The sequence below is a fragment of the Sceloporus undulatus genome, chromosome 3, assembly GCF_019175285.1.
Source record: "Sceloporus undulatus isolate JIND9_A2432 ecotype Alabama chromosome 3, SceUnd_v1.1, whole genome shotgun sequence".
NCBI classification, from domain to species: Eukaryota; Metazoa; Chordata; class Lepidosauria; order Squamata; family Phrynosomatidae; genus Sceloporus; species Sceloporus undulatus.
In genome coordinates, this window is record NC_056524.1 from 256,196,380 (window position 1) to 256,260,305 (window position 63,926).

General features: G+C 41.8%; 2 protein-coding genes across 2 annotated transcripts in view; one reads left to right on the forward strand and one right to left on the reverse strand.

Moving 5' to 3' along the window:
• The window catches only part of FNDC3B (fibronectin type III domain containing 3B), a 435,900-nt gene extending 412,843 nt beyond the window's left edge, over positions 1-23,057 (forward strand). The window contains 1 exon segment of the mRNA XM_042458543.1: positions 19,141-23,057. Coding sequence (XP_042314477.1) covers positions 19,141-19,449 — 309 coding nt within the window. The 3' untranslated portion in view covers positions 19,450-23,057.
• Positions 23,058-42,304: 19,247 nt separating this feature from the next.
• On the reverse strand, positions 42,305-58,465 carry LOC121924766 (growth hormone secretagogue receptor type 1-like). Its single transcript, XM_042456158.1, has 3 exons — positions 58,402-58,465; positions 54,515-55,411; positions 42,305-43,649 (listed from the first exon to the last, which is right to left on the reverse strand). The coding sequence occupies exons 2-3, from the start codon at positions 55,275-55,277 to the stop codon at positions 43,342-43,344; spliced, it is 1,071 nt and encodes a 356-aa protein (XP_042312092.1). The 5' UTR covers positions 55,278-55,411; positions 58,402-58,465; the 3' UTR covers positions 42,305-43,341.
• Positions 58,466-63,926: the final 5,461 nt, after the last annotated feature.

Below are 63,926 nucleotides of genomic sequence, written 5' to 3' on the forward strand. Positions count from 1 at the left end.
GGCTTCTTTTTACAAATTGCCTTTACTTTTATCAAGTTTTAAACACAATACTTCTAGGGAAAATACATGCTTTTTCAGTACATGCTTTTTCCCTGCCTCTACAATTGAGACACACACTGTTTGTATTTTCTTTCTTTAAATGGAGTATCCTTTCCCCTCTTTTTGTTAAACCACAGGGAGTGATTGATCAGTCCTCCAAATGTTGCAGAACTGCAACTCCTAGCAGCTGTTGTAAATAGTAAGGAATGCTAGGAGTCCAAGAATATCTGGAGGGCAATGCAATTCTCAGTCCTGCTTTAACCCCAAAAGACAACACTCTCATCACCACACACACACACACACACAGAGCAGAGAGAGTCTCTTCAAAAAGCTGCAAACTCTACCAAACCTCTGAGAAAAAACTAGTGATAACTTTTTCCATGAGGCATAAAGCTATATGTTAGAGCACACTGGAGTTATGCTTTAGCACCATAACTCCAGGGAATCCTAGAGTGTATCTCTCTGAGTAATGGTGTAATTTCCAAGAACTATACAGTGGAATGCCCTATAGTAGTAGTACAGAAGCATACTGATGCTGTAACTCTCTCAATACTCTGAATAGAGTTCAGTGTACTTCCAGATGCTTGTCAGAGCATTGTAGTCTTTTGAAGTATCTGGGCATGGGCTGCACAGATTGCCATTTTAATTCAAAGAAAGAGAGAGTGGGGGGGGGGTCTTTTTTAAGGAAGAAGGAAGGAAACTTGGGGGGGGGGGAGAGAAGACAGTTCTTGGGACAAAGATGAGACTGCAGCTTCCACTGACTTAGAGAAGACACTTCAAGAAGAGGGTCCAATTTGGGAAAACCCAGAGCAGGAAATGTACTTTAAAATGTTACTAATTCATGATGGAGAAGTTACTCCCACAGGACAATGCCAGAAAAGTAATAACCTGCCCCTGAGCAAATCACTAGAAATGGAGTGAATCCTTTCTTCCAGCAGCATTACAAATTTTCATAATGCAGTGAGAGAATATCTAAACTGAATATCTTTCCTTTTGTGTGTTACACTCTGCTTAATTTTCCCACCAGTATTTTGGCCAAGCTTTGGCTTTGTCTTTAAAAAATAGACATTTGGCAAGTTTGTTGAGGGGCTTTTAAAAATCCAGCCCATTTTCTAAAAAAGAATATTGCCACAAAGGAAGGAAGGAACTGAGTTTGTGCTTACCACAAGGCCAGCTCATCAGCACTCTGCAGAGCTGGCTTTCACTTAGAATCAAAGAATCATAGAGTTGGAAGAGACCACACGGGCCATCCAGTCCAACCCCCGCCATGCAGGAAATCCAATCAAAGCATCCCAACAGATGGCCATGTAGCCTCTGCTTAAAGACCTCCAAGGAAGGAGACTCCATACACTCCGAGGGAGTGTGTTCCACTGTTGAAAGCTTACTGTCAGGAAGTTCTTGCTAATGTTGAGGTGGAATCTCTTTTCCTGTAGCTTGCATCCATTGTTTCCGGGTATGGTCTCTGGAGCAGCAGAAAACAAGCTTGCTCCCTCCTCAACATGACATCCCTTCAAATATTTAAACAGGGCTCATATCACCTCTTAACCTTCTCGTCTCCAGGCTAAACATCCCAGCTCCCTGAGTCGCTCCTCATAGGACATGGTTTCCAGACCCTTCACCATTTTAGTCGCCCTCCTTAGACATGCTCCAGTTTCTCAGCATCCTTTTTAAATTGGTGGTGCCCAGAACTGGACACAATTCCAGGTGGGGCCTGACCAGAGCAAATACAATGGCACAATTACTTCTCTTGATCTAGACACTATATTTTATTGATGCAACCTAAAATTGCATTGACTTTTAGCTTGCCGCATCGCACTGTTGACTCTGTTCAACTTATCGTCTATTGGACTCCTAGATGCCCTTTCACATGTACTTTCATTCAGCCATGTGTCTCCATCCTATATCTGTGCATTTCATTTTTCTGCTAAGTGCAGTACTTACATTTTCTCCGTGTTGAATTTCATTTTGTTAGCTTTGGCCCAGCTTCTAGTCTATTCAGTCATTTGAATGTTGATCCTGTCCTCTGGAGTATTAGCTACTCCTCCTAATTTGGTGTCATCTGCAAATTTGATAGTATGCTCCCAATTCTGTCATCCAGGTCATTGATAAAGATGTTGAATAACACTGGGCCCAGGACAGAGTCCTGTGGGACCCCACTGGTCACTTCTCTCCAGGATGAAAAGTGCCATTGTTGAGCACCTTTGGGTTCGGCCGTCAACCAATTACAGTCCATTTAACAGTTCCTTTGTCTAGCCCACATTTACAAGTGTTTCCAAGAATGTCATGGGAACCTTGTCAAAGGCCTTACTGAAATCAAGATATCCTATATCCGCATTCCCTTCATCTACCAAGCTGGTAATGTTATCAAGAAAGAGATTAGATGGTTGGCATGACTTCTTTCTCTCTGTTGACTTTTTGTGTTATGGCATTGCCTTCTAGATGTTTACAGACTCTCTGTTTATGATCTGCTCCAGAATCTTTCCTGGTATTGATGTCAGACTAACTGGACGTAATGTTGGGATCCCTTTTTTCCCCTTTAAGATGGGGACAACGTTGGCCCTCCTCAGTCTGCTGGGATTTTTCCTGTTTTCCAGGAGTTTTCAAATATGATTGCCATGGCTCCGATATTACATTTGCCAGTTCTTTTTAGTACCCTTGGATGGAGTTCATCTGGTCCTGGAGACTTAATTCATTAGATTAATAAGGTTCTTCTACTATCTCTTTAGTTAATCTGTTCTGAAATTCCCTATTATGTCCTCTGCTCCATTTCCTCAGGTTGAGCACCCTTTGCCTTTTCTGAGAAGACTGAGGCAAAGAAAGTGTTGAGTAATTCTGCCTTTTTGTCTGTTTCTGCTTGTTAGCATTTTGCCATCTCTCACGCAGTGGCCCTATCGTTTCCTTTCTTCTTCCTTTTTGCTGCGGACATCCAAAAAGCCCTTTTTGTTGTTCTTAACCTCTCTAGCAAGCCTGAGTTCGTTCTGCGCTTTAGCTTTTCTGACTTTACCCCTACCACATGCCTGCTATTTCTTTGAATTCCTTTTTTGTGATTTCCCCCTTTTTCCATTTCTTATACATGTTACGTTTCAAACTCAGCTCAGTTGAAAGTTCCTTAGTCATCCATCCTGGTTTCTTGAGACACCTCCCATTTTTCTTTCTCACTGGAACTGTTTGAAATTGTGCCTTCAGTATCTCCTTTTGAGAAACTCCCAGCTGGCCTGAACTCCCTTCCCTTTTAGTATTTCTGACCACGGGATCACCCCTAATACTTCTCTAAGTTTACTGAAATCCGCTCTCCTAAAGTCTAGGATGCGTGTCTGACTATGCCTGGCTTCTCCTTCCACTGTATACAAACTCCAGGAGAACATGGTCACTTCCACCTAAGGATCCCACCACTTGAACCCCATTAACCAAGCCATCCTTGTTGGTTAGGATCAGATCCAAAATAGCTGACCCCCTTGTTGCCTCTTCCACCTTTTGGACCATGAAATAGTCTTCCAGGCAAGTGAGGAATTTGCTAGACCTTGTGGATTTGGCTGAGTTTGACTTCCAGCAAATATCAGAGTAGTTGAAGTCGCCCATCACTACTACATCTCTCTTTTCTGACTGTGTGGTCATCTGTTCTAGAAAGATATCATCCAATTCCTCAGTCTGACTTGGGGTTCTGTAGTAGACTCCCACCATAACATCCTTGTTGTTTCCCTCCCCTTTGATTCTTATCCAGATCAAACTTGATATAAGAAAAGCTGTTTACTTCTGTACTTGACTCACTGAGGAAAACTGTACATTTTGCAAGGAGTTGTTCCTCAGTTGGCTCAATGCACTCTACCTTCTGCTCTAGAAGGTATGCAAAGATTCAAGATAGATGTACAGTTTTGGAGACATCTTGGCATTCTGTAAGCATTCCATAAGTGTGTGTGTTAATTGGAATAGGTTACTCACATGTGCAGGACTAGTGTATTTTCATTTAACTCTTACTGTGTCTTTTTTTCAGTAAGATTGATATTCATTTTTCTACAAAGCACACTTCTATACCTTGTCTGTGGTCATTTGACCACCTTTTAACATAAGACACCTTTTAACATAAGACCTTGCAAATTGTTTTGGGAGCCAAAGAATTGTGGAAGAGCAAACTGTTTAACTTCCCACTTGGACACATTCTTCAAAAAGTTGAAGATTTTTGAATACCTCACTTAATACTTTTCCTAATATACTTTTTTCAAAATGGAAAATTTGGAGACAAGTACCTCCCTCCAGAGTTGTGGGCAAACGGTAAAAGAAGAACGAAAAATTGAAACAGGATATAAGTCTGGAAAACATACAGGAAAGGATGTGAAAAATCTTATTCCAGTTCATAAACAGAGGGATATTCTTTGTGGTCCCAGACACTGAAGAGATTATGATGGTGAGATACATTGTTATATGGGCGGTATCCAGACCGGTGCAAAGCGCTGGCCTGGATACATACTACGGTTGCCTCAGGGCATCCTTTCCAGACGCCCCACAACCCTAGTACATTGTAATGGCGACGCCCTTTCTACATGGACGCCGCCATTACGACATCACGGTCGCGCTGCAGCCAAACAACACGGCGCAGATGTGACGTCCTGGAGCTGCTGGAGGGCGCTTGTGGTGCCCTTTCAGTGGCACCAGAAGGAGCTCCGTTTCGCTGGCGTGGCCTTTAAACAGCTGCGCCAGCAATACAAAGAGAAAGGGGCCGAGCGGCCCCTTTCTCCCTTTCCCCGCTGCTGTCAGGGTGTCCTTGGGGCATGAAGCCCCAAGGACACCCCTTTCCAGGCTGCAGGGAAATGACATTCTGCCACTTCCCCGAAGCCAGGAAAAGTGGCGGATCGGGGCTTCTGGGGCTGCTGCTGTGGCAGCTGAGGCCCCAATCCATCGGGGAAAGGTGCGGGTACAGGCCGCCCCAAAGGGGCGGTCTGTATCCCGCCATAAATACCTTTCTCAGCTAATTTTTCACTGTTCAAGTTGAACTATTAAAACGCCATACTTTCTTCTCTGACATTGCTCCAGTACTTTTGTTTTCATAGCAGTATGCGTGCTATGAAACATACTTTGCTGTTCTTAAAATTTTGTACCAACTTTGACCTTTATGTTACTGGTTTCATATCGGAGATGGCACAGATAAGAAAACAAATGGGATGCTATTGGGAGAAAATTAGTGTTATTGATTCTTTCTAAGCATAATTTTGAGATCTCCTCAGTTTGCCTTTACTCTGTCTGTTCTATTCTCATTGTGCAAATTATACAAATAGCTTCTCAGAAGGAGTGCAACATGATCTCCAGCTGTGGGCCTGGCATTCAACAAGTTCACACCAACATTATGCAAATGATGAGTGCTGGAAATAAAATTATGGAGATTAGCTAGATCTTTTTTATCACAATTGCATACATTCTATACAGTTCTCAGTGTTGATTAAATTGTCTATCCTTATCTTGTATATAAACCAAATTTATAAAAATTCTATTGTCTCCTCCTCCCCCCCCCCCCACCTTCTCCTCCTCTTATCAACAATGCACCATTACAATAGTAACTCACTGGATAACTGCCCAAGTACATTTTAGTCTTGCTGCAGAAGGTATTGCTATTTTGTTCTGTGTTCATTGGAAAAGTAAAATGGAAGGTCTTTCTCTAGCAAATAAATTTTATACATATACTGTATCTTTATGTTGATGCAACTACTAAAGAGCACACTCCTGTTGGAATGGTAACACAAAGGAACTTTCCCTGTTGTTGTTGTTGTTGTTGTTGTTGTTGTGTACCTTCAAGTCATTTCTGACTTATGGTGACTCTAAGGTGAACCTATAATGGGGTTTTCTGGGCAGGTTTCTTCAGAGAAAGTTTGCCATTGCCATCCTCTTGAGGCTAAGAGTGTGTGACTTGCCCAAGGTCACCCAGTGGATTTCAATGGCCAAACTAGGATTCACACCCTGGTCCCCAGAGTGATAGTCCTACACAAAAACCACTATGCCAGGCTGGCTCCTGACTTTCCTGTCAAATACCAAATATGATCTTATTGAAGAAGTTACTCCACTTATTTCTGCCTTCTCCCAGTTCCAGCCTGGCCAAGTAGACATAATGAACAGACTGTTGTAGGGTAGTAATTGAAACATAATCATGCTGTTATTGTTTTTGTTGTTATTTTGTTGGTGTTATTGATTATGATGTTTCCAGAATTTTTAGATGCAGCTTCTTAGCTTAAAAAAAAATCTCACATAGTTGCAATATTAGAAAACACCATCATATTAGAAAATTTAAAGAGTATGCTAACATTAGTGTAACAAGGACAAAGAGAGGACATTCATTGTGATATTTGGAGAGGCAGAGAAAACAAAGAAACAATGGCTTAATAAAGAGACAAATTTAAAAATGGCTTAATAAAGGCAAAGAGGGAGAAATGGTAGTGGTAAACTGTGCCCCTTTATGGAAAGTCAGATCTGGCCACGCTGGAACATGCCTTGGTTATATCCCGTTTGAATTCCTATAATGTGCTCTTCATGGGGCTGGCTTTGAAAAGTGCTCAGAAACTTCAGCTGGTCCAAAGAGCTGCAGCCAGGCTGTTAATGGATGCTGGCTACAACTCCCTTGGTGCAACAGTTGCATTGGCTGCCAGACTCTGTTCTCGACTGGTTTAGATCTTATTTGTCAGACAGATCTTTTGCAGTGGTTGCAGGTGGTCAGACTTCGTCCCCTGTTCCCTTACCTGTTGGAGTTCCCCAGGGCTCTGTTCTGGGTCCCCTTCTGTTTTCTCTCTACACACTGTCCTTAGGTAAACTCATTAGCTATTTTGGTTTTTCCTACCATCTGTATGCCGATGACACCCAGCTGTATCTTTCTGCCCCTGACCTTTCTCCAAGGCTTGAACAGCAAGTCTCGTCTTGTCTCACAGCTGTCTCGCAGTGGATGCACCATCAGCTTTTGAAGCTCAACATGCCCAAGACGGAGCTTCTTGTCTTTCCTCTTAAGCCCACCCTTCAATACTCCTTTTCTGTCTCTGTGGACAACATTTCTATTCAACCAGTTCAGCAAGCCCGCAGTCTTGGTTTTATCTTTGATTCTTCTCTGTCGTGTATCCCGCAGATCCAGACCACAGCCAAGGCTTGTAGATTCTTTTTATACAATATTGCTAAAATCCGACCATATCTCTCCGCCTCTGCTGCCAAGATCCTGGTCCATGCCCTAGTGGTCTCACGACTTGATTACTGTAACATCCTCCTGGCTGGGCTTCCTCTTTCTCACCTCTGTCCTTTAATTTCTGTCCAGCATTCAGCTGCACGCATTATCACATCCGCCCACCGCTCTGACCATATCTCTCCTGTGTTGGCACCCCTTCACTGGCTCCCCCTCCCTTTCCGCATTCAGTATAAGCTCCTGCTGTCCACGTTTAAAGCCCTCCATGGGCTGGCCCCTCTTTACTTATCAGACCTTATTTCTCCTCACCTTCCCACTCGGGCCCTCTGTTCTGGTAGTCAATGTCTGCTGTCCCAGCCCAGGATTTCCTCTGCCCCATCTCGGATTCGCCCCTTTTCACTCCTTCCCCCGTGAGCAAGAGCCATCACTTCTTTAACCAGCTTCAAAACGGAATTGAAGACCATCCTGTTCAGGGCAGCGTTCCCAGGCATTGCATAATTGTCACTTGCTATTTGATGTTCTTTTGTTGTCTGTTTTATTGAATCATTTCCTGTATTGCTATGTATTTTCTATGTATTATCCTACTAGAGAGGCCCCTTCCCCACCACCACTCCCTTTGTGTTGTGTCTTTTTAGATTGTAAGCCTGAGGGCAGGGAACCGTCCAATTAAAAAGATTGTATGTACAGCACTGTGTAAATTTATAGCGCTTTATAAATAAAGGTTAATAATAATAACAGTCCATTTCTGGGCACAATTCAGAGACCTATAAAGCCCTATAAGGCTTAGGTCCAGGCTATTTGAAGGACCATATCTCCCTGTGCAAGCCCTCCAGAGTATTGAGATCATTGGGAGAGGCTCTTCTTTCTGTTCCACCACCCTCTCAGGTACATTTAGTGGGATCAAGAGAGGGCCTTCTCTGTGACTGCTTCCAAACTCTGAAACTCCCTCCCAAGAGAGGCCAGGATGGCTCCATCTTTACTTTATTTTTGATGACAGATAAAAATGTTTTTATGCCATCAAACCTTCACATATTGATATGAATGCTGGGTTTTTTGTTTAATAATGCAGTGTTTTAATTGTTTAATTGTATTTTTTATGTTTTATACTGTTTTAACATAGACTGTTTTAAATTTGTTAGCAGGCTTGAGTCCCTGTACTGGGAGGAAGCCGGGATATAAATAAACAGAAAAATAGATAGATTAGATTAGATTAGATAGATAGATAGATATAGTATAAGAAATGGAGAGTGGTTTTTCAGATTTTTTTCCTATTGCTTTCTTGGCTGGTAACCTGAGGTGCAACCAGTGCACACAGATGAGAAACTAAGCCTGACAACTGGACTTAGAAGCCTTACAGTGCAATCTTGCACTTAGCTAGGCAGAGAAATTAGTGTCACTGTAGCTAAGTATCTTTTGAAAGTTGCAAGCCCCTAAACGTCTCTCGGTCAACCACAACCTGAGCAGGACAATTACATTTCCTTCTTGGGAACTGTTATATAATACACTTCCTTTCTACTGTAGATTGTTAGGAGTGTAATTTGTGCTTTTTTATTGAGTGTATGCTGCATGTGTATTCTTTTGGCTGGGCTGAAGGCCAGTATTGATCTGGCCATCTCTGGTTTGCTGCCCTGTGCATTTGTTAAACATCTCTTCACTGTCATAGAGATTTTGAGGAAATGTCCCTTTAATATAGTGCTGTTGCTGTGAAAATTATAAAGTTCTTGAGTTCATAGTTGTGTAATACATCTCTGTAGCAGTCATTAAGATGGAGCAGTACTATTTTTCTTTTTTCGAATAATTTATTTATATTCACAAGGGATCTTCGTTACACACAATAACATTCTAGTGTAACAAAAGGAGGAAAATAAAAACAGAAAAGGAGAAAGAATAATCACATTAGTCATAAGTTTCTATAAAAGCAGGCCAAATATTCAAATATAAATACACTTGTAAATTTCATATATACATCATTCTTTCAAAAGTTGCAGGTGTAGTTGGCTCTTCTGTCACAGGTGGAGCAAATTTAGCTTTGGAAAGTTCCTTGAGATTCACAGGTGGAGCAAATTCAGCTTTGTAAAGTTCCTTGAGATTTAGGGACATATATGTTCTTTGGAATTATTTACCTGTTTCTTGGAAATTAACAGCTGGCCCATGGAAATGGCTTTTTTTTTTTTTTTTTTTTTTTTTTTTTTTTTGCGAGTACATAATTTAGTTGTTATTAAGAGACAGCTCTCCAGCCATCTGTTCAGAAATGATAATCCCTATTTTCTGGCATCTCTCTCTATTTTATCCTAATTATTTCTCTTTGGCCTCCTGATATGTTAAAATTGTCCCATGTTGTGATTTTCAGAGTTCAGCTTCAAAGTCCATGACTGCAGGTATTAAATTACCGAGGTGTGTATGTATGGATTATGTCTCTAGTATGCACATAATGAATGCACAGAAACAGTAAGGCACCAGACATCGGCTCTACTGGCTAGAAGATTCTGGAACTTTGAAGTTGTAATCCAGCAAAGTAACAGTTCTAAAAATTAAGTTTCTCTCCTAGATTTTCTAAGCCTAGTGATTTTTCTGTTTGACCATGATACCCTAAGTCGTGACAATTGGATATGTACTTGTTGCTCCAAATTATTTGGGTTGGGAAGTCTTCCCTTTCCATCCCCTCTTTGGACCATTTTTCATTGTCAGACCTGACACCAGTGTGATTGCTGCATTTTGTGCTAGCTGCAGCTTCCAAACACTTTACAATAGTCTAATCAAAAGGTAACTAGGGCATGAACCACTGTGGCCATGTCTGACTTCCTCAAGAAAGGGTGCAGCTGGTGCATGAGCTGAAGCTGAGTAAATGTGTTCCTGGCCACCACAGGAACTTGGTTTTCCAGAAGCAGTGCTGGGTCCAAGAGTACTCTCAAGATACAAGCCTGATCTTTCAGAGGGAGAGCAACCTTATCTAGAAAAGGCTGTGATCCCAGGTTGGTATTCTTACTGAGCAGTAGCATTTCCATCTTGCCTGGATTAAACTTCAGTCTTCTGGATTAAGCTTCAATCTCCTGGATTAAGTTTCATTCTCTTGGATTAAGCCTTGGCTTCAGTTGTATAGGAGAGATAGAGCTGGGTGCAGCATACTAGAGATATACAGTGGAGCTGGATACAGAGCAGAAAAACCTGTGTTTTAAAACATCATTCATACATGAAACCCACTGCATGCCATTGAGGAAATCACTCTCTTTAAGCCTCAGTTCCCCACCTGCACAATGGGAACAGTAATACCAAGCCCTTCAGTTCTGTAACTCCTGTAATGGCACATTACCAAAAACTGCACAATACTGAAAGACTAATTCCATTTTCCAGCGTACATTTTCCATTTTTGTATTTTGATTGCCTATTCAGATTTAGTCCAAGATGTGTTTCATTTAAATAAACTAATACATCAAAATGGGTGGTTAATTAATTGGTTAAAATTCATATCAGTGCAGTTAATTATCTATGGCTTGTTTTATATGTCAACATAATTGCACAGCAGCCCTCGCTATCACTGTTACTTTCCTTCCTGACAACATTGTGTAATGAGACAGAAAAGTTGATGGCAGGAATAACAAGGCCAAAATATCTGGAGAGTGTGAAAGTCTCTTGTCCTGACTTCGGCCTGTGAGGGAATGAACAGGCAGGCCCAGCTCCACCAGGGCTAGCCTGAAAATAGAGAGCCCTCCCTCCATGATAACTGTCATCCTGCGGCCTGTGAGGGAGTGTACAAGCAGGCCCAGCTCCACTAATGTTAGCCTGAAGAAGAAAAGCCCTCCCTCCAGCCCATCTGCCTTGGTCCAGGCCTCAGAGGAAGAGAAGAACCACTGGACCTGATCCCCTTCCCCACCACCATTCCCTTCTCCTTTTGTGTCGTGTCTTTTAGATTGTAAGCCTGAGGGCAGTGAATTGTCTGATTAAAAATAACAATTGTAAGCCACTCTGATAGCCTTTAGGGCTGAAGTATAAATACTGTAATAAATAAATAAATATGCAGTCTCTGTGGCCCCTCAAGCCCACTCTCCAAATGTTTTCCCAGCAAAGCTCAGTGGCACTCTTCTCTCCCTACCAAAACCTCTGGGGACATAGGCGGGGTACAGACTGCCAAAAAGAGGCGCCGGGGAAGTGCCTCTCTTTACTCTGCAGCAGTGCCGCAGCAACCAAGCTCTGCGACGCTGCTGCGCAGCAACAAAGCATTAAAAAGCAGCTTCTTTTTGCAGTGCAATTGCACTGCTGCAAACCTACAAAGACGTTTCGATGGCATCACAGCTGCACAGCGCGGTTTGGATGCTGTGCAGCTGCAACGTCATAGCTGTGCACACCATGTGGGTGGTGCTGTGCAGCTGCAACACCCTCATCACGTTCTAGGGTTGGGGCGTGTTCACGCGCTGTCCCGAGGCAACCCTAGCACGTCATGGGCGTGCCACAAAGGGCCTGTCTGTACAGGGCCATAGTTAGCAATTTGGGCCCATTTTCAGGGGCCCTGGGCCAGTTTGGGCCTTTTTTCCAGAGCGGACCTGGCCATCCAATTCATGTCTGATTTTGGAATAAGGCTCCCATAGGCCTAAAACAGTCTGAGAAAGGGCAAAATGGCAGAGGGCACTATTAACAACTTTCAAGCAAAAATAACAAGAAAAAGAGTGTGAGGGAGGCAGAGGGATGAAGATAGAGGGCATGGCATACCTTCCAGTGTCTTACAAATGAAGATTGGGACACAGGTAGCCAAGGACTATCAGAGTACAATCAAGAGCGCAAGAGTTATTAATGAAGGTGAACAAAAAGAAAAGCTAGGAGAGACTGCAACAGTTTGCTTTTCCCTCAGCCTAGTGGGAAGAGAAGGATTCTGCTGAGTTAATTGAGTACAAGCTACTTTTGCACATGGAACTCATTTTGCAGTAACTGATGTATGCTGAGGATAAAAGGTAAAAGTAAGAGGAGTAGAGAGAAACAGTGACATTTTTTAAAAGCAGCTGAAAAAGTGGGACAACGCAGGCTTAATCGGGACTCTCCCTGCCAAATCAGGACAGTTTGAGGGTATGACATGGTCTTCCAGGCTGCCACAGGGGGCAGATGCAGTACTGAAGTCCTAAATTTCAGCATAGCTTTATTGATTGTTCACACTCAGGTGTGGTTTTTTTTAAATGTAAATGTTTTCATTACAGAAATAGAAGAATGTGGTAAGCTTGTAAATTAAGAGTGCAGTCTTGTGCATGTTTAGAAGTAAATGCAACTGGCTTCATTTGAGCATAGTGCTATAAGCATTGTTTATTGTGATGAGAAGAAAGCCTTGTTTTTATGTGTATACAGTTCTCAAAAAGGTCAAAGGTTTCATTTGGCTTCAGATTATTGGTCCTCTGAATCTAGAGGAAAAAATGCTTGAACTTAACTATCACTTAAAATAAGCCAACTTCAAACTATAGTTTACAAAGTTGGTTGTTTTAATTATTCACAGTAAAACTCAACCACAATTTAGGGTCCTGATGACATAGTAAACTATGCAAAGGGATCTTACAGTAACTTTGAGACTAAATGAGAGGTGCATCTGATGAAGCAGACCCAGTCTAGAAACACTTATGCTACCAACGTGTTTGTATAAGTTTTCATATTTACAACATATGTGTTACATTTTTCCAACAATATGTTATGGTTTTTTACATGTTATTCATAGATTTACTTGTTTCTAACCATCCCCCTATGTACATAAAGTATTTCCTATCAGAACCCATATACATTCCTGTTATGCCATAAACAGTTATTTTCTCCAATAAATTCATAGAGTATTACTCTAACTACTTAAACGGTTAATACAAAAATTCTTCTTTATGTCACATGTTTTAATCCAATACTTTTTAACCAGGTCCCATTCCATTTCTCTTTTTGCTTTTTCATTATTACAGTAATTAATGTCATCAGTATATTCATGTCTTTAAATTCTATAACCTTCTGTAACCATTCATCTACTTTAGGTATTTTGTCCAACGTTTTTCATTTATTATCAAAAGTGCTACAGGATCCCATTTCATATTGATATAGATTAACATAACATAGTAAATTATGGTTAATTTAAAACAGAAGCAGCTCATCTGCTCACAAAGGGAAGGGAGTGCAAGAGCCCAAGGATAACCTCATGCTACTGAAAAAATCTGAGCAAGACAGAGAACATACAGACTGAAGGTCTGTACTACTTAATAAGTGTGTTTAGGAATCCAGCTTAATCATAATTTCTTGAGTCTCATCCCTGTATTTAAATTACAAACACAACTTCAATTTTGGAGAAAACTTTCAAGTTCAGTCATGATAAAGACAAAGGTAAAACTTTCCCCTTTGACAAGGTTGTCAAGTCATGCTCACCTGTGTGTGTGGGGGGGAGGGGTGCTCATCTCCATTACTAAGCCATAGAGCCATTGTTGTCCAAAGATGACTCAATGGTCATGACTGTACAGAACACTGTTGCCTTCCCACCAAAGTTGTACCTATTTACTACCTACACTTTTACATGTTTTCGAATTGCTAGGTTGGCAGAAGCTATGAGTAGTGACAGGAGCTCACTCCATCATACAGCACTTGGGTCTCGAACTGGTGACCTGCTGATCTTGCAGTCATCAGACTCAGCATCTTAACCACTGAGCCACTACATCCCATTAATAATGATAGGCAGTCTTTATTAGAGCTTTCCATGCTAGAGGTATTGTATCTTACCTTAAACAGCCCTGTATTATAACTCCTCTACTTCAGGTTGAGGAAACTGAAAGTCAGAGAAAGTGGCTTGCACAGGGCCACCTAATGAGTTCATGACGGAGGAGAGAGGCACCTTGGAGCTTCCTCATAAATTGCCATTCTTTTAGCTGAATAAACTATAAACTACAGATTTTGATAACTCTACAAAACGTATGTGGGGTTATCAAACGTTTTATATATTTTTATTATATGTATTTATATCCCACTTTCCCAAAACTTCAACTCTTAAGGCAAAGTTTTGCGAAGGTTTGTACTACAAACCCTGAGTTCTGTGCCATGTCACTAGCTTGGTTCCTCGTCAATACAATGAAATTCCAATGTTGTCCATTTCATTTAAAATCTCTGAAAATTTTGTAACAAAAATTTTCTAGTCCAAATGCCAATTTTTATAGCTCCAATCACAGCATATAATTGGTGTACTCTGAGTGGGAGCCTACCAAGCCCCACCACCACAAAAAAGTAAGACTGCTCTTTTTACTTCAAACCTATGCCAACATGTTGTAGTAATTTTCTTAGAGTTTTGTAGCACCATCCATAATTATGTAAATCAATCAAATTGAGGTTCTTCATTTACAATGCAAAATTCACCTTAATCCTTTTGGATTAGTCACATAGTTGTGATGCTACAAAACAGGGTTTGCCATACAAAATTCTACAGAACCCTAAAATGCTAGGAGCCCTGGTGATACAGGGGTTAAATGCTGGTACTGCAGCCACAGGGCTCCAAGGTTGACTCAGCCTTCCATCCTTTTGTAGGTCGGTAAAATGAGTTCCCAGTTTGTTGGGGGCAGTTGGCTTATGGCTTGTAAACCGCTTAGAGAGTGCTGAGTTCACTATGAAGCAGTACAAAAATGTAAATGCTATTGCTATTTGTGGGTTTGTAGTTAATTTAGCTAAGATACTGAGCAGCCTTGTCTTTTTAATATTCTGTCCACTTGACATATTTCACATGATGGTAGTGGGATGAACTGGTATATCTCCATTGATACTACAGTTGTTGTTGTTGCATGCCTTCAAGTCATTTCCAACTTGTAGTGACCCTAAGGTGAACCTATCATGGGGTTTTCTTGATTTTCTTGGATTTGTTCAAAGGAGATTTGTCTTTTGCCTTCTCCTGAGGTCAAGAGAGTGTGACATTCCCAAGATCAGTGAGTTTTCATGGATAAGCTAGTAATCAAAGTGTGGTTTTCAGAGCTACTTCAAGAAGAGGTAGCTGAATAGAGAGACAAAAACATAACATATGTTTTTCATACATAGTAATGGGTAGTTGTACTAGAGTGCTTCAGTACAGAAGAAAATAGCATGTAAGAGGTGTGTGTGTGTGTGTGTGTGTGTAATCAACTTTGGAGGAGATTATCAGTTCTCGCTATTTCACTTTGAGAGCCACAGCATTTAAGACAAATTTACTGTCATGTATGTACTTCATTGTGTTGCCGCAGAGGGAGAATTATCTTGTCTATAGCAGTTCTGTCAGTTTGCTTGAAAGGCTTTTCATAATGGGATCTGAGTTAAGTAAATACAGGATAGATTAAGAGAAAAACAGAGATAAGTGCCTTCCACAAAATACTGATAACAAATTTTAAGCAAAATGTTACAGTTCTAATAAGAGTTGTTTGTGAAACGTTCTCAGTATGGTCTGCTAGTGTTCAGCAGATGGAGAATTCCAATCATTGAGCCAGTCTTTTGAAATATTAACCCATTTCATCTGACCCTAGTCCTGCAATCTAGCAGCTGGCAGAGTTTGGAAAACTTAACCTCTAGAAACCTGCAAGTGATTTGCCACCAAACTAGTTGCCACTGGCTATTCTCTCTGGATATTCTGGTAGGAATTGTCCAAAAAAATAACTTTGTCAAGTTTTGAGTCTGCCATTTTTAAATAAGTCCTGCTACCCAAATCAGAAAGTAGGGGGAAGCTAGGGTTCACCACTGCTTTTTCCTCCTCTGTGTACCAGGTTGGTCACAGGAACAGCAAGGAGTGACCATATAACACCAATACTGAAGTCACTCCACTGGCTGCCAATTAGTTTCCGGGCACAGTACAAGGTGTTGGTTATCACCTTTAAAGCCCTACATGGCTTAGGCCCAACCTGTCTGAGGGATCGCCTGCTTCCATATAATCCACCTCGTACACTCAGGTCCTCTGGGAGGAATTTATTACAGCCCTTAAAAACCAGGTTGACGGCGACCTCCCAGAGGACATTCTCTGCAGCCGCTCCTAATTTATGGAATGGCCTGCCAGACGAGATCCGTCAAATTACCAATCTAGAGAGCTTTAAAAAAGCCATTAAGACAGATCTCTTCCGGCAAGCCTTCCCGGAATAAAATGCTCAGCCACAAATAAGACTTCCCATCCAGCGAACTCTGCCTATGGTGATTTTTATTTAGCTCTTAGTTTTTAATCTTACATTGTTTAATCTTGTTTTAAGGGGGGGTATTATGTATATATGGATGTATTTTAACCTGTTGTACACCGCTTTGATTGCCTGGCAAAAAGCGGGATAGAAATAAAAATTTTATTTTATTTATTTATTTATTACCACTGGAAAGGAGTTAAATGTTGTGGGGAAAGATTTGGGATGTGATGCCCTCATGAAACTGAGGACACTCAGCTTTCTGGTCATCCTGGTCATTCAGACTTTATATCACCCTTGGGGTATTTTTGGAGTATATGGATTCATGGAGGGTCCATTTTATTCATCTTCTGCTCCACCCATTTCAAATTTCCTATGAGTTATATACCATTGGGACAGAGAATAAAACAGCTATTCCTGTTTACATCTCCAAATAATTCCAAGTGCTTACCAAAACTATTGATTGATTGATGAGTTCAAAGACTTAAAAGCACTCATCTTTCAGTCCAATTAAAATGCTACTTTTCAAACTAACTTTAAAACAGTTTAAAAACATGGAGTATATATTACATATTAACAACATATTACATATCAAAAATTGTATGTCCCTCCAACATGACCAGTTAAGGCTGCAAAGGGGGCAAATTTTTGAACCTTGGAGGGTGTTCCATAGGAGATGCGCAGCCACCAAAAAGTCCTTGCCCTTTCCAAATGAGCCTGGGTGGGTGTGGGACTTGAAGGAAATCATTGGTTGCCCCCCACCCCAGTGAGAGAGGAGATGGGGGAAATTTGTGTAGAAAAGTATGGATTGTGCTTCCATGTGTACAGATACTGTTAACACAAAATTGTCTGATGATCATGTTTTCACTTACAGTGAGGGCATGTCTTGTACCAATATATAGATGAGCTCTCGGTCAAAAAGATCACTAAGTATTGGCAGATGCAGGAAACAAAGTCAGCAGGCAATGGACTTGAATGGAATAACATGGAGACGAATGTCCTGGTTGGCAACATTTTGTTGCAAGTCCCCTTGAGTAGTATTGTATTGAAAGAGGAAGCTATCAAATGGTTGAAGAAATATCCATTCAATACCTCACTATAAAGAATGCCCAGAGATTCAAGGACATGACGTGACACACTATAATCTTTCACAGTTGAAATAATAACTTCTAGATTGCCTATGTTATCAAAAGTTGATGGTTTACAAAAGTTGTTGCTAACTCCCTTTTGGCATTTTCTACCATCAAATTGAACACCTCATGCCAGGCATTATGCAGATTTATATTTTCTTCTATTTGGTGATTCATGTTCATTGACTCATAACTTTCCTGTGTTTTATTAATCTAAATTGGTGAAATCTCAGATACAGTAAACAACAATGATGGCAGTAGTGGTAGTGATACAATGGGTAAATGTGCCCAAGAGAAACTTTTTGCATTGTTTTTCTAGTTGTCATGTGTTTTCAAGGAATGGCCACTACTCACTTGCTATTCTTTGAGTAGAAGAAATAATTTCTCTGTTATAATTTTAAATCAAAAATGAATAATGTCTGACTTTCAACTTTGGTGCATGTAATGTGTGTGTTTCGTGCACATTTATTTCCTGTTTTTAATTATAGCAATTAAGTGTGGATTGTGCATCCAAATTACCAATTATTTCATTGCAAAGAAGGGGTTGTTGTTTTTTTCTAGCTATAAACTCTACTGTGAATTGGGGTTAAGGGAAAATACAACTCACCTTTCATCCTTCAGAGTCCCCATTTGTCACAGTGTGCAATCTAACTTATGGCTGGCTCTCATTGCAGAACTACACATGAATAGGCAAAGAGATTTTGTTCCCAGTTCTGCCAGTGTTTGATCAGCATTACTAAAGGACAATCATCCTTCCATCTGGCAGAAATTGACTAAGTCAGCTTTTGAACTGTTCATTGACTGCAAAGATGAAACTATTAAATAATTATAATAAATGTCTTGTCGTCTTTGATATAAAGGATTACACATTACCACTGTCCTTTCGAAGGTCCAAATTAATGAGACAGTTCTGATTATTGGCAGTTGGGGCAAAGTAAATGGCTGAGGAGCAAATTGCCTTGATAGTAAAGGTTGCCACAGTGGTCAGTAGAAGCCTTCTGGGACATAGTTTTCCACCCACCCCACCCTCAGGATTTGTAGCTCATTACTCAAAAGTTTCCCCCATATCTTGCATTTGTCTGACAGCAAATGACCTTGCCACTTCTTTGAGATCAACCCAGGACAGCAGCTGTTGCAGGCACCTTTTAGAGGGCAACATGAGCTTACACTGAGGGTTGGGACTAGATTTAATGACAATAATAAAGTTGCTTGCAAAAAACACTAGTGCTGTATTAAGTTTCTTCTCTTTGCACTGTGCATTTAAAGCTATGCAGGATGTGGCAATACACTGGGCATTCTGTCTATGCAATATGATGTTTCATCAAAACCGTGTCTTAAATACTTACTAACACACACAGGTAGCTTCTAATGTGGAGCAGTAGTTGGGGAAACATAAAAATTAATATCTCATACTTTTCTGTAAATACACATAGGGAATGTCAGTGTAAGGTTACAATTTTATGGTGGCAGCCCAGCAATTCCCATTAGACATTGAGCACATTATAAACTGCTACTGAGACATATCAATTCTCAACACATTCAAAACACGTTCAACATTTCACAGAGTTTTGGCCCTCCTACCTTCCACTTACAAAGGCTTCTGTTCTGCCTTTTGGGGGGGAAATGGTATTGAAAGACATAGATATCAGTTCTACTGTTTGTTCAGGCTTAAGTTTGACCAAAAACCTTTTCCTTTCTTTCTTGTTGCTGAAAGGTGTACAAGGGAGAGGAGACGACGTTCCAAATCTCAGGCCTTCAAACCAACACAGACTACAGATTCCGTGTGTGTGTTTGCCGCCGGTGCTTGGATACCTCACAAGAACTTAACGGACCTTTCAGTCCATCTGTTGCCTTTATGCCCCAGCGAAGCGAGCTGATGCTGACAGAAGTGGGAAGGATAGATGACCCTAAGACGAAAAGTATGATGCCTTCTGATGAACAGTTTGCAGCCCTCCTTGTTCTTGGCTTTGCAACTGTCTCTATATTATTTGCCTTTATACTACAGTATTTGTTTATGAAGTAAAGAGTCCCAGCGCAAGCGTTTGAGGTATCATTTTTAACTAATGCTACGCATTATAATCCATGAATTTTATTCAGATATTCTTCTTTATTTCCTTTTTTCCAGTGGCATTTTCCAGTACATTTTATACAGTTTTCCTGATTATTATGGGGTTGGGGTTGGGAAGGGATAGTCTTGTCTAGGAAAATAAATACCAGTGTTCCGGTGCACCATTTAAAAACTCATGACTAGAAAGTGGCCAGAGCTATTCAAGCCCGATATCAAAAGCAAGTATCTTAGTATTTTTTTCCTTTTATGTTGCTTTTTACTTTTTTTAAAAAATAAATCTATTTAGTATTGGTTGATTCTTTCCCCCTCTAATTCAGTTTGTCTTCTTTTTATATTAGTTTTTTTATTGCTAAATCATTGCCATCTTTAAGTTGCAAATTTATTACCATAAAATAAGCTTTTGGCTCTTCTGCATCTGCAAGTGTTAACCACCAGTATGTAGTTGTGTTGCACCTAGAATGTGATGTTTGCAATACATGGCGCTGAATTATCAATTATCAACAGTAATTATCAGCTGTTGGGTGGTATTCACTATAGCCAGAATCCTGCATCAGCTAATTAGTTACGTAGTTACTGAGTAACTTTTCTGGGTCAAACTCCTCCCAGTCATTCACCCTCACTCCAGTTACATGCAGAATGGATCTCCTTCTACCAATGGAGCTGATGCCCACTAAGGAGAAGGGGAGTTGTAGCATAGTATCACAATCATAACTAAGCAGTGATTTTGAATACAAAATAGTTACAGATGAGTACATCTAAGTAATTATTTTATATTCACAATTGCTACTTAATCATGATTATGACACTATTGTTATGATCCTTCCTTGCGCCCCCCCCCCCCCAAAAAAAAACCACAACTTTACTAGGCACCAGTTGTATGGGGGAAAGGAGATCCATTCTGCTGGTGACTGAAACATGGTTGAATGATGTTTCCGTCATATTTGGAGGAGTCAGGCCAGGATACTTACATAGCTACTTAACTAAGTAGCTAATACAAGATTCCAACATGTATTTTTCTTGCTTCCCCAACCCTTTGCCGTTGGTTATTCTCCATGCCAAATAATTTAAAATCTGCTACATATTCAACTATATATTTAGCACATTACAATCCAAATAATTTTATCCTGCAAGCTGAAGTCTTTTTAAAATATATATATTAATCTCTCTAGCCCAACTGTTTGCACAGTATGAATTGCCTGTATAGCGAATCTGATAACTAGATAGCTTTATAAATGACAAAGCATTACCATTTCTACCATTTATTTTATAGCCGTAATTTTAAGAGGGCATTGTGCAATAGTTACTCCCATGTCCAGCTATTTTTTTTTAAAAAAAAAAGCTGCTTTTAACTTGTTTGTTTGCCTTTGTATATAAACTTACTCTTAATCTAATCACTAGATTTGTTATATTCATCTTGATTTATATGTTTAGAACTGGTGAAAGCTTGCGGCCTTTGCTATTTATATTAATTATTACTTTTTTGACATAAGTAATCTTTCAGTCAGCCACTAAGGAAAAGAAAGAAGCCTATCTATATTTCAGCCTTCAGAAAACTGGGATGAGTTCATTAGAGGCATCATAGGGACTATGTGTTGCAGAGAACATTTGACTGCTACTGGAATAGGGCCAAAGGCTGCATCTTCTCCAGAGTTTGGGAAAGTTATTTTTTGGAGTATAACACCCAGAATCCCTCAGTCAAATTGTCCACCATAGTGGCTAAGAGATTCTGGGAGCTGCAGTCCAAAAAGGTAACTTTCCAAGCTCTGCTCCTCCTCTTCCTCACTCTGTCCTGTCACAGTTACCATTACAAAACATGTGACATGGTATCAATCTATGGTAGGCTTCCTCTAGTCCTTTTCAACTTGAGTTACAAGACTGGAGATGGAGCCTCACTTTACATATATTGTGGTAGCAGGCATTACAGAGGAAGAAGTGTGACATTCTTGATTTCAATGTCAACCATGTATGCTTTCTGTCATTGACTCCAGTCTGAAGCTAGTGTTTTTATCAACATCATGTGTGATCCATTGCAAATCCAGTTCCATTTTTCCATTGTCTTTTCCATCTTTCCATCAGTGGCCCAAATGTGCATGTTAGTCCAGTCCATTAAAATCCTTGGGAATGCTTTATTTACAGACAAAAACTTTGATTCATTGGATTATTTATGATGTCAACAATGTTCAAGTGCCTCAGGGATATTGATGAGCAGGAGGTGCAAAAGAGTGCAACAGACACAGGGTACGATCCACGAGGAGCTTTGTGTTTGTTTGCTCTATTGCAGTGACACAGATGCCTCCACAGCTCCACCTTAGTTTCCATAGAGTCTAGATATACAGAGAAAATACTATTGTGTACTTGCTAATACAGCATTGCACGCAGTGGAGAGATTCTGGTCAGTTGTGCTCCATAGTTGGTATATCCCTGCTTTTTAAAGAACACAAAAATAAACATTTTGTATATTTTTTTCTTTTCTTTTTCTTTTTTTGGGGATTTTCCTTGCATCATAGCTTTTTTCTCCTCTGTGTTTGCTATGATACAGTGTCCTGTACGCTACCATATATTCCCATAACCAAAGCAATGGGGCAACCAACATTATTTTTGTTTTAGATTTATTTATACTATATACTGCATACTGTACTTTAAATGGCAATTACAGTGCAATCTTATTTATTGTAAAAACAAAAAATAAAAACAAAAAACAAAAAGTGTACTTATGTACTAAATTTCCCCTTTCCCTTGTAGCATGTTATATTTCTGTTTGGTTCTGTTTTATACAAGTGTACTTTAGTAAAATGTTTTTATCCCCAGTTGCATTCCTAGAGTTATTAATCTTCTTACAGTTTTCTTGTATGTTTAAAAATGGGAGTGTCCAAGTATATTAACTGCCAAAAATAAAAAGATTTTAAAAAATGAAGCAGGAACCCACCCAACATTGGCATCATCAGCCAAGCATTATCCTGGGTAATGGCTATTCAGTCTATGTTTTTTGTCTATCAACAGAGCTTGTCAACTTATGCTCTTGACCGAAAAGTTTACATGTAGCCAAAAACAAAAAAACATTATCATCTCTTGGAAGAATATTCTAAGTTGGATGAATTATTCTGTGTGCCTCTATAGATGTAGCAGACTAGTACAAAGTTTCTGTATTTTTGTTACTGATCATCATTAGTTTATAAATATAAACTTCTTCCCTCTCCCTCTTCACTTTGGCCAAAGTCATGACCTGTCAAATGTTGCTAGTGATGTCATATTGTTGTTTTTAGTTTCTTCTATGAAACTTTGATGATCTCAAATATTAAAATTTCATAAAAGTTATTTTGAAGGGACAATTTTAACACTAAAACAGCCATATCAACAAAAACAGTTAGTTGTGCTTAAATCTTCTTAAAACCTCCATTAAAGGTTAGTGCTGGCTAACCGGATTTCCATTATTTCTAGTGAGTCTTTGATACAACTGGTTTTCCTGGCATGAGGACCAAGACATTTTGGATAATGAGAGAAACTAGGGTCAAATTTGTAAGTCCCCAACCACCTCCAACAGGCTTCTAAATTGGCTAATTTTGATGTCAGAGCAATGCCAATGGAGCCGCTATATTGGTAGAAGGCAATGCCATTGTCCAGGGAGACTATGGACAGAGGGTCTCCATTTCTACTGGCAGAAGGAAAGGTCTGCAGCATTCAAACTCCTTTGTCAGGCTTGAAAGAGAACATATTGATCCCTTTAGATGAATCCATCCCTTTGAATGTTCAAACCAGGCGTAACCAACCTGTGATCTTCCAGGTGTGTTGGGCTGCAATTCCCATCAGCTTTAGCTTGCATTACCAATGTGTGAGATGATGAGCGTTGTAATCCAACAACATCTGGAGGATCAGAGGTTGCCTACCCCTTGTTTAAACATACAGAATAATCATTTGTGGTGGTATACTTTTACTTCTTCCCCAGCAAAAAAAAATTCAAAATTATCTGTTGTAACTTAAAAAATTGTTGTCGTTTCTGAACCAAATGTTCCCTGATAAACCCACCACCACTACTATTAGATGAAAATAGCTCAATATGACATCAGTAGGTACCTTGCACACACTGCCATTGCTATAGGTGTTCTCTAGAAGTAACTTGTAACAGCTATGAAACACAAGTGTTATGAATTCAAATCATTCCTGTTTCTAGTTCCATAAGTGGCAGACCTAGTTGTTTTGCTGATTCCTTTGTATTTCCCTGTCTGTCTTTCCTAACCTAACCAATATCAGCTCTGTACGACCAGCCTTTTCCCCCTCCCTGCCCTCAATCGTGCGTAGACTATAAAGAAATTGTAAAAATAAAAAGTAGGGAAAATATTTTAAGAAACTATTTAAAAGGAAAAGAAACATTTTATATTATCTGCCTTCATCCTTTATGAACTTGAAATGTTGTAGTTTTCTAATCCTGTTTTGTCAACAACAGTAAATCAGTATTCACTGTTATGATGCAAAAAGTGCCCTAAACTGAATGTTTCTGAACATTTTCCTTGCACAATTCTTTAAATTGAAATAAAATGAAATAAAAGCTGTTTTTGTTTGTTTGTTTGTTTGTTTTACCTCACTTATAGGACATACATTCCAAGCTTTTCAACTTTGAAAGAAATGATAAGTTTTCTTGTATTGTAAATTTTAACTATTTCATATGCATTCTATTAAAACTGCCATATCGATTTTACTGTATAGTTCTTTGCAAATATACGCTATGTATGTAACTGTATCTGTAGTGTATATGTAATATATTTATGCCCAATAAATGTTTTAATTCTTTCTTGATAACAAGATCCCTTTTTGTATGGCATATAAAAATCTTGCTTTTGAATGCTTTAAGTTAGGCCCAGCCTATAGAATATCTCGTTAGCAGTCATTGCTTCTCCTAAGTAATTTCCACAGCAGGAACAGGAACTGATTAATGCTTCCAGGAAACTTTTAATCCCTTGTCCATTATCCTTGTAAGCAGGTTATGTGCTGCCTATTCATCTTCTTTTAAAGGAGAATTATATCTCCCTCACAGGCTGCAGGAGGAACAACCCTCAGGAGTTTTTGTGGGACTAATGTGCCTTTTTGCTCATGGAGGTTGCTTGCTTACTTTCACTCTGTGCACAAAGTACGCTCCATCCACTTCTAGTCCATATATGTGCTCACACAGGTACATGTGCACATGCACACATATACACACGCTTTCTGAAATAAAGAGTGGTAGCACACTTCCAAAGGTGTTGTAACTGAAATTCTCAATGGGCCCTTCCCATTGTGGGGGGGGGGGGTCCAGAGGACCCTGTGGAAACCCATGTTAGTCAATGACTGATGATATGTGCATGCTTGCATCAAGATGTCTATAGTTGCATACCACCATACACTAATATGGGGTGGGATGATCTGTGGGAGCTCCAATCCATGGGTGGCTAGTATAGGCTGATGATGCTCAGAATCTACTGTGAAATTAAATCCTAATGGCTGCTACGGTTGCATAGGTAGCTATGTTTTTCATGCTTCACAAGAAACAAACAGCTGAAAGTTTTCAAGGCCAGCTTCAGGTCTGAGGGGGACATGAGTAACGTTTTTGGACATGCTATCCCAGCACTGTTAACAGAAGGATCAAGGCCCATCTCAATTGACTCAGCAACACTTCAGTTCCTCCACAGTGTAGAGCTGTACACCTATATGATACTATGGTAGCCCATCAAGTGTCAGTGAAAGTGAGCCCTCCTAGAGGCCTGGCTTTTGGATGGAGATATCATGTGCTGAAACTGGCCTATGTGCTTTAATGGAATACATTAAGGACAAGGCAACCAGGGGACATGGCTAATGATTAGCCATTTGGAAAGTTTGTCTACCCCATTAGTAACTAAAACTGGCCACAACAGTACCTCTGCTGTGCATAAAACCTAAGCCTCTGAAAAGGTTTGCATCTGACTAGTCATCTTCTGTACTGGAATGTTTATGTAACACTTATAATTCCATACAGGAATTTTCTTCCAGTTTTACAATATTTTAAATAGCCCCAGCTTTTTACTGCTTCCCTTCAACCTGTCAGTGTCCGTTCACATTGTCAGGTTGCTGCACTCTACTCTTTCATAATGTCACTGAATCCAATGGTAATAAACACTCCCACCAGAGAAAAGCAGATCCTGTGTGAAGTGCGGAGCTGAGAATCTCAGACTGGAATGTGTATGAGTCAGTGCAGTAATAACAACCTGGGCTAAAATCTTTAAAGATGATAATATGATGTTTGAAGGTTAAAATTTTTTTCTGGGAGGAATGAAAAGATCCCCTGACAGGCTTCCAGAATCATAATTAATTTCAGTACATACACACACGTGCACGCACACACACAAACATACACACACACACACACACACACAGTTGAACCACTGGCTATTATCCCTTTCCATATCCTTACCTGACAAAGACACCCCAGTGATTCTCATTTGTTGTATTCAAGTTAAGTATCTGGGCCAAAGTGGGAAATGTGGGCCTTCAAATGTCAAATTACAACAAATTGCATGCTGGAATTGTAGTTCCATACCTCAAGTTTCTTATGATTCCCATGCCACTTTTAGATATACAATTAAAATATTTTAAGCATACACATAGAAATCCAAGAGGATAGAAAAGGCCTTTTCCGTGTGGATCTGGCCAAGTCTCTCAGCCTCACATTCCAACACTAGTTCCAGGCTTTGTCTGATTCTTAGGCAAGATACAATCAATGGGTCTCCTCTCTCTGCTGGTCAACCTCCACCCTTAGCAATATACAGCTAGTATATTGTTACTAGCTATTGCTACTCTTCCTTCCAATAATCGCCACTTGCTTGCTTGCCAGATACAGTAGACTGCCAAGCGAATGCGGGCAATGGTACCTACTGTTCCTCTTCCTGATCATCCCTGCCCTCCCCCCACTGTTTCATGGCCAGATTGAAAAAGATGGTAAACAACAAAGTGGGTGTAATGATGTGGAGTGGGGGACCTCTTTTTGGAGAGCCCCCTGCTGAGATGCTAGCATTCAGCAGGTGTCCAGCTGTGTCAGTTCTTGACTCCAGCCCTACTTACTTTGATCAAAGGAGAATATGAAGAAGAAGATCATCTTTTACATTTTCCCCTGTTGTATAAGTGGCAAATTGTTAAAACAGCAATCGTGGTGAGTTTTGGGGTAATTTCTAGACAAGGATTCCTGCCTTGTGTACTTCACCCCTTCTCCTGTCTCAAGTGTCTGTTGATTCTGGTCTTTTCCCATGCCTAGTGAAGAACAGTAGGGGTGATGGCGTCAGACCGCATGCTGCATCTTTTATGTCAATATACAGCAGGCAACAATGGGAAAGTTGATAACAAAGAGAGAAAAATGAATGGATCATACTTCCTTTTATGTCAGCCTCCTATTGCTTCCTGGGAGGTAGCTTTCTCTTTCATACCAAAGTAATGGGGATGAATACTTAGGAGCAATCAAGCAAGTCTAAACAGACGTCTATTGCCAAGATAAAGCCAGTTAACTCTGTCAGCCTTGTTCAGTGAGGAGAGGAGCTTTCCTCTCCTTACATTATCACATTCAAGGGAATGATGTGGAGTGGGTTCCACAAACTGGTTTGCTTTCTGCCATTTATGATTTTATTATTTGGCTATTTTAAATAGAAAAAAAAAACACTTGAGAACTCTCTCACTTTCCGACTAAGCCAATGATTCCTTAACTTTCAATCATTATCCCATTCTGTTTTATGTTAACTGAAATGTGAAGACAGCTTAGAAGCTAAGGAGATTTAATTATTATTATTATTAATAGCTTTATTCATATCCCACTTGTCAGTTACAAAAAGAACCGGAGGGCCAAACTACATGTTAGTGCATTATTTGGTGATATGCAATTGTGGGTTTTGTTTTGTTTTTTGAATTTCATGTAGCAGTTGAGCATGAGGGAGAACTAGAAACGGGACCACGCTGCACACCGAAGGGATAGGAGACATCATTTTTGTCCTCTCTTGGTACCCATGCTCAAGGGACCTGTGACCCCAAGACCAGGCTCCCGATCACTCCTCATATTTGATATCAATGCAACATTAAAAGGGATGCCAGAGTGAGTGATGGGTGAGTGATCTGGAAAAGCAACCCCAAAGTGGAAACCTGGCCATACCATATTTGGAAATCCGATTGGCTCTAGCATGGATTCTTCGATCATGGGCTGCAATTCCATGAGGAGGGACTTCTTGCAACAGACGGGTTGCATCTCACGCAAGTTGGAAGAAATGTTTTTGCCAACAGTCTCAAGAACTTGATCACGAGGGCTTTAAACTGAGTTCTGAGGGGAAAGGAGACAATATTAAGGAAGGCGAAAGGGATGGCGAAAATAGTCAAACTGACATAGAGGAAACAAGAAAAAAAGTGCAAGGACCCAACAGTGGGAGGCAAAAAAACTTGCACAGGCAGCAAGTAAAAGGGACCCATGGTCTGCGATGTCTCTACACTAATGCACAGAGCATGGGAAATAAGCAAGATGAACTCGAACTCCTAGTACAACAAAGCAAATATGATATAATAGGCATCACTGAAACCTGGTGGGATGAGTCTCATGATTGGAATGTGGAAATAGAGGGGTATAACCTTATTAAGAGAAATAGGCCAAATAAGAAAGGAGGAGGAATAGCACTATATGTCAGAGAAATTTACACCAGTGAAGAGATCCAGGACATCAATCATGGAAGCCAGGTGGAGAGCATCTGGATAAGAATCAAAGGGGAGGGAAACAACAAAGATGTTACGGTGGGAGTCTACTACAGACCCCCAAGTCAGGCTGAGGAATTGGATGATATCTTTCTAGAACAGATGACCACAGAGTCAGAAAAGAGAGATGTAGTAGTGATGGGCGACTTCAACTATCCTGATATTTGCTGGAAGTCAAACTCAGCAAAATCCTCAAGGCCTAGCAAATTCCTCACTTGCCTGGAAGACAATTTCATGGTCCAAAAGGTGGAAAAGGCAACAAGGGGGTCAGCTATTTTAGATCTGATCCTAATCAACAAGGATGACTTGGTTAATGGGGTGCAAGTGGTGGGATCCTTAGGTGGAAGTGACCATGTTCTCCTGAAGTTTGTAATACAGTGGAAAGGAGAAGCCAGGCATAGTCAGACACGCATCCTAGACTTTAGGAGAGCGGATTTCAGTAAACTTAGAGAAGTATTGAGGGTGATCCCGTGGTCAGAAATACTAAAAGGGAAGGGAGTTCAGGCTGGCTGGGAGTTTCTCAAAAGAGAGATACTGAAGGCACAATTTCAAACAGTTCCAGTGAGAAAGAAAAACGGGAGGTGTCTCAAGAAACCAGGATGGATGACTAAGGAACTTTCAACTGAGCTGAGTTTGAAACGGAAGATGTATAAGAAATGGAAAAAGGGGGAAATCACGAAAAAAGAATTCAAAGAAATAGCAGGCATGTGTAGGGGTAAAGTCAGAAAAGCTAAAGCGCAGAATGAACTCAGGCTTGCTAGAGAGGTTAAGAACAACAAAAAGGGCTTTTTTGGATATGTCCGCAGCAAAAGGAAGAAGAAGGAAACGGTAGGGCCACTGCGTGGAGAAGATGGCAAAATGCTAACAGAAGACAGACAAAAGGCAGAATTACTCAACACTTTCTTTGCCTCAGTCTTCTCAGAAAAGGAAAAGGGTGCTCAACCTGAGGATAATGGAGCAGAGGACAGAATAGGGGAATTTCAGCACAGAATAATTAAAGAGATAGTAGAGGAACACCTTATTAATCTAAATGAATTTAAGTCTCCGGGATCAGATGAATTCCATCCAAGGGTATTAAAAGAACTGGCAAATGTAATATCGGAGCCATTGACAATAATCTTTGAAAACTCCTGGAAAACAGGAGAGATCCCAGCAGACTGGCGGAGGGCAAACGTTGTCCCCATCTTCAAAAAGGGGGAAAAAGAGGATCCCAACAATTATCGTCCAGTTAGTCTGACATCAGTACTAGGAAAGATTCTGGAGCAGATCATTAAACAGAGTCTGTGAACATCTAAAAGGCAATGCCATAATCACAAAAAGTCAACATGGGTTTCAGAGAAACAAGTCATGCCAGACAAATCTAATCTCTTTCTTTGATAAAATTACCAGCTTGGTAGATGAAGGGAATGCTGTGGATATAGTATATCTGGATTTCAGTAAGGCCTTTGACAAAGTTCCCCATGACATTCTTGCAAACAAGCTTGTAAAATGTGGGCTAGACAAAGGAACTGTTAAATGGATCTGTAATTGGTTGACCGGCCGAACCCAAAGGGTGCTCAACAATGGCTCCTTTTCATCCTGGAGAGAAGTGACCAGTGGGGTCCCACAGGGCTCTGTCCTGGGCCCAGTGCTATTCAACATCTTTATCAATGACCTGGATGACAGAATTGGGAGCATACTTATCAAATTTGCAGATGACACCAAATTAGGAGGAATAGCTAACACCCCAGAGGACATGATCAAGATTGAAAATGACCTGAATAGACTAGAAAGCTGGGCCAAAGCTAACAAAATGAAATTCAACACGGAGAAATGTAAGGTATTGCACTTAGGGCGGAAAAATAAAATGCACAGATATAGGATGGGTGACACCTGGCTGAATGAAACTACGTGTGAAAGGGATCTAGGAGTCCAAGTAGACCACAAGTTGAACATGAGTGAACAGTGTGATGCGGCAGCTAAAAAGGCCAATGCTAGTTTAGGCTGCATCAATAGAAGTATAGTGTCTAGATCAAGAGAAGTAATAGTGCCACTTTATTCTGCTTTGGTCAGGCCCCACCTAGAATATTGTGTCCAGTTCTGGGCGCCACAATTCAGAAAGGACATTGAGAAACTGGAGCGTGTCCAAAGGAGGGCGACAAAAATGGTGAAGGGTCTGGAAACCATGCCCTATGAGGAACGACTTAGGGAGCTGGGGATGTTTAGCCTGGAGAAAAGAAGGTTAAGAGGTGATATGATAGCCCTGTTTAAAGATTTGAAAGGATGTCATATTGAAGAGGGAGCAAGTTTGTTTTCTGCTGCTCCAGAGAACAGGACCCGGAACAATGGATGCAAGCTACAGGAAAAGAGATTCCACCTCAACATTAGGAGGAACTTCCTGACAGTAAGGGCTGTTCGACAGTGGAGTGCACTCCCTCGGAGGGTGATAGAATCTCCTTCCTTGGAGGTCTTTAAACAGAGGCTGGATGGCCATCTGTCAGGGATGCTTTGATTTGGATTTCCTGCATGGCAGGGGGTTGGACTGGATGGCCCTAGTGGTCTCTTCCAACTCTATGATTCTATGATTCTATGATTCTAAGGGAATAAGCAAGGCACTCACCACAATGAGATCACCCAAGGCATCAACATAGTCTCTGTGTCTATGGAGGGTGTTGATGGGTTTCTGGCCAAGGGAGGTGGTTATACATGTCAGAATCCACCTTCAGTTGGGCATTCAGGGTGTCTTCTGCCAGATAGATAGATGGATAGATAGATGGATAAATATATGGATAGATAGATGTATAAATAGATGGAGAGATAGATGGATAGATAGATAAATACATAGATAGATAGATGAAGAGATAGATAGATAGATAGATAGATAGATAGATAGATAGATAGATAGATAGATAGATAGATGGATAGATAGATAAATAGATGGATAGATAGGTAGATAGAGAGATAGATAGATAGACAGACAGACAGACAGACAGATATAGATAGACATATAGCAACGTTGGGAAGAGTGGGGGGATGCTGCCATGGGGAACAAGCCGGATGGTCACGTAGGGCATGGCAGTAGGCAATTTATGAGGGGTTATTGGGAATCTGAAACCAACCCAGTATACAGCTTTAGATCTCTGCCGGATAGAAGAGCCAGGAACCAAATGGTCCAACCCCCCCCCCCCTCCTTACTTCCTACAGATCAAAGAAAGGGATTCTACATCAAAGGCAGAAAAGCTGGGAACCAACTCAAGGGGAGGGGTTGGAGGGAATTTTAAGGTTCTGATTCCATTTGAAACTCTCAGTTTTGGCAAAAACGTGGCGAGAATACTCCGTTCCATTTCCTTCAATAAATTTTCTGTATCATCTGAAGTTTGTTGTGGATTTTTGGTCAGAGTATTTCCAGAGCCTCACAATACATACACAAGCAAAGGAGGCTTCTCCAGCAGCAAGGGGTTTTCTTTTGTCTGAAACTTTCACACCAATTATCCAAACATTTACAACAGCTCCTAACCATTCTTATCCCTGGAAAATTATTTAGCAGTGAGGTAATCCATTCATCCCAAAGATTACTCCTGGAGACATGGGTTTTAGTATATATAATATCACCTAGACACTAGCAATTTAGTCTACCATATATACTCGACTATAAGTCAACCTCACGTATGAGTTGAAGGCAAGTTTTGGGACCAGAATTATGTATTTTGACATGACCTTTGGATAGGTCGAGTGTAAAACTTGGAGGTTCCTTCAGTGTGTGTATGTGAATGGCAAGAGGGAAACAGCAATCCATGCCAGGCTTCAGCCTTTACTCTCGAGACAGTAAAGTGTGCAGGTGGGAGAAGGACTCTTAAACAAATACCAATCAATCAGTCACCAAGGACTCTAACTGCTTGGCTTAGAATAAAAGAAACTGCATGGGGAAATCTGAAAGAGCTGCTATCACATTACCATACTGATCTGTAAATAAGTTGACCTAGGATTTGGGGGGCAATTTTAGGGCATAAATGTTTAGATTTATAGATGAGTATATATGGTAGTTTGTAACTGGGAAGACACTCTGCCAGTTCTACTTGTATCCACAATACAGTGGGCACCCCCACTTGCCAAGGCAGCTATTGAGCCCTCTCCATTCTGGACTCTCATCAATTTGAACCACACTTCAAGATCGATATCACCGTTAGCAAACTGGAAAATCTATTTGAAATTGCCTCTGGAGTTCTGCGTGACTTGGAACCATACTTAACCATTGGGTTAAGGCCCAATGTTGCCTCAGCCAAAGTATAAGTTGAGCTATTAAAATTTTCTTAAAACATATTAATTTGGGGGTGCCCTCCCAGGACCCAGCATTTTGGGCAACAGACAACTTTAAAGGTCAGACTATTTGGCTGTTTAAGCCAGTATTTCTTATTCCATGGTCCCATGTTTCTATTAGCCCCAGATCGGGATGCCATATCCCGCCTGCAGGCAGGACTGTCCTGGTTTTAGCAGATTCACACTTTTGGGGCCGGCCCCTGGGACAGGTGTGCTCAAGTGGCCGCTGTGAGTGTGTGGCCGCTCATGCAGCCGGCAGCCTGGCCGGCCAGCCACCCAGCCAGCTCCTCCTCCATCTCCGCCTCCGCATACTCCCACGGAGGCCACCCGCGGCCGCCACCTCTTTCTTTTCTGAGCAGCCGTGTGACCACACTGCCTGCCCTCTTCATCCTACTACTACTCCTCCTCCGCCGCCTCCATCACGCGGCTGTGCTGCCCGCAGCACTTGCTTTGGCTGCGGCCAGCGCCAGCTCGTGCTCGCCCTGCTTGCACGCCTGAGCGCAGGGCTGAAAACAGAGTGCTCGTCCCCTGGCTTGAGGCTCGCTGGCCAATGGCAGAAGAGCGAGGGCGGGGCTGTTTCCAGCCCCAGCCCGCCATTGGCCAGCCTCAAGGAGGAGGCGGAGCCGAGGAGGAGGAGGAGGAGTGAGCCTATGGGCCAGGGGGAGGGAAAAGCGCCCTTTCTTGGAGCATGGTGAGGAGGAGGAGAAGGAAGAAGAGGAGGAGGAGGAGGAGGCCCATTTTCAAAGGTTCCCCCCCCAAAGTGCGTTTCTGTGTATTTTTGGTGCTTTTAATGCTAACAGGTTTCCCTTCTTTTAATGATGATGATGACGATGATGATGATATAGATAACAGTCAGCTTCTGAGGCATGTGCTCACTGTTTCTGAAGGGGAGAGAGTGTGAATTTCAAACATCTCAAATTTGCAAGAAGCCATGTTAAATGAAGCCATATTCTATGCCCAAATGTGCTGTTGTGTGTGTTTTGGAATGGAGGGGGGGGGTGTTTGGCCAGAAAGGGAAGTAAATGTCTGCCATCTGTCTAGGAATAATGCCAAAATGTCCTCCATTTTGAACATGCCTAAGAAACATGCATTTATATTAACATTTCTTAAAAATTATCAAATTTTTTCGCGTGTCCTCCATTTTAAAAAAAAATGTGTCCCACATTTGAAAATGTTGTCCTACATTTGTCCCGGTTTGGAGGTCCTGACTTATGGCAACCCTAGCCCCAGAAAGGAAATTGCCATCAGAATTGAAGAGCTTTCCCCGTTTGTTGGACAGCAGCTTGGGACTGCAGCTTTCACAGTACAGTACTATGCAAAATTAAAAAATCAATTCATTTGACATACAGGATGACCAAAAAAGAGGACAAAAGAGTACACATACTTGCATAGAGTATCTGTAGGTTAACCCGGAGACATGGAAATTTAGAAATGCTTTACTGTATTTTAAAGAGTAGGGATGACTGTGACCAAATGACTTCTATAGGTCTGATGCTGCCATCTTACTGCTAACACTGCTGGGGAACATCAGTAAATCAAGCCAAGGTTCTACATAACAATCTACATTTTGTAACTTTACCAGTCGGTAGCCATGTTGCCAAAATGCAATTAAATTGTGAAGATCTGCATCCAGTCATTGAAGAGAATGTTCCAATGTGAATTGGGTGCTTCTGGTGTGCACCAGGTGCTCTGGTGTACACCAGTCACTTCTGGTGTGCACTGGGCACTTCTCATGTTTGTTTTGTTTTAAAATGAAGCATATTTTAAGATACATGTACTTGCTGCATTTTCATTTGAACTGAATAGTGGAAGGGGTGTTGCAATTTGACTTCTTTGGTCAAGTTCATATATCCCAGTTCTTCCTGATGTTCTGTTAGTGTGGGTTGTGGTCTGTAATGTGCTTTAAAATGAACCACATCGCCAGCTCTTCTGATCAGACCAAGAAAGACCCTGGTAAGCTTTATACATTTGGCATATCTACCTTAGACTGAACTCCTGTTTTCCACTGATAAGAAATACACAGCTTCAGCTTGAATGAGTAATGGAAGCCGCCATGGTATGATAGGAAATTCACTCTTTATGGTTATTACACATGCCCCATTCTGCTCAAATTGGCAGCAAATAGAAGCATTGTAATTATGGATATTGCAGAAATAAAATATACAGCAGTAGCCTCAGTGAAAAGTGATCTGAGATAATATAAAAAAGAAAACTAAGGGTCCAAGGATGTATGGATCATATTGGAAAGTATTTAGAAAGTAAAAAATGATTAATGGACTTTTAAAATGTTGAATGCTATTTTAAAAGTCAATAGCCATCCAGATGTTGACGATAATTTCCACTCTTATCAAACCGCTCTGGACTTCATTAAAATTATTCTCCTGATATATTGTGAGGTATTTTGTTTTCTTGAGTCTACTCATTTCTTCTTAGGCCAAAAATGAGTAACTAAGGCGCTGGCTAGACGGGCCCTATGGAGTGCCATCGTGACGTGCGAGGGGTGGCGCTTTCAGACACCCCTTGCAAGTGACCAGGGCGTCAAAATGGTGGCACCCTGTACATACGGGTGCCGCCATTTTGACGTGACAGATGCCTAGAGTCCACACATCTCGGCATCCTTGTGATGTCACACCATTGGCACCTTGCAGCGTCACAACCACACCTCAGAAAGAACCCGCTTTTTGCGGGTTCTTTTTGCTGCGCGAGGGAACCGTGTGGTTTGTCCGCTGCAGCTCATTCGCACAGCAAACCAGGGCAGCAGAAGACCACCCTTTTTGGGTGGTCTGTATCCCGTCTTAGGTAAATTCTTGGCAGTGGCTATGAGCCCCATGAATGTATTGCATCAGGAGAGTCTACTTAGTTAAGTATCTTTAACTGAGGCTGCATCCACACTGCATAAAGAATCCAGTTTGACCCCACCTTAACTGCTGTGATTCAATACTATGGAATTCTGGGAATGGTAGTTTGCTGTGGCACCAGAGCAGAGCTCTGAAGATGATACAGAATATTGGTCTAAGGAGATTATCACACTGCTTTTCCTCTCAGCCTTAGTATGGTCTGAAACTTTTGAAAACATTTTAAAATGGGTGTTATTGTACACCTCCATGTAGGGAGGGCAATCACGCTTTTGGTGGTGCTGGCACGGTTGGTTCTGGTCCGGTTTCCTGCCAAAAGCGGGACTGCCCCGACTGCGGCCACCTCCTCCCCCTCACGCCTTCTTTATGGTCGCGGCTGCTCATGCAGCCGGCTGGCCACCCACTTCCGCATCCGCCTCCTCCTCCTCCTCTGCTCCCTGCGCGCTCCCTCTGGCCGTGGCCGCCCATGCAGCCGGCCAGCCACCCACCTCCTCCTCCTTCACCAACCTCCTCCTTCCCCACGTGTCCCCCTTGCCTTTCAAGGCCGCACGCAGCCAGCTGGCCACCCACCTCCTCCTCTGCCTCCTCCTCCTCCCTCCTCCGCGACCCGGGCCCTGGCTGCGCGCCGGCCTAAAATGGGAGCTGGCCCCTTTAAGGAGGCAGAGCCCTCAGAAGAGAGGAGGAGGAGAGGCGGAGCGGAGGAGGACCTGGGCCAGAGGGGGGCAAAGGGCTCTGCCTTTTTTGTCTTTGGCGCGAATTACAAGCTTTCCTCTTTATAATTCGCAGGAGAAGGGGAGGTGAGTGGCCATTTCAGGTCTCCCCTAGTTTTCATTTCTTTTTTCAGGGCAGGCCTGTTTAAGAGAGTCAGTGTGGTGTAGTGGTTTGAATTATTTATTATTTATTAGATTATTATTTGGTTATATTTTTATTATTAAAATACCAAGTCTCCCTTATTTTTTTTATTTTTTATATTTTAGTCTTAATAATAGCCAAATTCCCTTGTTTTTTATTTTATTTTTTTTAACATGTTTTTAACAATAATAGTGTGATGATGAGGATGGTGATATTGAATCATCAACGCTTCTGAGGCATGCGCAGCTCTTTCTGAGGCAAGACAGTGTCACCTTCCAAAGTGGTGTTTGGTAATTTTTTGTTCTTTTCTTTCCCTTGACCAAGTAGAAACTTCTGAAAAGTACAGTTGGGATAAAAACCTGAAACGGCAAATCCACTCTTGTGAAACCACTTGACATGTTCATATGCATAGCCATGTTAAACCATGCTAAGTGTTAAACCCAAGGGGTTTGGTTATGGAATAAGCCTCTGAAATAGGCAAGAGGCCATGTTAAGTAAAGCCATGAAATGCCAAATGTGCTGTTGTGCGTGTTTTGGAATGGAGGGAGGTGGTTTGGCCAGAAAGGGAAGTACATTTCTGCACATGTCTAGGAATAATGCCCAAATGTCACCATTTTGATCATGTCTAAGAAACATGCATTTATATTAACATTTTTTAAAATCATCAAAAATTTTTCGCGTGCCTCCATTTTTAAAAAAATGTGTCCTACGTTTGAAAATGTTGTCCTACATTTGTCCCGGTTTGGAGGTCCTGACTTATGGCAACTGTACCTCCATGCCAGAGGCATCACATACCCGATCTTGGCATCCCGTACCTGATCCATACATCTCTGGCACTTTTTGAAAGAATGGGAGTTTCCTGTTCCTTGCAAAGTACAGGAGAGGTACGGATAGGGTATGGGATGCCAAGTTTGGGGTGTGTGAAGCCTCCAGACTGGGTACAGAGTTATGCAATAAAACCCATTTTTCAAAAGTTTCAATCCACACTGAGGATGGGAGGAAAGGCAGTGCAATAATCTTCTAAGTCTTCTCTATTGGCTAAAGTGAAATGTATGCTCTATGTCTCTTTCCTACTACTCCCATTCACTCTTTTTCATTCCTGACCTTGGTGTGTGAATTAATAACCCTTGTAAAACATTACTTATGATTAGTTGTGAATCTAAGTGAAACTTATATTATCCTATTCATGATTCTATTTCTTCAAATAGCAGTAAAAATTTCTACAGTTAGGCATACTCATTAAATTTTGTCTCGTCATAATTCTCTGTGGCTGTAAATGCTGCAGTTGAATGTCTATACACTTTAACATACTGCCATTGTTACTAAGCCCATCATATTTATCCTATTTTCCCACCTGCCCACTTGAAGTTCCTTGATTTCTTGAACTGTAAGCAGAAAGTTCCCCAAAAAGTGTAAGAAAGGTAAAAGTCTGCAAAATATCTAAGAACAATCCAGTGTTGCTTTGTTGATGAACAAAATGGAGAAGGAACCAAAAATCCTGGTGGGAAACTCTGGCTGTCAGCTTCCCTTTTGCATTACTATTTGCTGGCAGTAATGAATGGCTCTGTTAGCTGACTTCCCCGCATCTTTATGAACATAATCATAGGTAACAGAAAGGACAGAAAAGGAAGGTGTTTCATCTCTTGGTAAGTACCACAGACAGATCTTTATTTGTTTGTTAGATTGGTTTATTAAATTTATACCCCTTCCTATGGCACTCAAGGTGGCTAACAGTGATAAAATTAGATATAAACCAAATATTATGAGAACATTAAAAACAGATTTGAAATACTGCAATAGAGAGAAACAACATTGCCCATCTCCTTCCATCAATGATGGTGTTGCTGTACCAAAGGCCTGACTGAATATTTAAAGAAGAGGAAATCTTTGTCTGCCAGAAGAAGAACAACAGGGAACAGAGAGAGTTCCACATTCCCAGAGAAAACTTTCTCCTTCATCCCCAGCAAACTGCCTCTGTTAGTGTGGTGACCAAGCAAAGGGCCTTCCCCTTGGAAACTGCAAGACCCAGGCAAGTTCATATTGGAGCATACATACCTTGGTGAATGGTGCCAAGTTGTACAGGGCTTTTCTTATCATAACAAGCCCTTTGAACTAAGCCCCCAGAAGCAGCCTGTTAACCAGTGAAGCTATTGTACTAGAGGCCTCACCACTATCTCTTTTAAGCACAGTGGAACCACAGATAGTTGCAAAACACACCCACCAATGCATTTACCTATCCACCCTGTGGCTTATTTTGTATGCTAGATAAGACAAGGGGTCAGTCAAACCTTTGGTGGGCCTCACTTCTCCAACAATCTGGGGTTCCATAAATAGTAAAGTATCCATTTTAACTAGATTAGCAGAGGCCAGCATTACATGTGAGAAAGCTGATTTTTCTTTTAGGTGGTAAATTCATACTCGCCAACATTTCACAAATGAAAAATGGGACACGTGTCACCAAGCAATATCAGAGTGGGATTAAGATGGCAAAAATTACTAATGAGGAAGAATACTAAAGCTGGACAGGCTGCAGCAGATTGATTTTTTCTGAGCCTACTGTGAAGGATAAGATTCTGCCCCTCCTCGCCTCTTTCTCTCCCTGCTGAGTTAACTGAGAACAAGCTGCTTAGGGACTCAGACCTCAGTTTGCAGAAACTAAGTAAATTGAGGACAATGGGGAAAGTGAGAGGTGAGTGGAGAAACTGGGACATTTTAAAAAGAACTGGAAAAGTGGGAGGATGGGATTAATCAGGACTATCCCTGCCAAATCAGAACAGTTGAGGGATATGTAAATTCAAGGATCCTCCAACCAGATGACCATGCTAACTGGAAGATCCTAGTAGTTGTAGTCTAAATATAACTCTTTCAAGCTATGTCTAGATCTCTATCAGTTATGAAATTCAAATCAGAACTGCCTGAATGATTTTATCTACAACATGTTGAACAAACTGGTCACAGTTGATTATTGTATGGTTTACATTTGATAGGGGCCAGAATTTAATAGGCCTTTGACCAACTGACATAATTCCACTGGATTACTCTGTGCAGATACAATACAGTACTGTTAGAGAAGAATAGTTTCTTCACCATCATCAACACCCACTTTAGATAGGCCTTCAGATGGAGTCAAGCTTGTATTCAGCTGGATTCCTTCTGTATTTTCCACCAGTATTGCACAGCAGCAATTGCTTCATCTAGTTGGAGCACTTCATAGAATCACAGAGTTGGAAAAGACCACAAGGGCCACCGAGTCCAAGCTCCTGACATGAAGTAATACAGAATCAAAGCACCCTGACAGATGGCTATCCAGCCTCTCCAAAAAGGAGATTCACCACACTCCAAGGGAATGTGTTCCACTGTTGAACAGCTCTTACAGTCAGGAAGTTCTTCCTAATGTTCAGCTGGAATCACTTTCCCTCTAGTTTAAATCCATCGCTCTAGATCCTACCTATTTTCTGGAGCAGCAGAAAACAAGCTTGCTCCATCCTCAATGTGACATCCCTTCAAATACATAAACAGGGCTTCTCTTCTCCAGGCTAAACATACCCAGTTCCCTAAGTCTCTCCCCGTATGGCATGCTTTCCAGACCCTTCACTATTTTGGTCACCCTCCTCTGGACATGTTCCAACTTCTCAACATCCTTTTTGAATTGTGCTGCCCAGAAATGAACACAATATTCCAGGTGAGGCCTAACCAAAGCAAAAGAGAGTATCACTATTACTTTCCTTGATCTAGCCATTATACCTTTATTGATGCAGCCTAGAATCACATTGGCTTTTTTAGCTGCTGTATCACCCTATTGACTTGTGTTCAACTTGTGGTCTATTAGATCTCCTAGATCCCTTTCACAAATACTGTTGTCATGCCAGATGCCTTCCCTCCCCTCTTTTCTGCATCACCTTTTCCATCCTATCTGGACCCTGCTATAAATTTCTTACAAATCTTCTATTGATTTTAATTGTTATTTTATGCTTTTGTTTTAATGTCTTTCTGGTTTAATCTCTTTTTAGTATTACTATGTTTTTATACTGGAGGGGAGGGATAGCAGTTTTTAGAATTTTTAACTGTACCTTGTTTTATTGTTGTACTCTGCTTGGATTCCAAGTGATTAAGCGGAATATAAATTATTATTATTATTATTATCCTATATCTATGCATTTCATTTTTTCTGCCTAAGTACAGTACCCTACATTTCTCCCTGTTTAAGTTCATTCTGTTAGTTTTGGCCCAGCTTTCTAATCTATTCAGGTCATTTTGAATTCTGATCCTGTCATCTTAAGGATTAATAATAATAATTAATAATAATAATTTTTATTTTTATCCCGCCTTTCCATGGAGATGATCAAGGCGGCTTACAAAGGTTAAAAACATTACAATACAAGATAAAACAATTACAGTATAGGGTTAAAAGCATTACTACAAGGAATGGGAACAGGAATCAATAAAATACATTTGTCAAGGGCAACAAAAGGGAAAAATCAGTTTACGATAGTCCGGGGTCAAAAGGAAAAAGACAAGGGGCAGAGAAAGAACAATTAACTAAGGTGGGAAGGCCAACTGAAATAAATGCGTTTTTAAATTTTTCTTAAAAGAAGCTAATGAAGCGGCGGAACGGAGCTCTACAGGGAGCTTATTCCAAAGAGAAGGGGCAGCGATGGCAAAAGCCCTTTGTGAGGTCTTCACAAAATGTGACCTAGGGACCTCCAACAAATTTGTCCCGGATGTTCGAAGAGTGCGGGGCGGATTATATGGGAAGAGGCAGTCCTCCAAGTACCCTGGGCCCAAGCCATTTAGGGCTTTATAGGTCAAAACCAACACCTTGTATTGAGCTCGGAAGCGAATAGGCAGCCAGTGAAGATCTTTTAAAATAGGTGTTATATGGTCTGACCTGGAACTACCAGCGACCAGTCTAGCTGCCATATTCTGCACAATTTGCAGCTTCTGGGTTTGGTACAAGGGTTGCCCCATGTAGAGCGCATTGCAGAAATCCAATTGAGAGGTTACCATAGCATGTACAACAGTTTCAAGATCCCTACGGTCCAGGTAGGGATGCAACTGGCGTATTAGCCGAAGCTGATAACGCACTCCTGACCGTCGCATCCACCTGAGATGTCAGCTGGAGCGATGAGTCAAGGAGTACACCCAAGCTGCGCACCGAGTCCTTCAAGGGGAGCGTGACCCCGTTCAGGACCGGATGACAGATCTCACCACCCGGAGCTGGGGAACCTATCACCAGTACTTCCATTTTCCCTGGATTCACACTGAGTTTGTTTTCCCTCATCCAGCCCATTACCGACGCCAAGCAGGCATCTAGAGGAGAGATGCCATCCTTAGTTACTGCATCAGTCGGAGACACAGAGAAGACTATTTGTGTGTCATCAGCATACTGATAACACCGCGCCCCGTGTCTTCGGATGATCTCTCCCAGCGGTTTCATGTAAATGTTAAATAACATAGGGGACAGAATCGCTCCCTGAGGGACACCAGATGTAAGGGCCCTCTTATCAGAGCGACAGTCCCCCAGCTCCACCATCTAGAATTTGCCCGAGAGGTAGGACTGGAACCACTGCAAAGCAGTGCCCCCGATACCCAACCCCCTCAGGCGCTCCAGAAGGATACCATGGTCAATCGTATCGAAAGCCGCTGAGATGTCCAGAAGCACTAACAGGGACACGCTTCCCCTGTCCATGCCCAGATGGAGGTCATCAACTAAGGCGACCATGGCAGTCTCAACTCCATAGCCCGCCCGGAAGCCGGTTTGAAATGGGTCCAGAAAATCGGTGTCCTCCAAGATCGACTGAAGCTGGAAAGTGACTGCTCTCTCGATTACCTACTCCTCCTAATTTGGTGTCATCAGCAAATTTGGTAAGCATGCCCTCTATACTTTCATCCATGTCATTGATAAAGATGTTGAATAACACTGGGCCCAGGACAGAGCCCTGTGGGACCCCACTAGTCACTTCTCCCCAGGATGAAGAGAAGCCATTGCTGAGCACCCTTTGGGTTTGGCCAGTCAACCACTTACAAATGCACTTAATAGTTGCATTGTCTAGACCACATTTTATTATCTTGTTTGCAAGAATATCAAGAGGGAATCTTGTCAACGGCCTTACTGAAATCAAGATATGCTATATCCACAGCATTCCCTTCATCTGCCAAGCTGGTAATTTCATTTGTCCCATTCCAGAGATAAATCAAGACTTTAACAGCCAGTGAATGTGATGAGAAAATCCTAAGAGCCAACCAATACCCATCCAGATCCACCAGCCACCTAGGGCAGGCTATTTTAATCAATCTCCCTGCTCTTGCAGAGGCTCTGGGTCCAAGTGAGTCTAGTAATACATCCATGATGACTGAATGATAGAGAGTTCCTCCATACATTCCTCACTATCTCATCCAATACACAAAACGATATCCCAGGTATCTCTTCCAGAATGTGTGGAGCCAGGTATCAATTGACACAGGCATATAGTTGTTTTCAAGGTCATGAAGTCACTACCATCAGGATGGTGTCAGGTGTGGATTCTTTTTCCCCCCAACAACTCCCCTGTGACTACAGAGGCTGTTGGGCAGTGTGCCAGGCAAGAGCCACCTCCCTCCCCATTGGCCATGTTGGTTAGGACTCATGGGATTTGTAAGGCCCAGAAAATATGATGAACCACAGTTGCCTCTGTTGCTGTAATCAAAGAGATTCCAAGCTTTGCCCTGGGGACCCACCTTCAAAACTGGAGAGTTTGGGGGTGGAACCTCTGGTTAGTGTCATGGAATCACAAAAGATCCTTGCAATGCTGCCTTTCTCAATCTCCATGTCCCATCTGACATTGCACAGCTGACGGTAACCCTGCTTTATCCAACCAAATCTTTGTGATGCAAGCCAGATCATCACATTCATCCAGCAACGTCCAGTTTCCACATTCATTGGCAGGGCATTTTGCTGTGGCACTTTCACCAATATGCTCATCACTTTACTCTTTTTTTCTCATTTTCTTATATATCTCTCTGCATTTTAAAATTGCAGCCATTTTGAATCATGAAAAGCAATAGCGTGCCATTCTTGGAACCCAAACAGCTTTTCCATTTTGTTATGGCTTTAGGTGACAATTATGTCCCATCAGCACTGTCAGGTCACTGTGACACTGGACTCTGTCCAGGCACAGGATTCTCCTTCCTTTGTCACCAATAGTCTTTTCCTCCTAGGTGGCTTGATTCCAAAGAGCCGGTAAGCAGCCTTTCGATACTTCTTCGACATGATATTGTACAAGATTGGGTTGATGGCAGCACTCAGGTAGAAGAGGACAAACGATACCAGGTTGCAGTACTGGCTGATGACAGCTATTTCCAAGGATCCAGCTTCAAAGGATTTGGAAAACAGGTAACGCCCTATGTGGAAAGGCAACCAGCAGAGTATGAAAGCAAAAACCACCACAGCTAGAAAGAAAGAGACACAGAGAGGTTAGATCTTAATGACAGGAGAATTAAGGACATTGTGATATTTAATAATAATAATAATAATTTGTTTTATTTATATACCGCTATTCCAAAGATCATAGCGGTGAACAGCAAGTAAGCTAATTAGCAAGTAAGCTAATTTGCCCCCCCAACAGTCTGGGTACTCATTTTAGCGACCTCGGAAGGATGCAAGCCTGAGTCGAGCTTGGGCCCTTTTGCTGGTCTTGAACTCGCAACCTTGTGGTTTCGAGTGAATGGCTGCAGTACAGGCATTTAACCGCTGCACCACCAGGGCTCATCTTTCTTCCTCAATATTGCTGGAGGATGTAAAGACCTGGTATAAAGTGTTGTCCAGGGTAGATCTGGTATTGTGGCTTGCCCAGCCTAGGATGCAGCACTGTGGACTAAAGCTGCATTTACATTGCAGAGTTAATATGCTTTGATACCACTTTAATTGCTATAGCACAGTGCTATGAAATTCTAGGATTTATAGTATGTGAGATATTTAGCCTTCTCTGTTAGAGAGCTCTGGTGTCAGAACAAACTACAAATCCCAGGACTCCATAGAATGATCCATGGCAGTTAAAGCAATGTAAAACTGCATTAATTCTGTAATGTAGCAGCAGCCTCACTCAGAGATGTGCGGTATTCTGCTTTTTAGTTCCTGGTCCACATTTTGCTGCTGAACATTTTGTGTGATCCTGTGCACGAGTGGTAAACTGGAAAGTCCCAAGTTCAAATCTTGCATTGTGCATCTTTTAAAGAAAAAAATTAAAATAGCATGAGATACTTTGCTATGTGGAGTAGGGGACATGCTACTGCCTAAACCTCCCAGCCAATGTAGCCAGGAGATTCTGGGAGTTGTATTTCAAAAAAGCAATTTGTCTTCTGTCCATTACATTCTTTCCACTGACCCTTCCATGATATTCTATGGGTGGCAAAGGCTAGAAACGGGGAATGTGGGAGCATGAAAGCCATACATCAAGAGTGAGACTCATGTGGACTTCCAGATGTTGTTGCATTACAAGTTGCAGCATATCTAGCCAGCATAGCTAATGGTGAGAGATGCAGTTCAAGCACAACTGGAAGGTTGTACAAGTTCAATCCCTGTCACAGATCCATAGGGGTATAAGCCTCCTCATAATTCCAATATTCTTGTTGTTGTGCCTTCAAGTCACTTCCAACTTATGGCACCCTTAAGGTGAGACTATCATGGAGTTTTCCTGGCAAGATTTGTTCAGAGGCAGTTTGCCTTTGCCTTCTGCTGAGGCTGAGAGAGTGTGATTTGGCCAATGTCACCCATTGGGTTTCCCTAGCTGAGCAGGGATTTGAACCCTGGTCTCCATGCTCAAACCAGTACACCATGCTCTGTTCACTACACCATGTCAATGCTCTCCTCTCCCCAAAATTTAAGGAGCCCTAGTGGCGCAGTGGTTAACTGCCAGTACTGCAGCCACAACATTGTGAGTTTGATACCAGAGGACTCTAGATTGACTCAGCCTTCCTTCCTTTTGTAGTTCAGTAAAATGAGTATCCAGTTTGTTGGGGCCAATTGGCTTACATACTGTAAACTGCTTAAAGAGTGCTGAGTTCACTATGAAACTGAATAGAAATGTGAAATGCTAAAATCATGCCATGCAGGTGTGTAACTATTGGGGGCGAGAGTGGCAAAATGAAGGCATTGCCTTCCTAATAAGATTTCTCTTCCCTCCCCCCCACCCCGACACACATCTGTGAACTTTTCCTTAATTCCCCAAATTTCCCCAGTCATTAGAAATACAGGTTAGGCATCCAAACAAAAGAGACCAGCAAAGATACTAGGGAATGCAAACACAGCAAGATAGTGCCATGCATGAATGCTTTTCAGTGTTGCACTTTCTACAATGCTAAAAATTTGGGGACTGGTGGAAAATTCCACTGGTGACAGAATTCTTATTTGGGAGGGGGAATATGGCCCTCATTTTGTCCCTTCCCTCGTAACTACACCCCAGTGCCAGGCCTTATACTGGTTTAAATAGAAGGGAACTTTTAAAAAAAAATATGCTAGCAAAAAGAAACATCTCCTGTTGAGGTTTTTGTGAGGAAGAAGGGCTCTGGATGCAGTAGTAGCTTTTCTGAAGATCTATCCCATAGTGTTTCCACTCCCACCTCCTCCATCAAAAAATGGCTCTTCCAGAAAAGCAGCCCTTATCAATCACCGAGCAAAAGTTTTGGAGAAATTTAAATTTGCATCTGTCACTGCAATACTCATGCTTCTCCCAACCACATTTGCCTGCGGAGGGTATTTCATCACCGAAAAGCTCCCTTCTCATTGCAGGAGGGCAGCCTGGAGAAGGACCTCCTGATCATTAAGTCTTTGGGAAAGGCAATAAATACTGTACACACTTTGTTTGGAGGGTCGTAATACAAACAGAAAACCATTGAAAAATAGGCAAGTCACACTCTCTTAGCCTCAGAAGAGGGCAATGGCAAACCCCTCTGAAGACACTTGCCAACAAAACCCTATGGTAGGATCGCCTTAGGATTGCCATAAGTCAAAAATTACTTGGAGTCACACAAAAACAACAATATATCATATATACTCGACTATAAGTCAACCTCATGTATAAGTCAAGGTCAACTTATGGGGCCAAAATTATGGATTTTGGTATGACCCATGGATAAGTCAAGGGTCAGACTTCGGGAGGGAGCCCAGCTAGGGACAGGCTGCAGGATGATCAGCCACCCTTCCTAGCTTCTCCCCTGCTTGGCTGTCCCTTGCAGAGGCAGCTCAGCTGGGGAGAGGCTCAGGTCAATTACCGTATTGACCCATGAATAAGTTGACTCAGGTTTTTGAGGTCAATGTTCTGACCTAAATTTCTCAAGTTATACACAGGTGCATATGGTATATTTTTTTAAAATCTCTCTCCCCGCTCTCTCACTCTCATTTTTTCTTTTCTTTCTTTGGCTCTGAAGATAAAAAGCTTCGCTGCTTCTGAATATTAGCCAAACAATTCCACAACAATCCTCTTGGGAAATAATTTTAATATATTTGCCTCTTTAGTGCACATTTTCTACACTACATTCAATCATGAGAAACCCAAAACTTCTCAGCAAGGGAAAGAACTGCAGACCAAGCATTTTGAAGTTGGGTCTGTTTCTCAATATATCAATAAGAACAGCAAAGAGCCAAAAGGCTAGACAGATGATAAAGGACAGACTGACCATCAGACAAGTCACATTCTAAATGTAAGCTTTCTGTCTGGAATATTATTCTGGTGGCCATGCTAATAAGAGGAGTCTTGAAAAAGTGCACTCCTGAGCATTCATCCTAATTGTTTTCTGTGTATTTACCAGAAATACCCCGCTCCTTTCCATTCTGCCTTCATTACAACTTTGAATACATCTGGGCAAGAGAATAAATGAAATCTAGGTATAATAAATAATAATACTCAGAAAATAGGATGGAACAAGGGAACAGCTGACATTTGCTCAGGGCCTCCAACAATTCCTTAATGTCCCAGGACCTTCTGTTCCATCTACAGAAGCTAGTTACCCACTGCCCGAAGTGGCCATCTCACTCAACATCATGTCACCTATGGGCTGTATGTGGCCTCCAAATCCATCTGCATGGCTTTCAGACTCTTCTTAACCTAATCTCCCTCTTAATTTCCAACAGAGAATTGTGCCTTCATAAACCACCAGACACTCAAAGAGTAAAGATATACAATTAAGCACTAATGTTAAAATTGTGCAAGCCATTGTATTCCCCATCCTCATGTACAGATGCAAGAGCTGGACAGGGAAGAAAGCGAATAAGAAGAAAAACAACTCATTTGAGATGTGGTGCTGGAGAAGAGTGCTGAAGATACCGTATATGGTCAAAAAGACAAACAGATGAAGTCTGAATTCTTCCTGGAAGCCAAAATAATCAAACTGAGGCTGTTTGGACACATCAGTGATAAGGTACAACTCACTAGAAAAGTCAATAATGCAAGGAAAGGAGGAGGGAAGTAGAAAGGGAGGAAGACCCCATGCTAGATGGATAAAGGAGGTCACAGGTCTGAATCTACAGGATCTGAGTGGAGCAGTGGAGGACGGGGGGTCTTGGAGATGTCTCATCCACAAGGTCACCATGAGTTGGAGCTGACTCACAGGCAACTGACAACAACAACAACAACAACAGTATATAGACAGTTGTAGTAGTACCTTTGAGACTAACTGAAAGAAAGAAGTTGGCAGCATGAGCTTTCATAGACTTAAGTCTACTTGCTCAGGTTCACCACGCTGGGCTTCCTGCATATTCATCTAAGGAAGTAGAAAGAAGTTGGCAGCATGAGCTTTCGTAGGCTTAAGTCTACTTTGAATTCTGTGCTTTTATGTAGACTTAAGTATACGAAAGCTCATGCTGCCAACTTCATTCTTTCAGTTAGTCTCAAACGTGCTACTACACATCTCTCTACATACTGATTCTACAGAGTAACATGGCTATATCTTTAAATTCAGCAACAACAACAAACCACCAGAGGGCTTGATTCTTCTGTAAAGCAAACTCCTACTCTTTTTCTCTCCCTATCCTCTCCCAACAATGCTCTCTTTAAGAGTTCTTTCCACAAAGTATCCTAATATTCCAGCCCCCTAACTGTATGAATATGTTCAATAACCTGAGGTTTTAATATCACTCTGTGTGCATCTACACTGTAGAAACAATGCAGTTTGACAGCACTTTAACTGCCATGGTTCCATCCTACAGAATTCTGGAATTTGTAGTTAGGTGAAGCATCAGCACTCTTTGGCATAAGACTTTGGAAAACTACAATTCCAAAGATTCCATAGGCTGGACCTACAGCACTTAATATGGTGTCAAATTGCATTATTTGTACACAGTATAGATGCATTCTCTGTCATTGCATCTGAAGAAGTGGATTGATATTCACAAAAGCTCATGGTAAACCAAAAATCAGTCTTAAAAGTGCTGCAAGATTCTCTTTTTTTCCTCTCTCCCAGAGATGTCTCTACCTTTGAAAAGATGGTAGACCTCAGTGTGAACATAGGTGTGTGCACACATGTGTGTCCATGCATCCACATACAGAGATTATAGGGAAACACCAATGTGAAGCTGCTGCATTGCTTTGCATTGCACTGGGCTTAGAAATAGCAACTAGCCCACCGTCACCCGAAAGGTTGAATGCAGATTTGAAACTGGGTGTCCCCAGTTCTAGTCTAGTCCTACTCTCTACTGGTTCCCCAGGTATCTGTTCCTTTTTATCTGTACACCATCAATGTTTCCATGGCTGTTTATCCTGTGTGGCTGCCAGACTGCTTGATGGAGTGGAAATATGGCACACCTCAGCTGAAATTCTGCTAGAATCCACTGTGAAAGAGGTGAGCCATAATGGAAAAAAATAAAAGAAAATATGAATAAGGAAAACAAGTCATATCTCAGAAAGTAAACATAAGTATGATAAAAATGCCATAGCAATATCAGAATAGGATTAGAAAAGGACACATCAGTGACAAAATGTGTAAAAAGATTTTTATGTTAGAAGTTACAAGGGATGCATAAAGAGAAGGGAGAAAATAATACTCATAATCTGTTCCTTTACATAGAATCCTGGGATTTGTAGTTTGGTGAGTGGAATAATAGTGCTATAACTGTGGAGTATAATTGTGTACATCTAGATAAGATTCTCAAGTGTAAAGATATACAATGGAGCACTGAAGTTAGAATTGTCCAAAGCCAGTGAATTGCTCAACACCATGTACAGAGGTGAGAGCTGTACAGTGAAGACAGTAAGAAAATCAACTCATTTGAGATCTGATGCTGGAGAAGAGTACTGAGTATACCATGGACAGCAAAAAAGACAAACAAATGGATCCTAGCACAGATCAACTCTCTCTCTCCTTGGAAGCCAAGATGATGAAACTCAGGCTGTCGTACTTTGGCCACAACATGAGATGGGCTGACTTTGTTAACAGTTGCCAAAAGCTTGCATGAATAAAATGGTAGAAGAATAACAGAGAGGGGAACAACTTAGCATCCTTTGGAAGGAATATCCACAATCTAGGAACAGCTCCCTGAGAAGGCCTTTTCTGTGCCCTTAATAAAAGCACCTATGAGGGTAATGGGTCCAAGAAGATGGTATCCTGCAAAGATCTTACATTCAAGACAGGCTCACTTAAGGAAACACTATATTTCAGATGAGCTGTCCCCAAATTCCATAGAGCCTCATTGTTCACTCCTTTGAACAGTACCCTATTTCCAAAGAGTGACTTCTCAGCCCCCAGGACCCAGAGTGGAAGCAAAAAGTTAAATTTCTCCCCTGTATGTCTGCTCAGCCTTCTCCCAGCTGATCTTAAAAAAAAACCTATACATAAAGCTAGAGAACTGTGACCCATCCTTTCACACTGTGCATACTCCCCTAAATTAATATGCAGACAATTCTGTGTGTACTTATCTGATGACTCCCATTCCTGATCAAATCCATTCTGTTTAGTTAAATTAAAAGAAAAATAAATAGCACTCTAGACAGTGCTTTAGATTTCATAAAATGGATGCTTTGGTAATAGAATACAATGAGTGTGTCTACTCAGAAGTCAATATCATTCCATAACTGGATTGGCATGTTAAGGAAAATGCAACATGGGATATACAGTAGAGAAATAAAACATGTATGTGAAAGTCACTATGACTAAGCAAAAGCAACTAAGAAGCCACACAGGTGTAAAAGCTAATGTAATTTAGCAGTCCTAAATGCCAAGGACAGAAATATGGAATGTACAATTGAGAACACCTGAGTATCATTAAGTGTACAAGGTGAAATGATGAAATCCTTAAGTATGGGTTGAACTATGAGAGCCAATCAAAATGGATGTTTCCCACTGGGTGGAAACTGACTAAGTGGGTGGTGTTCAACGATGGCTATAATAATTGCTATGATTGCCAATGTATTTTGTGGGGAGTTGTGTAAATAGTTTGGAGATTATAGAGATTGTGATTTGTGAGGGCATTAGTATTTATATATAGTAGAATAAAGTAGATCTTTTATATAAGACTACTGAGTTGTCTGGTGTCTTGAATAAAGATACAAAAACCAGCAGGATCCTGGAGAAGTATAAAGACTTCTGTGGAAAAAGAGTGAAAAGGCTTGGAGAGTTTGTCAGGGTCTTCAGCCTATTCTCTGAAACTCTGCTGCTTTAGAAAAAAGCATTAACCACTGGCCAAAACTGGTCAGTGCCGGTGCATAACAAGGTGGTGAGTTAGAGCCAGAGGTAAAGAGCTACAACTCCCATCATCCCTGACATGGCACCCTTTACTTAAATTCAAATTAATAGATGGTGCATGGATTGTTTTATAAAAACTGATTATTAAAAATGTAATTTAATATTTTAGTTATTAAAGACATTTTTGCTTGCTAATGTTAGTCCTGTTTCTTCCACCAGCAGCTCAAGAAATATGTAAGGCATGGACCATAATGATCATGCTTTTTAAAACTACATACCTACAATACATACCTAGGAGGAAGTCTCAATGATCTTAGTGGGGTTTACATCTCAGTAGAGAGATATAAAGTTCCTCCACTTAAAGACCCATTAACCACATGCTGAACTAGGGATCACCCAGTGTGGTACAAATGTGTCCTCAGCATAGACCACATCTGTTGATGACATTTTGATAAGTTTACATGTTTGGAATGTTTTTTGTTTCTATCTAAAATGGCAGACTATTTGGAGTCCATTTTATACGAGGCGAGAGGATTTCCCCCCTCTACACAAATGGCCCATTTGCACAGCCATAAAATATACTCATAAATGATACAAAGGGGTATAAATAGCTTCTGGATTGGTTACCCATTATCACAAACTGTTGCCCAGATTCAGAGTTCTGTGTATTTTATTTATATTGCAAAAATCAATATGTTGCCCTTCAGTGACACTTTGTGAGCAGTTGTGCATGCTGTCCTTTTCAACATCTGTTATGAACGTACACAGCTAGCTAGAATCACATCTAGCTAGCCCAGTACTGGGATCTGTAGCCCTGGTCCATTTTTTTACTCAAAAGAGCATACATGTGGGCAAACAAAAAGGATATATAAATGCAGACCTACTGCTCCTCCATTTCCATATATCCAGCAGCCCTCACCTTGCAGGGCATGTGGAGCAGCTAGTGCATCAATAGTAAACCACTGGATAAGTGCATGCAGTTTTCATTCATAACAGCATCCCTGTCAGTGTTCTATGAATCAAAGCTCAATGTGGAATGGATTTTAGTTCCATGATTAGAATCAAGGGAGGCAAACTAAGATTGAGCAAATTACTTCTGCCTCTGTTACACTTCAGAAGCTGGAAGGCAAATTATCATAGTGGAGAGACAGCTCTGTTCATGTAGGTAGCAAAGCAGTAGTACATTATGAAGTAAGGTGCTCATCCTGGTAGCGCCCTTATTCACGTTTCCAAAGAGAGTCCATAAATGCTGTGCTAATCCATAACAACATACCAGTTTGACCAGTTCTCATCTGTATCAGGAATTGGGCTTTTTGTAAAGCTAACTGGCCTATTCAAGACCAATCCATCTCCAAACACAACATGGATATGCCACAATACTATATTGTGGCCAGGAGAATCCCTTGAGCCAAAGTGAGGATTGCATCTCAGCTCAGAAGGAACAGAAGTATCTAAAGGGTGGAACAGATTATTCCATCCTGTGTTCCTTTGAATCCAAAAATCATGGTCCTCCATCCCTAGGAGCCCTGGCTCCACTAGAACACTGGGTAGGATCCCAGCATGATTCAGAACCACCAAAATTCAGATTTCTAAACTGCATGGAGAACTGATATTAGCCAAGAAGACTCTGCTGCTAATAATTCACCTTTGAACACCTGGAAGGCAGTGAAAAAGCTAACCATAAAGATGCAACAGCCTTGCAGCTAGCATTCTACTTTCTTTCTGCTTTCCCTTTCTGTAATCATCCAGAAATATTTCAAGACCTAAAGAGGGCTTTGCAGGCAAAGATACACTCCAGTCAGCATTAAGCACACTTGCAAATTTTACTGATTGCAGTTGACAACTTTTTCAGCTTAGTCCTATGCATATTTACTGGGGATTAAGTACCCATATTGTCCAATAGTGCTCATCTTTCAAGGAAGAAAACAGTGCATCAGAGTCCCGAACTTTGGCTGGATCATGCCCAATGTATTGTTGCAAGTGAGACACAAGCTGCTACTGTTAGAGAAAGAATATTCTCAAACCCACTGTATTTTTTTCAAAGGGTCTGAGTGAACATGTCTGTACAGGATCAGCCCAAAATATTTTGTTGCTTCAGGCAATGGACAAATTAGTGGGCCCCCTATTACATGTACAGAAGGTGACCAGCTGAACACTGCCTTTTGTCTGGCCAATAGTAAGCCAGCATCTTCCACTGTACTTGGAGGGAGGGACAGCAGCCTAGTGGAAGGGATGCAAGACAGATCACATGGCAGACTCAGCTCTGTCCTCCAAGTTCTCATTGCTTCTCCTTGCTTCCTAGCATCTTCTACTGGAGGCAGCTGCCTCAAACTGTCTTATGGTAGAACCTGCCCTGGACACAAAACTGCTTAGCAATGCACAAAGTTACAAAAAAGACTTACTTGAAAATACAAGTTAAAGTGAGTTGCTAATTTCTTGGAGTAAAAGGACTTCCAGGAGCTAGAACTTGCTTGGTGGTCATATGACCCTTCTTACCTTTGAGAAGTTCCAATTTAACCCAATGAATACCAGTTACTGGAGATTTTCTGGGCTTCCCTGAAGATTCTTGTTAACTTGTTTGACCCTTGACCTGGCCCAGTAGGGACTTGTTACCTTTATGACTTGATTTGTTGGCTACTATGGGAAGGAGGAACCTGGACCAGAAGCTAGTTCAGCTTTCATCTGATCCAAATAGGGACATTCCTTTTTTGACTAAAACTCTGAGAATCCCCTAGCCAACATGCTCAATGGTGGCTTTGGGGAAATGATCATGTGCAGCTTGAGGGGTTGGAATGCCTCCCAATTATTTCCTCAGGTCCGCCATATAAGTCTGCCCTTTATTAATGGTGTAATAATAGCAAGGTATGTAGAGAGATCTTGTCCCTTTGTGACTAAATGAAAGAAAGAAGTTGGCAACATGAGCTTTCATAGACTTAAGTCTGCTTCCTCAGATGTCCACCAAATGTATTTGAATAAGTAGACTTACATTTATGAAAGCTCATGCTGCCAACTTCTTTCTTTCAGTTAGTCTCAAAGGTGCTATAAGATCTCGCTACATACTGATTCTACAGACTAACACAGCTATATCTTTGAATTGGAAGGTATTAAGTTACAGGGGATTTTTCATCTAGAATAAGTATTTTGTGTAACTCCAAATCTTTCATAGTTTTACATCAAAGGAGTTGGTCCAATAGACAACATGTCTCTTGTTTTTGTTTTGTTTTTCCACATCCTGGGTGCACAGAGACAAGTAGAAATACAGTAGAGTCTCGATTATCCAACCTTCGATTATCCAACATTCTGGATTATCCAGCGTTGCTGCTCAGTGATTTCTTTACATTTTCAGAGGACTGAACTGTTTATACAGTACATATTGTACATCACAATGTGCATCAGTGATTTCTTTACATTTTTAGAGGACTGTTTATACATTACAATGTTATTCCTGTAACATTACTGCAACGTTACTTTTACTGTTACTGCAATAAAACTTCAATACGTTTGCAATTCATAGTGATTTCAAGGCTTTTCTTGGACCCTCCGGATTATCCAACATTTTCGGCTATCCAACTATCAGCCCGCCCATTTATGTCTGATAATCGAGACTACTGTATAATGGAAAACATTCAAGACATCCTTACCTAACATCTTGACAGTTTGCTTGTTGTACTTGTCCCTGATGGAAGTCTTTGGTCCAATATCCTTTTTCTTCCTCCTCCAGAGTTTCCTTACAATGAGGCTGTAAAGCACAGTCAAGCAAAAGACAGGTAGAAAAAAGAAGATGCTGGATGTCCACACCATAATGGTCAGGAGCCCTGACTGGATTGCATACTCTGTGGTCCGACACTCATTTGTGTCCAGCGGATTGGTCCCATTCTCATGTTCAACCCCAACCAAGACAAAGATAGGGCCAGCACTGACAAAAGACACAGCCCAGAGCACTAGAATTACCAGCTTGACTTTGCCCTTGGTGATCACCACCTTGGCCCAGAGTGGAAAGCAGACAGCAAAATACCTCTCCACACTCAGGGCAGTGATGTTGAGGATAGTGGCATAGGTACAACTTTCACTGACAAACTGAAACAGCTTGCAGAGAAGATCCCCAAAGTTCCAGGGCCGGTACTGCCAGAGGCGGAAGAGATCCAGAGGCATACAGAGAAAAATCAGCAGGTCCGAGAAAGCCATGCTGGAAAGGTACAGGTTGGTAGTTGTCCTCATATCCCGGAACTTGGAAACCACCAGCATGGTCATCATGTTGCCTAAGATCCCAATAAGAAAGAGGAGGACGCAGGTGATGGTGATACCAGTGAGCAGAGGTGCGGGAAATAGGTGCAGCGGGTACTCAGGCCATGTGCCATTGTCATAATCCATGACCAGTTGGATGGTGCTCTTGTTGTTGTGCATCCCAAGAACTTTGAGGACTCTCTGATTGGCTTCTGGTGATCTGGAGGGACTGTGTCAGCTGTTTATCATGGCTGGGAAGGACAAGGTGGCATCAACAGTAGGAGCAAAAAGTGTTGTTGGACATCCAGCAGGTGCTGCATGAAAACAAACCAACAAGAATCCAAACCCAGTGAACAAATCAGGAGGGGAAAAAGAAGAGGAGTAGACAGCTGACGCTGAGCTAAAACTGCTTCCTGGACTCTGAGTGGCTTTCATGGAAACTGCATGTGCAGTTAATGAACTAAGTCACCTGGAACATCAAGGAGACCATGGCGACCCCCCTGTTTCTGCATCTGTGGTTGGTAATACAGGTTAGAATTAATGATAGGCCAGTTCACATGTGCATTTCATCACTGGAGCCTACTTGGTGATGCCAGCCGGCTCCCTTGAAATAAATTGCCAGAGGTATGATGCGGTGGGGCATTCACATCCCCATCCATCTACAAGTGATAAAGTGCATGTGGGAAGCAGGCTGTGGAATCAAACACTCGGGAAGAACCCAACCTCTTCCTCCAAGGCAAGACCTCCCATCCAACTGCATCCCATCCAGCCAAGCAACCCAAAGATCAGTTTATTACAGGAGGCGAAGAAAGCTTTTTGTGATAACTGTCACAAAGATAGCTCAAGCATGCAAGCCATGTGCTGCAGTGGACAAGGTTAGTGGATCCACGTTGGGTTTTATTCCCAGATAGGTACAGCCGCTAAACACTACAGAATGAGGACTGATACCACTCCCAGTAATTCCCACTCTGTGATTACCTGGAAATTCAAGACCCACTGTGACGCTCTGTGGTAATGTATTGCAGTCTTCCCCAATCTAGGTCCTTCCAAGTGACTGCAATTCCCATCATCCCAGCCAGCACAGCTGGTGATGAGATGGGTTCCAGGTCAACACATCTAGAAAGACCAGAGTTCAGAGCCCTGTTCAGCTCACTGCAAAAAATTGAATGAGACAGACTGTTCTCTCCCAGCCTAACCCAACATCACAGGATTGTTGGGAGGAGCACACCATGTGAACTTCTTGAAGAAAAAGGTAACATACAGCTGCTACAGATAAGCTGCACAGAAATAAGCTGCATGCACTGCTTTGTTTATTAATTGGATTTTTGTACTGCCGTTTTCCCAAAAGGGGATTCAAGGTGCTTCAACACTCTTTCACCGGCATCCCAGGTGCACAAGCCTTGGAGTAAGCAATGAGGTGGGATTTCACCAACTGAAACACCCACCTTCTATAAAGTTGTATGGAATCCCCTTGCAACTTACAGTGGACCCTTGTTATACGCTGGGGTTTGGTTCCAAGATCCCCCGTGTATAACAAAATCCGTGTATGCTCAAGTCCCATTAAGTATAATGACATAGCAAAATGGTGTCCCTAATAAAAAATGGAAAATCAAGGTAAATTTATACTTTTTTGGAACATTTTCAAACTGTGTATGCTTGAATCCGTGTATAAAAAATCCGTGTATAAGAAGGGCCGACTGTATATACATGTATTGAAGATGTGAAACCAGAGAAGCCGGGGAGAGGATTTTTGCTACTCTACAGCTATCCCTCCCTGTTGGATGCATGGCAGGCATCAGTAAAACAAGCGGATCAGTTCAGAATAACTACTCTCTCTCTCTCTTACACACACACACACACACACACACGAAGTAATGTGTCTTTGCAGTCCCACAGTGCATGCAAATCAGCTGTCATCTGCATATTTTTTGTTGTTAATGCGCCATTTCTGACATGGCAACCTTAAGGCCATGGAAAGATTTGTCCAGAGGGGTTTGCCTTTGCTTTTCTCTGAGGCTGAGAGAGTGTGACTTGCCCAGTGGATTTCCATAGCCAAGCAGGGATTCCAACTCTGGTCTCCAGAGTCATAGTCCACTGCTCAAGCCCCTTTACCACACTGTGAGGAAGCCCATGGATCTCACTGCCACATATCCATGCGACAGGTGAGGGTCGGCAATGTAGAGATTGCCCAGAAGTCCAAGCATGGCTTACATTAGGCCAGTGCTGTCAGTGTGGCCTAGAGGTTTGAGTGTTGGATTGGGACTCTGGAGACCAGGATTTGATTCCCTGCTTGACCATGAAACTCACTAGGAGACCTTGAGCAAGTCACACTCTCTCAGCCTCAGGGGAAGGCAATGGCAAACCTCCCCTGAACACATCTTGCCAAGAAAACCCCAGGATAGGTTTGCCTTTGGGTCGCCACAATGATTTGAAGGCACAACAAACAAAAACTGTTCCCTCTGACTGGCAGTGGCTCTCCAAAAGTCTTCTGGCCTGATTCCCTAAAGATCTTTGGCTTTACTGGGTGGCCTTCCATCCAAGTACAAACCAGGACTAACCCTGCTTAGTTTTGGAATTTAGACCAGATTGGATGCACTGAAGCTGGGTTTTGGGTCCTTTTGATGCACAGACTTAAAATGCCAGTGGACAGTTCCCTCTTTGAATCTCTCTCCTCCAGTTGTTGCTGTTGCTTTCATAAAAGGTCTTTGCTTTAGAGTGGGGAGATCTAAAAAGGCCTTTCTTTCTTTCTTTCTTTCTTTCTGGGGTGAAGGGCCCCATCCCACACAAAGCAAATGGAAAATGTCTCCCCGCCACCACCTTTCTACCTTGTGGCTACGTGCCTCCAAGTTGTTTGGGGCTGAGAAAGTGTGACTCAGCCAAGGTCATCCGATGGGTTTCCACAGCCCAGGGAGGGATAAAACCCTGATCTCCAGAGTCGCCATCCACACTGGAGAAATAATGCGGTTTGACACCACTTTAACTGCAATGGCTCAAGGCTATAGCATTGTGGGGTTTGTGGTTTGTTGTGGCACTAGAGCTTTGCTTTGTGTCAATGGTTTGACTCCTCTCTGGGCTGTGGAACAAACTACAAATCCTAGGGTTTGACCCCTCTCTCGGCGGTGGAACAAACTACAAATCCCAGGTTTGGATTCCTTTATGGGCTGTGGAAGAAACTACAGTTCCTAGGGTTTGAGTCCTCCCTATCCTTGAGCCATGTCCCTTTGAAGTGGTTTCAAACCGCATCATTTCTCCAGTGCGGATGCTCCAAGCACTGCGCCCCTTTGGCTCAGGCTCTTCGACCCACCTGTCAGTAGATCCCTTCTCTCTTTCCTCCCGCGACATCCCTGGCTGGGGATCGGTTAGCCTGGCAGCCTTGGGATCCGGTGATCTACTTTCTGGTTGGCCCCAGCAGATCCTCCGGGCCGGATCGGGTCAGGGCAAAGCAAGGCTCGAGAAGGATCCGAAGAGGAGGGGATCAAGCCGGTCCAACTCAAGTCCTGCAACTTCGCAGGGCTTCTGCCAACACCTCAAGGGCGCCTCTGAGCATGGACAGAGTGCCGCCGCCTCCTCCTCCTGCTCTCATCCAGACTTTCCAGGGAAAACCTACAGCGAGGAGAAGATGGAGAGGAGTCCAAAAAAGAAAAGGAAAGAAAACATTTTTTTTAAAGTGTCATTGGATCGACCCTTTGGCTGGAAAAGCAGGATCCCCTGGGCGCCTGGGTGGAACCCTCGCCCGCAGAGGGGGGTGGCTCGATCTCCCTCGGGGGCTGCAGTCCTCTTCTCCGTCCGCCGCCCTCTTGAACCCCCTGAAGGTGGAGGATGGAGGATCGAAGGATCCCCGGATCTCTCTGGATCTCCCGCGAAGGGATCGGGAAGCTTCGGTGGGGATCCTGCGACCTGGAGGCGTCCCTGCGAGGAAGTGCCCCTTCTGGCCCTGATCCGGGTCGATGTCGGTTTTTATCCTCAGGGATCCCCTGCGCCTCAGCGGCTGAGGACGCCCCTCCTCAGGCCCAGGAAGAGGCCCCCTTTTATGCTGTCCTGAGAAGGGAGGGAGAGATGCCTATCTATCTGTCTATCTGAATAAATTCTTCCCTTCTTTTTCCCTTTTAAAATATAACTATACAATTGGAACTGGATAGGTGTGTGTGTGTGTGTGTGTGTGTGTGTGTGTATTATTCATACATGTATGAATAAATTCTTCCCTTACTACTTTCCCCCTTGTTTAAAATATCACTATACAGCTGGAACTGGGGAGGTTAACCAGTTCATTGCATGAGAATCCAAAAACAGGCTGGGATAAAGAAGGGGAGTTATTCACTCACGATACTGTGCAGTAAAATGGTCTCCTTAGATAATCATGTATTAATCTGAGTTACGAGTAAAAGACTGGTTTATAGATGAGAATACGATTTACGTCTGTATATTTGTGTGTGTGTGTCTGTAAATGACAACGTAAGGGAGTAAAAACCGAAAATTGAAAGCATATAGTCAGTGTATGTACTGGTGATAAAACATGGATACATATATTGATAAGATGACATACAATTGTTTTTGATCATCACATATACACTATAATAATGATAATAATAATAACGGGTTGTAGATTGAAACAATTAGAATCAAGAAAGAAGACTAACTAGATTACAGAATTACAGATATAAGAGTACTGTAAAGTTGCATGTAAAAATGTTGTCTGTATCCTTGCTTTGCTGCATGGGACTGTTATTTGCTGTCAAACAATAAAAAAAAATAAAATTATAACTCTGTGTGTGTGTGTAGTTATATTTTTAAAAGGGGGGAAAGAAGTAAGGGAAGAATTTAATCACTGTATTTGTTTCTTTCCCTCTATCCTGTCTTTCTCTGAATAGAAGGGACTTATACCTGGAAATCTCATGCTTCAGTCTAAAAACTCCATCAATCCATTTTTTATTCCCAGGAAAATCTATCTTAAAAGTAGGGCTTTTGGCTGCATCCACACTGGAGCAATGATCTGCACTGACACCACTTCAACAGCCATGGCTCCATGCTATGGAATTCTGGGAGCTGTAGTTTGTTGCAGCACCAGAAGTTGGAGGCAGATTTTTGGCTGTACCCACACTGGAGCAATGATCTACTTTGACACCACTTTAACTGCCATAGCTCCATGCTATGGAATTCTCTGGTGCCACAACAAACTACAGCTCCCAGAGTTCCATAGCATGGAGTCATGGCAGTTAAAATGGTGTCAAACTAGATCATTGCTCCAGTGTGGATGCAACAGGAGTTTAATGTGGCAGGATTATCTGCCTCTTCCTTCTTGAGTGCCTTCAAGCCATTTCTGATTTATGTTGCCCCTATCACAGGGGCTGGGGCTGAGAAAGTGTGACCTGCCCTAAATCATCCAGTGGGTTTCACGGCCAAGCTGAGATTCAAACCTGGATCTCCAGAGTAGCAGTCCCAACACTCAAACTGCTACACCACCTCTTCAAGTTAGTTCAATCTCTGTGGCCCAAAACACACAGCAGAAATCGTCCAGTTGGAGATCGCTTGAACCACCTTGACTCAGTGCCTGGGAATTGTAGTTCATTGTGGCCTCAGAGCTCTCTGACAGAGAAGACTCAGTGTTTCGGAAAATGACATTCTCACATACAGTACCAATGGCATATAGAGGTCTGTCCCTGGCTTTACACTCCACCAAATGCATCCGAGGAAATAGACTTTAAGTCTACAAATGCTCATGCTGCCAGTTCCTTTCTTTCAGATAGTCTCAGAGTTGCTATAAGATCTTTCTACATACTGCTTCTACAGAATAATACAGCTATATCTTTGAATTCTTTCTTTCAGTGAGTCTCAAAGGTGTGCTACAAGATCTCTCAACATTCAGAAAACTATAGTTCCCAGTATTCCCTAGCATTTAGCCATGGCAGTTCAAGTGGTCTCAAACTGGATGATTTCTGCAGTGTGTCCTGGATAGATATCAAATCTCCATACTATCTCTATATTGGAAATCTCTATATTTTGTATGTTGTGCGACAACTTTGTAGAATCTAACTCAGGCTTGGGATTGTGCAGCATGCCAGAGGTTGCTAATTGCAACACGGAGCATTTGGTCCTGCTGCAGATGTTTTGGACTTCTGCTCCCAGAATTCCTGACAGCTGGCCAAGATGGCTGGAACTTCTGGGAGTTGAAGTCCAAAACACTTGGAGGACCAATCTTTGGGAAGCACTGCCTTAAATCAATGGGCAAATTGAATAAACATGAGCCAAGAGGCTCCAATGGATCTTCTCCAGATGGAAGTAGTTGTTTATCTGTAGGCCTCTGAGTGATAGTTGACATATTTGGAGCATTGCAAATAATTTTAAAATAATACCCCCCAAAACTTTTTCTAAATATTCTCTGGAAAAAGGAAAGGGATTTTATTTTAGTTTTTTGTGGGTTTTTCAGGTTATGTGGCCATGTTCTAGAAGAGTTTGTTCCTCTTCTTAGAACAAATTCTTCTAGGACATGGCCACATAGCCCAAAAAACCCAGACAAAACTATGGATGCTGTTCACAAAAGCCTTCGACTTCACATTGGATTTTATTTTATTTTTTAAAAAACCCTCCTTTATAAAATCATGCCTGGCTAAATGCAGCCAAGCCTTTCCAGGCTTGATGTGGCGTTAAAACTAAATTGGATCTTGAATATATATTTTTGTAGAGGGGGGGTGTGTGTTAAAAAGGCAGCTGTCCTCCCCAAGGAAGCTGTTGCGAGTTTGTCAAAAGAGACATGTGCCCAGCAAAGAGTACCCAGAGGTGGCATAAGGTATTCTCTTCTCCTGGGTAACGTACATTGTTTTGTCTGTGTGTCAACCAATGGAAGGTGCATGTATTCAGAAGAAATGTGTGCTAGGGAAAATATAGTTACTGTTTCCAAAAGAGAGAAGGAAGGGGAGACCAAAAAAAAAAAAAAAAAAAAAAGGACGATGGCATCAGCTTTAAGACTAACTGGCATTTATGTTTTTGTGGGTTTTTCAGGCTATGTGGCCAAGTTCTAGAAGAGTTTATTTCTGACATTTCACCTGCATCTGTGGCTGGCATCTTCAGAGAAGATTCTTTGAAGATGCCAGTCACAGATGCAGGCAAAACATCAGAAATAAACTCTTCTAGAACATGACCACATTGCCCAAAAAACCCACACTAAAATATGGATGCCATCTATGAAAACCTTCAACTTCTAACTAGCATTTAGTTTAGCATGAGCTTTTGTGGATATAAACCCATTTCTTCAAAGTCAAATGTATGCCATCAGGTATTTATTTTATTTTATTTTATTGATGCCTTTCTCCCAAAAAGGGGACCCAAGGTGGCTCACAATATAAAAGCACATTAAAACAAAATTTTAAAGTTGAATTTAACATACAGCAACCCTATGAATGAGAGACCTCTATTACAGAGGTATAGTTATGGAGTAAACTTATGGAGGGGGAAATAAAATTTGGGCATTTCTCCCTCATATGAAACCCCCCCCCCCCCATGAAAGTTTCCTTCTTTCTCTCAGTTTCTACCATTACAGTGAATGAAAGCTTCGGCTGAAAATATAGAAATAGAGGTTAGTTGAATAGTTGGGGAACAGCAATGCTCATCACAACTGATGTTAAACATTATATTTTTAAAAGAAAAATCCAGGGAGGGCAGAAGAAACAGAACCACAAATCTCAGGCATGCATCTCAAAATGCAATCAGTCCTTTATTACAATCTGCAGTTGAATGGAAAAGTCCATCAAAACTGGGCACAGAAAAGGGGCAGGCAGAGTTACAAAGGGAGTATGAACAATGCAACTAGAAGAGTTCTAGCTGTGAATGATTTTTGGTATTAGAAATATACAGACTGATAGAAAATTTCAATCAGGGGAGGGGGAATTAGAATTCTTATTTGGGAGTGCAATGCCCCCATTTTGTCTCCCTCCCTAATATGTATGCATCCAGATCTCTATGAACGCAGCCATCAACAGCCCTGCTCACAATTCAGAGCTACAAATCTAACTGCAGTGTAATAATAATAATAATTTCCTGCCTCTCCCTACAGATTGAGGCAGGATTACAACAATCAGCTTATCACAACAATAAAAACATAACAGCTGCAAATCTTAAAAATCTACATACTATCCATACAATACAATTATCAACTCTCCATAAAAACACACCATACTAACAGTGGTGAGATGCTTTACAGTAGGTTTGGTGGGCAGGCTTGCTGGAAGAGATCCGTCTTCAGCACTTTCTTGAAAGCATCCAGAGTGGTAATAAGATGGATCTCCTCTGGCAAATCATTCCACAGCTTGGGGGCCGTGGCAGAAAATGCTCTGTGGGAGGTAGTCACCATCCTGTTTTTTACATAGTTTAGTGACTTCCTCTCTGATGTTCTGAGAGTGTGGGGCAGATTGTGCAGGGCAGGGGTAGGCAACCTTTTTGAGCCGGGGGCCGTGTTGCTGTCCCTCAGACAACTGGGGGACCGAAGCCAATAAATAAATAATTAAATAATTTTTTAAAAAAATAAATATATAAATAAACCAGGACAAATGTAGGACAAAATTTTCAAATGGAAGACACTTTTTTAAAAAAAAATGGAGGACACGCGAAAAAATTTGCTGATTTTTAAAAAAATGTTAATATAAATGCATGTTTCTGAGGCTTCTATAGACAATTGCCCCCCCCCAAGGCCCTGGCGGCAATCGGCGGCAGGACCGGGCTGGGGCCGGTCCCAAGGCCTCGCCGGGCCGCATCCGGCCCACGGGCCGCAGGTTGCCTACCCCTGTTTTAGAGCCTAGTATTTTTATTAGAATGAGCAGGGCTGTTAATAGCAGGGTC

Bases quoted from the DNA above. Each gene is read 5' to 3' on its own strand.
- LOC121924766 (XM_042456158.1), bottom strand. From the start codon at position 55,277: ATGCACAACAACAAGAGCACCATCCAACTGGTCATGGATTATGACAAT. The intron at 43,650-54,514 runs GTAAGGATGTCT...CTTTCTTTCTAG, and splicing joins GCAAACTGTCAAGATGTTAG to CTGTGGTGGTTTTTGCTTTC.